Consider the following 72,089-nt stretch of genomic DNA (forward strand, 5'->3'; position numbering starts at 1 on the left):
AAAACCTGGTATGACACCACCTAGGAGAAAGCACTCTGTGAATTTGAGGTGCTGTCCCTCAACACTCTGAACTAGGGCCCATCAACATACATCGTGGTTTCTCCCATAACAGGACCAATGAGGCTAAGAATTAAGGGGTAGTGGTAAGAAATACCTAATGACCCACTTGCAAAAATTTTACACTTTTCCTCACATTCCCACAACTCTGGCTTCTGTTCTTTTGGAAGTTTATTATCTAGGAGAGGACAATTTCTTTCAGGGAACACAACAATGCTTCCACTGAACTAGAAACTGAGACCGCCACCTCATGCCACTAGGCAAAGCAACAACAACAAAAAGAGAGAGAGAGAGAGAGAGAGAGAGAATTACTATGTTGGCTAGGGTGATTGATCTTGATTGCCATTAAGTACTATATACTAGTAATATACTACATTATATGATGGAACTACACTGTGAGACATCCTTTACACTGCTTTCACTAAAACAATGAATGTCTTTGTATATGTCTCCTTTTACACATGGGTGACAGGATAGATCCCTAAAGTAGAATTTCTGCATCTGCATCACAAACTATATGGATATTTAACTTTACAAAGTGTCAAATTGCACTCCAACATGGTTGTACCCACTTACATCTCCACCAGCAATGACTGAATTTCTATTTTTGCATATTCTTATGAATATTTAATTTTTGCCAACCTGATGAGCATAAAATGATCTCATTGTTGATTAATTTGCATTCCCCTGATTACCAGAGGTTGAGCATCTTTTCTGTTCTGTCTATGGCAATATTTAAAAAATAGTGTCAATTCTCAATTTTCCACAAGAACAGTAGTGGCATTCTGAGCAGTGGTATGTACCATATCATGAGGCAGTTCTTGTATTCATGCCCATACAACAGATTTTCCTCCCTAATTAGGTCTGGGTCTAGTATCAAATTTAGCTACCCCTAGAATATAGAATGAAAGAGGGACACCAGTGCAGAATTTTAAATCACCATCTGATAATCTTCAAAATGGACAGTTCACATGGCTTTTTGTGTCTCCAATCTTGAATTAGCGTTATGTAATCCAGGGATTGCTCAAGCATAATCTTAGGGATTTTTGTCCCTCTGAGTTCCAGTTAGTAATTTGGGTTTCAAATGGTAGAATGTGGCTTGCTTAAGAGTACTGCATTGTTGGAGAACTGCCATGCCTTGCCTGTTTACAGCAACCCCAAATGCTACTGTCCAGGACAAGTCATAGCAAGCAGAGCAGGAAGGGATCTTCATAATCAGGCTGCCCGTAGCCCATAATTTGCAGAAGGGGAAACTAAGTCTCAGAGAGCACAAACTGTGAAGTGGTCAAGAGTTGAGTGTCTAGCCCATGTGCTCTAGCTTAATCCCCTGAGCCCTCAGGGTGGTTGCATGGTGCCTGGTCAGAGGATCATTTTCCATGTGTGCCATGACATGAACAAGGTTGCTGTTGGTAGGCAATTGTTCATGGGTCTCTCAAGTTTCTGTGTGTCTCAGGGGAGCTTTCATCTTTTGCCTCTGCCCCAGTTGTCTTGCATCTTCTGCCAGCATCCTTGAAACTGTAGTAGCTTATCTTGTTATTCGCAAGTGGGGTAAAGTCAGGTAAATTCAGTTTTTCAGAGTTGCAAGCAGTGGCTTCAGAAGCTGTTAAGTGGGACCGGTGTCCTCTGGTTAAATTAGTTTGGGAAAAGTTGAGGCAAAAAAAAATTATAAAAAATACAAAGAGAGGGAAGCAGGTTCTTTTCTTGTCATATCCTTTAAGAAACTAAAGAGCATTATGAATTGCTGCTGGATGTGAGGGTGGGGTCTAGTGGGCTAAGCCTCAAGAGTTATTTGCATAGAAACTTTCCTCCCTCCTTCCCCCTATGGAATGCCTATTAACATTGGAAAGAACAATAGAATAAAATCAGTAGAAAACTATTTGGAAAGCTAGAGTAAAGTGCTATAAGAATAAGGATGGAAATGCACTTGTGAGGGGTAGTTTTCACAACCTTTGAAAACTGGCATGAGGTAGGCTATCGGTAAGCCAGCTTCAACCACATGTTTCTTTTTTTTTTTCATGTCATTAGCTTATTTATTTATTTTTTATTTTTAATTCACAGCTTTGTCTGTTAAGTATTTGGGGAGATTTTTTTTAAATTTTTAGTTATGTTTATTTTACCAAATTTTTTTTCCAATTTATTTATTTTCAGAAAAACAGTATTCATTATTTTTTCACCACACCCAGTGCTCCATGCAAGCCGTGCCCTCTATAATACCCACCACCTGGTACCCCAACCTCCCACCCCCCCCCCCCCCCCCCCCCGCCACTTCAAACCCCTCAGACTGTTTTTCAGAGTCCATAGTCTCTCATGGTTCATCTCCCCTTCCAATTTACCCCAATTCCCTACTCCTCTCTAATGCCCCATGTCCTTCATGCTATTTGGTATGCTCCACAAATGAGTGAAACCATATGATAATTGACTCTCTCTGCTTGACTGATTTCACTCAGCATAATCTCTTCCAGTCCCGTCCATGTTGCTACAAAAGTTGGGTATTCGTCCTTTCTGATGGAGGCATCATACTCCATAGTGTATATGGACCACATCTTCCTTTTGCAGACGCGCCGACACTTAGGGCTACCCCCATTCATTGGTGGCAAATGACGGTAATAAATTCTAAGTGCTCTGAGTCGTTCTTTAGTGTTCCTTACACATTCTTCGTCCTCATGTTGTCCTGTTTCATTTATTGGTAACTAAACCTTAAAATCTCTGAAGGCAAATATCATGTCGTTCCACTTAAAAGCTCCTCCTACAGGGTAACAACGTACTAAGTTATCTACCGTATTCGCTAGTCACTACGCAATCCAGCGCTGCCCAATCCAGCTTTCCGCCATGATGGAAACGCTCCAAACTGGCCCCGCCCAATATGGTCACTACGAGGTACGTGTGGCCACTGAGCACTTGATACATGCCTGTTGTGACCGAGGAACTGGTTCCTTCACTCTGTTTAATCTTAATTAATCAGAATTGCCATTTAAACCGCCATATTTGCCTAGTGGCTACTGTGGGGACTGACTTAACTGCAGTGGCCGCAGAGTATGGCACGCGTCACAGGGCTGAATCTGGGGAAGAATGAGCAGCCAAGGCTGGGGTCTGAATTCCCTTGAAATATCTGGTGGATCCATGACAAGCAGTCACGCACGTCACAGGACCAGGCTCCAGGCTGCAGTCATTCATTCAAGGGCATTTCGCAAGCAAAGCAGAAGAAGGGCCAGCCCTTGGGTGGGGGAGGGGGCACAAGGCAATAGGACGGCCGTTAAAAAGAGGCGGGGCCTGGCACGTGAGACTGAGGGGGGCCACGTCTACGTCATCACCGCAGGGGCTTTTGGGTCACAGGTCCGTGGCACTGATGCGTCACTTCGGTGAGGCAGCGACCCAGAGTCATGGCTTCCGAGGGGAGGTTGTTGCGGGGGAGGACTAGGTCAAAGCCCAGGGGCCTGCGAGGGGCTCGCGCCAGGCTGCTAGGTTGTGAGGCGGGGTGTAGTGCGGATAATGCAGCCATCGGGTCGCACCCAGGGGGCAGCATCCCCGGGCACCAGGCCCTCATGGCAGCCACGCCTCAGCCCGGCTGGCAAGCGTCTCTACGAGGCCTGCGGGCGGAGACGCGCCATTCTCTGCTGAAGATGTGGGCCCACAAGTGCTTCGGGCTGCTCTTGCTCACCGTCTGGATGTTGCTTTTGCTGTGCTACTACCTGAACACCGGTGAGTGGCCGTGGCCAGCCTCTGCCTAGCCACGCAGTCGCGTCTCTACCTCCCGCCCCGGCTCCGCCGCGTCCCCCTCTTTTCCACCCCCCCCAGCCTCTCCACCTCCCCGCTTCTCCTCCCCCCAATCTCGCCCCTTTCGCGCCCCTCAGAGCCCTTCCCAAAGCCCTTTCCTCCCGGGGCCTTTCATCGCTACCTCGCTTCTCCGACTTCCCCCTACAAAATTCTAAAATTCGAATCTCCCTCAGCCCCCTGCCTTTTTTTTTTTCTTTTGGAAAAACGGAGGTAAATTTCCCTCCCGGAAAATGGCCCGTTTTATAGCGAATGAGTCGGTGGCATTTAGTCTATTTCACTGTTGCAAAGGCACTGCCGCTTCCTGGTTCGAAAATGTTTTCATCCACCCAAGTGAAAATCCAGCTTCTTTTGCTTAGCATGACGTTTTTTGAGATATATGCCTATTGTAGCACATACCAGTACTTCATTTCATCTTAATGGCTGAATAATATTCCTGCATTTTGTGTATCCATTGATTATGTTCTGGGCGTTTGGGTTATTTCTGATTGTCGGTTATTATGAGTAATATTGCTGTGAATACTAGTGTACAGTGTTTGTGTCAATGTGATTTCAGCCCTCGTGAGCATATACCTAGGAGCAGAATTGTGATTTCCTCCCTTTCTTAAAAACGTGTTCTTTACTTATACTCTCTGTCACCTTACCTGGTAGAGGTATTCCCTCCCTCACCGCTCAAACTTTCAGTCAAGGTCTTTTCATTCTTCACCTCCCCAGTATGACTTTCCTTTGCTCACCTTACGAGCCTCCTCTCCCCTTCCTCAAAAGCCTTTCTTCTTTATCTCACGAAGTCCTTGATTCCCCTCGCTCCAGGTCTTCACTCCAGACCTCCCTTGGAAAAATGCCTTCATTCACTAACTTCACGCCTTCCTCTCTCTAACTTATTGTCACGAAGTCCTTCCTCCCCTCGCTCGGAATCCTGCTTGCCTCCTTATTTACCCTCCTTCAGGCCTTCTTGGCTCACTATCCTTTTGGGGGCCTCTTTCAGCCCCCCAAAGGCCTCCTTCTCCCTACCCTTAAGTTTTTCCTCCTTCACTGCTCTCTCCTTCTGCCCCAGAACCTTGTTTTCCATCTACTCTATGGTCTTGCTGCCTTGTTTTCCTTAAAGTCTTTCCCACCTCCTTCTTCAGACATTTCTTGTCCCTCATTCAAATACTTCTTTCCCCACAGCCTTCTCTCCTTAGCTCCAAGTTGGCCTTCTCAAAAGTACCTTCCCTACCTTAACCCCTGGCCTGCCCTCCCTCACAGCTCCCTCTCAATGGTATTCTGTCTCCTCATCTTCATAAAGGCCTTGGCTCTCCCACAGTCTTTCTCCCTCGCTCAAGCTCCAACCTGATCCCTCCACCTCTAAGCTCAAGGACTTCTCTTTCCTGGCCTGCTCCAGGACCTTCCATCCCCCCAACCAAAGTCCTCCTACAGTCAAAGAAGGAGGCAAAAATTGAGCAGAGGCATTGTAAGTAAATGGAACAGACCTCTATGTACTATGTCATAACTTTGTGGTTTTGTGACTTTTGGTGGGGGATGAAATTCAAAGTTAAATAAAGTATACGCTGTTCATTCTTTTATCAGCTATTTTCCATAAGTTGGGAAAATATAATTTTTGCTTTTTCACAAATATCTTAAGATACTTTTTAAATGATTGCTTGCAAATAATATTACTTCAAATTATTCATATTTATTTTTTCTTCTATTCATCTAAAATACCAAAGTATTTCTGAATTACTTTTACTGTATTTGTAAATGTTAGTTACAAATACATTTGAGAGCCTTACAAACTGAGAGCTTTTTCATTCTCTGAAAAAGTAAGTTAAAAAACAAAACTATAAATTGTACATCGTTTTTTTCTTAGTCCATGATTTCTTCATTTTCTATTTCTATTTTGAGTGGAACTCTTACAAAAAAAGAATACTGTTATTCAGTGTGATTTCTTTATTTCCTTGGGGACTTTTTCCAATATAGGTTTAACATGTTTTCTCCTAAAATAATCCATGATTCATTCTTTACATTGTCAGATTTCCCAGATTCCCAGGAGGTGATATGTGACTGGATGGATTAAGTATCATTTTGCATTTTAAATGATTTAACTTAATTAATTTAACTAAATGCAGTGTGTTATGGGTTGAATTGTGTCCCTTCCAGAAAAAAAGTTGGAATTTTAAACAAAAGTACCTCAGAATGTGACTTTATTTGGGGGAAAGGTCTTTATAGAGGTAACCAAATTAAAATGAAGTGAGCCCTAATCCAATAGGAGTGGTGTCCTTATAGAAAGGGGGAATTTGGACACAGAGTTAGACATTCATTGAGTGAATAGACACAGTGAATAGACCAAATGAATAGACACAGGAAGAAGACTGCTGTATATAAGCCAAGGAGAGAGTTTTTTCTTCCCAGCCCTGAGGAGGAGCCAATCCTATTGACATCTTGATTTGGGACTTCTAGCCTCCAGAATTGTAAGACAATCAGTTTCTATTCTTTAAGTCACCCAGTTGATGGTTCTTTGTTTCAACAACCTTAGCAAACCAATACACACTGAAGAGTAAAATAGTGTGGCCATGGCCTGGAGGATTATGGTGAAAGCAAGTTACATGGTCCTAGAGCTAAATTTCTGCTTCTCTTTCCTAGACAGACACTTCTGAGTTCTTTTAGACTTAATGTCACCAATGGAGTTTGAAGTTGAAGGACTTGAGGTAGCTCCGGGATATTTCTAGTTTCATATTTTCATTTGGGTTCCCAAGCCACTTTACTTTTCAGGTTATATTTATGTAGAAGACATAAAGACTGGTGACATACAGGATGAGGAGACTAGCAGATTGGGGACTGAGAATTTGATCCCACCTATTTTACCAATTTTCTGTAGCCTATTGAATCAGTCTTCATTGTGCATCTTTTTCAGGGAGATTTAAAACATAAAACAAGAAATAAAGATTTACTAATAGGTACTATTTTCAAAATACTTCAGCTCCATTGACAAAACCATGTGAATAGTTTCTGTATTATTAGAATTCTTCACTTACCTGCTCTCCTTGGGGAATGAACGAGGCAGTGCATATTGAAAGAAGGTCTGGTGGGGCGCCTGGGTGGCTCAGTGGGTTAAAGCCTCTGCCTTCGGCTCAGGTCATGATCCCAGGGTCCTGGGATTGAGCCCCGCATCGGGCTCTCTGTTCAGCAGGGAGCCTGCTTCCCCCTCTCTCTCTGCCTGCCTCTCAGCCTACTTGTGATCTCTGTCTGTCAAATAAATAAACAAAATCTTTTTAAAAAATGAGAAAGGATTTAATGTACCATTGTTGATTTGAATATGGAGGATCTAGGTGCAAGGGAGCTGAGAGTGGCTTTTAGTCAGTTAAGTGCCTGCCTTTAGCTCAGGTCATGATCCCAGGGTCCTGGGATGGAGTCCCACATCTGGCTCCCTGCTCAGCGAGGAGTCTGCTCCTCCCTCTCTCTCTGCGCCTCCCCTGGCTTGTGCTCTCTCTCACTCACTCTCTGTCTTTCAAATAAATAAATAAAATCTTAAAAAAAAAGTTTTAGAAGGGAATATTGGAATTTAGAATATCTTTCTAAACATGACCCAAAAGGCAGAAATAGTAAAGGAAGAGATTGATACATTCGATTACATAAAACACTTGAAACTTTTGAACTTCCCAAAACATCATAAAAAATATAAAGATAGCTGACTACCTTGAAAAATATTTGTAACATATGTAACAGACTAAAGCTTAAGTTCTCTATTATACAACAAATGTATGAAAGACGTAAGCTCACTGATGACTGAAGGTGCAATTAAAACAAAAGAAATACCATTATTTTCACCATCAAACTGGCAAACAGCAACGAAAAGTCTAGGGTGCGAGAAAACTGGTATTTACCTGCACTACTGGTAGAAGTGTACTTTTGGGCAGGCTTGCTGGAGGGTAGTGTCACCGAAATCAAGAGCAATTCATTACTAATTCATCCTAAGGTATTTTTCATAGCTATTGGCAAATATATAGTTCCAGTGGTTATCATTACAGTGTTTTTTCTTTTTTTCTTTTCTTACTGATGTATAATTGACATATAATATTACATTAGTTTCAGGTGTACAACATAATGATTAGATATTTGTATATATTGCAAAATGATCACAATAAATCTAGTGAACATCTGTTATCGTACATAGTTACAAATGATTTTTTCTTGTGATGGAAACTTTTGAGATCTAGTCTCTTAGCAACTTTAAATATGCAATACAGTATTATTAGCAACTTTAAATATGCAATACAGTATTATTAACTACAGTCACCGTGTTGTACATTATGTCCCCGGAACTTATTTATTTTATACCTGGAATTTTGTACCTTTTGATTCCTTTAACCCATTTCACCTATCCCTACCACCTGTCTCTGGCAACCACCAATCTCTTCTTTGTCTATGAGTTTTGTTTTGCTTTTGTATCTATGAGTTCTATGCAGTATTCTTTGTAATATCAATATCTTGTGAATAACTTAAATGTCTTTCTATGGGGGAATGGTTAACTTAGTTGTAATAGGGCCATATAATGGAATACTGTGAAATTATTAAAGATTGTCTTGAAAAATATTGAATGATATGGACAAATCCACGCTACAGGAACAAAAACAGATATACTTTCCTCTTGTATAAGAGGGAATGATGCAAATAAAACTAACAGCAGTCTGTCTGAAGTGTTGAGGAAGAAGGATAAGGAGAGTTTTACAATGTCTAAGGGCTTCATTTTTATCAGTAAGTAAAGAAGCCATCAATATAGGCCAAGAGTTTCTGTGATGGGGTCTGATTTAGTTGGGATACATACTGTTCCCAAGTTTTTAATTGGTTGGGCCTCTGAATGTTAATGTTGTTTGTCAGAGGCAAATTCAGTATTGTAATTCAGTTTATAGCACAATAATAAGATGCGTTAGCCTATGGCTTAAGCATTTTAAAATTAATTATTTTTTATTTAAAAAATTTTTAAAATATTAGTACTTAGTTTTTCAGTTTTCAGCAGAATTACATTCTGATTAATAGTACCTAAGCTGTTATGAGATATAAGTATAATACCTGTTAGTCCTTAGACTTTCCATAATTAATTTAACTAAGCAAAAGGTAATTACTACTAAAGGGTCATAAAAAGTGATCAATGCTTTATACTTTGGGATTAATAATTTCACTGTTTCTTAAGGGTTCTCGAATTCTGTGTCTCCAAGTGAACGTATTCTGTGGAGTGGTGAAAATGCTAATGGACAGTCTCTGGAAAAAACTTCCATTTGGGAAGCTGTGTTAAATTTTTTCTTTCCAACAAGTAAGTTCTTTGTTTGTTTGTTTGTTTTCCTCCCACTGTTCTCTTTTTGAAGAGTAATTACATGTTTAGGAGGCAGTGTGGGTTATTGGCATGGGGGAGAGCCAGACCTGAGTTTTAATGCTGATTCTGCCCTTTGTCCCAGGTGAGGTAACATCTCTGAACTTCAGTGTCCTCATCTTTAAAATGAAAATATTTACCACAAAGAATTGTGAGGATGACCTGAAACTGTACTTTTAAGACATTCCATAAATGTTAACTCTTTATGGAAATGCTTCTTCTTCACAAATATCTAAACCTTTCATAGTTTATCTTAATGGCATTGCCTGAAATTTAGTCACTGACCCAATATTGTGAAATCAATATCTTCTTTAGCATTAATCAGGGAACTATGTGGCTCTGATGTTATGGAATATACCAGATGTCCTCCCATCTGTTTTAATGATAAAAAGTTCAGGTTTCAAGTCACATCATATTTTTGTGATTCTGTATATAATGTGTTTATCAAGCACATGATGACCCCTGAGAATTATTAACCACAAATAAACATATTTCATTTTCTACAGCATGTGGTGCCCTTTCAAGGAGAATCTTCAAATAAATTGATATGTGAATTACAAGGATGAAGCTTTTATTAAAAATCATGAGAATTTATTCTAACAAAATTTGATGTACATATATAAGCACAAAATTGTATCCATTGTTTAATTTCAGGGTGTACTACTTAATTTTTCTGTGATCTTGCATAAATCTCTTCACATTTCTCTATATTGGTTTCATCCAGTACAAAACAGGCATTATAACACCTACTACTAATGAGAATAACAAAATAAATGAGGCCCTTAAATGAACTTTAAAAATGGCCATGGTCAAGTTGAGTGAACAAAGAGAAATTTGAGGGGTTGCCTGGCTGGCTCAGTCGGTAGAGCATCTCAATCTTGGGGTTGTAAGTTTAAGCCCCATGTTGGGCATAGAGTTTACTGTAAAAAATAAAAATAAAAATTGGGGTGCCTCGGTAGCTCAGTCAGTTAAGCATCCAATTCTTGATTTCAGCTCAGGTTATGATCTCAGGGTCATGAGATTAAGCCTTTCATGGGGCTCCATACTCAGCCGGGAGTTTGCTTCTCTCCCTCTCCCTTTGCCCTGCACCCCAGCTCACACACACTTTCTCTAAAACAAGTAAATAAATCTTTAAAAAATAGAAATAAAAACTTAAAAAAAAAGAAAGAAATTTGAGAAGGTGGTATATTGTGAAACTTAAGAAATGGTTACTGAGTGCCAAAGTTGGTCATAAACAACAACAGATGATGACTTAAGCTTTAGAGCTTATGGAGATAACAGACATACACTGTCCCATAATTACCTCTAATAACATTATACAAACACTGAAGCCACTTTTAAAAATAGCTTAAATATGAATATTTGCATTCTAAAATATTCCTTCAACCTGGTGCAGTAAGTTGAGTCAAAATCAATTGTATGAGACGCCCAGCAAAATCAGACTGTTCATTTTAAAAGAAACTTTGGGCCCAGGTTGATTCAAATCTTTCAAAAACAGGGATTAAATATTTATGAAATGTATATGCTATCTCTTTGAAAAGAATAACTATGAGTTCATAAGATGTGAAATACTTTTAACCAATTTATTTCCTCCCGTGTATAATTGAAAAGGAACACTCTCCCTACATAAGCACTAAAAAAAAAAAAAAAAAAAAAAAAAAAAAAAAAAAAAAAAAGTCTACCGTTTTGTCATCAGGCTGTTGTTCATCAAAGATTTATCTCTTGCTCATTAAAGCGATAATCTTGAGACAGACTGGCAGGGAAGCTCAAGAGGTCACATGATCCTTCTCTCTTTGGACAAAATTATATACAGAAACCTGATAAATATTAGTCTACCCTTTTTATTCTTCAAAATACAGGTGTCTCGGTAATTTAAGTCTGAAAGCTAATTTTAGTATCTGGCATAAAGTCGATCAGATGCAATTTCAGTATAAAATAACAGAAGTTCAACATTAGATGGGATCTTAGCGATCATACAGTCCAGTCTCTTCTGTGATTTAAAATCTCTTCTTTGACTTCCCTTCCTGGAAATTGGTCTTTGAGCAATGCCAATAGTAAATTCAACACGCAGTAAGTTCATACCATCTCTGACCAGGCCCTAACTCTAGTCATCCTTTTTTGAGTGTGTGGTGCCTAGGAATGAACATGGTATTCGCAATGCAGTCCAGCCTGGGGGAGGAAATCACAGTGGGCCTGGCAAAATTGGAGAATAGATTGCCCAGTGTATATAACAAGAAAGTAGACCAGGCACCTGGGTGGCTCAGTGGGTTAAGCCTCTGCTTTTGGCTCATGTCATGGTCTCAGGGTCCTGGGATCGAGGCCCACATCGGACTCTCTGCTCAGTGGGGAGCCTGCTTCCGCTCTCTGTGCCTGCCTCTCTGCCTGCTTGTGAACTCTCTCTCTCTCTTTCTCTCTCTCTGTCAGATAAAAAGAAAGTAGACCAAACCTTCACATGTATAAAATGTGTAGGAAATGAATATCCAAGTCAGCTAGAAATGCATTAAATTTATGGCCTTGCAGATTACTTTGATTCTTCATTTCTAGAATCGGGGTTTTGAAACTCATTTTGAGAGTTTGTTGTGAAAATTAGAAATGGGTGTAAAGCAAGGAACCTGGCCCAAATAGATACCTAGTGAATGGTAGCTATTATTACTTTTACTTTAGTTTTAGGAATAGCCAATCTTGAAAAAGGAGAATGAATACACACACACACACATATATATATACATATATAGATATATATACAGTAAGAGATAAAAAATTATGCCTGTAACCATGATATTGTTCTTTGTTGACATTAAAGTTCTTTGGAGCGATCATGAAATATCAGTTATTACTTTTCTAAGTCTATAGTTGTTGATCATATTGGAGAGTGAACTGAATCTATGCTGGCCTTAAGCCATACTGTGGAAGTTTTCTTTTTGAATATAAAACATGATATCTGTCTATTTGGTTGTCATTTGTTTATACATCATTTGCTTATAAAACAGGATTTTTTAAAAATCAGGTATTTGCGCTTGTGCATCTTTATTTATTTATTTATCTATTCATGAGCTTGCAAATCTTATAGATTCAGATATGTATGGATTTTTGCAGTTGTATGAACCTTTGTGTTCATGCTATAAATCATTGCTTATTCAAAATTATAGAGATATAATTTAAGGCCAAAAGGAAGAGTCTTAAAACATACTGTAGTGCTAATATGGTAAGTGTTCACAGAAAGTAGGTCAATATCAGTAATACCACTTACCTTATACTCTAGCGATAAACTGTGAATTTTACTTACATTTATTTTCATTGATATATTTAATGAATTTCTGTAGTTTATAAAAATTGAGTGAGAGGATATCAATGGTATTATTTTAACAAGGTGTCGGTTTTAAAGACATTTGATATTTCTTGTTATTTAGCTCCTTCTGTTTTATATATGTATCCTACTACTCAGTTTATGATCTATAGTCCTTTTAAAACTACCTTACCAATGACCTGTTAACAATTTATATTTTTCTGCAGTTCATCTAGAATTGAAATGTGATGTTAATAACTTTGTGATAATTTTTAGCTTAACTCTTATTTTTTTCAGCATTCATCACTTTGTATATGTTATTCAGTCTTTAAACGCACCAGTTTGAATGAATTTTTTTTTTTGTTTTGCAGCCATTATTTAATTAGGGAAAATGCTTATTAACCATACTGAATTCTTTTTCTTGGATTTTGTTTCTGAAAGCGTGCATTCCAAAGGTGAATCAGGTGGTGAAGGCTTGCAATGAGCTGCGAGATTATAATAAGAGTGAATGTTTGGGATACAAATGCTGTTATACATCCTTCAGGACCAGTAACTTCAGCTGTTTTGCCCCATTAAAAGACAGTAAGTTCATCCTCTTACATTTATTTTATTTCTTTTTTAAAAAATCAAATAAATAGGTCACAATGGCATAAATTTAAATTTCAATCTCCCTGCTTCACACCTAAAGGGGGCTCCCAGCCCTAGAGCAACACTCTCTGTGAAAGTCCTGAGGTTGTCAGGCATCTATTCATGAACAGTTTCTGCTTAGCCCTTGGATGTGACTTTGGCAGTTCGGAATTAGTCTTATCTGTTCTTTTGCTTTGGCCACTCTTTGTCTTCTTCAAAAGATTTCAGACTTTATGATACATGACTCTCAGTGCCTGGGAGAAGATAGCAATCAGGCATGCCTTAGCTTATTTTTCTCATCTTAACTTCTCTTCCTACTTGAGTAGAATTCTTCCCATTTATCTTTTCTTCAACATCTCAGTATGTAACAATAGACTCAAATGTTCCTTGTTAAGGTTTGTTTATTAGTTTCTTTTTGTTCTATTATTTTTGAATCAGGTTCTTAAGGTTTTTTTTTCTTTACAAAGTTTTAAGAACTAGACCATCTGTTTTTGCTCCTGCATTTGGACAGTAGGGACATATTACCAGTTGGTCCCTTGAGGGCATATTAGATATGATTAAACACTAACAAATACTACAAAAAGGATGCATGCAAAACAATATCTTAGGTTAATATAGTCCCTATTCAATTTACAGCTCTTTGTTGAACATCTAGTATTAATAATGGAGACTGAAACCTGATCATGAATATAGTATTACAATTTCAACACTGTCACATGTTGTTTATAATTCATTCATCAGTTTAGTTTTTATATTATGTGTGAAGAGACATTTGGTCTTTATAGAGGGGAAAATTGAACCGTGACTTATAATTCCCCAGTCATATTAGAATGCATCCAAAGGAATATAAGAATAAAATATGCTTGGGCACCTAGCTGGCTCAGTTGGTTGAGTGTCCAACTCTTGGTTTCAGCTCAGGTCCTAATCTCAGTGGTGTGAGATCAAGGTCTCAGCAGATTCTGTATTCAGCATGGAGTCTGCTTGTCCCATTCCCTGTGTCCTTCCCTCTAGTCTCTCTCTAAAGCAAATAAATAAATAAATAAAATCTTGAAAATGAATAAAATATGCTTATTCACCTGCAAATTCTTAATTTTTTTTCAATGTTTTATAATTTGAAGTAAACATTTAAGAAGCCATTCCTTTAACAAATTAACTATTCATAGATTAATTCACTCCTTGACTGCTTGAGAATGTATAACGTGGCCAAGGGAAAAAACACGCTTAAGCTATAGGAAGAAATATATAGTATGAGTCTTACTAGTCTGTTAGCAAAAACAGTAGGATCATTTTGCTAAGGCTTCCTTTGGGAAGCATGTATTTCAAGTGTAGTGTTTAGTTGTATTTCAAGAACATTTCATAAACTCCTGTTTCTGATAGAGTAACAAAGATATTTACCTGTCACATAAGAATAACTCCAGGTGGTGGGTATTATAGAGGGCACGGCTTGCATGGAGCACTGGGTGTGGTGAAAAAATAATGAATACTGTTTTTCTGAAAATAAATAAATAAATAATAATTTAAAAAAAAGAATAACTCCTTATTTTGCTTTATTCACTGGTAGTTTTTTAAATAAAAAGTTTATGAAAGAGCTCAGATTTGCTTCTCTTGCTTAAGTCATAAAAGTAACAGGATATAATTAAACCAACAGAGCCTACACAGATGTTCCGGATGTTTGGGCTCGGTGTGATCAGCATGATCATCCTGGGATGTCTGCCCATTTATTGCTGCACTCTTTGCCGGAGGAGGTAGGCAAACATAAACTTTTATTTGCTGATTGCTGAATGTATTTGGATATTTCTGTGTAGACACATTTATTCGTATGCACTAGAAACACAAGGATTATGTTTGGGTCCCTTTTGTTTAAAAGAAGGTAGATTAAGAAAAACCCAAAATAGAGTTCCCATAATATGCTTAAGTGCATATTATTTTATTTTTCCATAAATTTAGACATTCTCTTGCATAGTCTGTACCTTCCCTCATCAGACAATTGGAAGGAAAAATACATCAGTGAGCTGGGAGTGTGTGAGTGGAAGTGGCTATTAACTGCAAGTCAGAAGCGTTCCCAGAAGTGTTGTCTCCATCTAGTAGCTGCTCATCTACTATTGTGTCTTAAAAGCCTTGGTCTGTCTTCAAGCCAATTTGTATCAGATTTCTTCTTACCATCTTATAAAAAATCCCAGTGGCCTATTGGCACGATGTTTCTACGGTTTTAAAAAATACCTCTCTACCTACTGGAACAGTGGATGTGGAGATAAAGAGCAGGGCCAGGACGAGTGAGACAGTTGGAGCACAAAATTTAAGGAGGCACTCACTCTCAGGTTTGTACAAGGGCACTAGCATGACCATGCATGTAGGTGTTTTCTTCAGTTCTCCGAGAAAGAAAAGCTACCTGGGGTGCCTGGGTGGCTCGGCTGGTTGTCTGCCTCTTGATTTTGGCTCAGGTCAGGATCTCGGGGTCCTGAGATGGAGTTCTGCCTCAGCCTCCATGCTCAGTGGGGAGTCTGCTTCTCTCCCTCTCTCTCACCACCTCCCACCCCCACCTCACTCCTGCACCATGCATGTGTGCCCTCTCTCTCTCAAATGACTGGATAAATCTTAAAAAAAGAAAAGAAAAAAAAAGCAAAGTCACCTTTTGAAGATTAAGCTTCTCTGATGTTTTTATTCAAGTTAATGAGAAAGTGGTATTTGAGGTACTAAAAATTGTTTAGATTTCACTGGAAGATTGACACTATACTATACACAAGTTAGCTTATTTTCCATAAAGATCATTAAGTCTTTTTTTTCTTTTTTGTACATTTTGCTTGTGTTTGATGAGTATGTCATATTCAACACTGTATTTTCATTCCATAGCAGGGTGCCTCATATGTTAAGGTGCTTAATATATTTTTGTTGAATAAATGAGTGGTTGAATGAATAAAGAAATACAGTAGCTGGCATTGGCTAGCCTGGAAGGCAGTCTTACAGTAATTTAAAGTTTTTCATCACTTATATCATTTTCTCAGACCATTTTGAAGACACATGGAGTCACAGCATTTCAACTCCTCCAGTTTGCTGACAGTTCTTTCCATTTTTACTTACTTTCCATTACTGAGTGTGTAATCCCTAGGCCTCTCTCATTTTCTTCTTTCCACAGATGATTGGGAATAGGAGTGGAATTTTTTTTTAGATTTTTAAATTTTTTATAAACATATATTTTTATCCCCAGGGGTACAGGTCTGTGAATCGCCAGGTTTACACACTTCACAGCACTCACCCAAGCACTTCTTCAAAGTCTGATTTCAGATAAAAGATATCTCTGAATAAAAATGAAATAATATTGCTAGAAAATTGTGGCTAGGATTATGCCATGCAATCTGGAGCCTGGTATAACAGGCCTGGTACAATAACTTAATTATAGCCTCTGTATTGTGTCTCTGCCAAGGAGTTTTGTGGGGATATTCAGGTACACTGGATTTTTCTTTAAAATGAAATTCAAAGAATTATACCTTGATAAGAATATATTTTCTTCTTTCTACATAGTGTAAACTGCTTGAGACTTGAACAATGTGAATAGCATGTTTATTGAACACCAAAAATTTTCTTTTACTATGATTTATTTATTTGTTTATTTTTTAAATTTGTTTTACAATTTTGTGTAAGAGTGGCATGTTCCTTCAGATGTCCTGGGTTGGTTGTTGCACCCCTGGATTTTGTGGGGGCAGCTTGCCGCTTAGCTTAATTTCCAGGAACAATGGATGTTCAAGGGTGGATGTGGCACTGTCAAGCTTTTCCTGGTAAGCTGATGTTAGAGGCAAAGCTAGTAATTGTGATAGAATAAAGATCCTATCCTTGATACCAAACAAGGAGCTTAAATGGAAGCCAAAGCCTGCTAACCATCCCTCTGCCTTTTGGGGGTCAAGATATCTCTTTAGAACTATCCCCTTAACTCACTTCCTGTTCATTTCAAAGAATAAAGAGATAGATAAAATATTGCAGTAGATAAAATAAATGATCACATAAAAGGGAAGTAGATGCAGCAGTAAAATCAATATGTAGTGGTTTTAAAAAGAAAAGAAAGTAGCCAAACACAGTTGTTTGTCTAAATCAGAGGGGCTAAAAGCCAAAAGCAGTTCTGCAGTAACATGATCTGGACCTATTTGTTAGAAGAACTCTTGAGACACTGAAAGATACTCTTAAGCTCCTCCTCCTGCTGGATCCTGTCCTATACATTAAATCTACACACCTTCAGATGTTGTACCTCTCCCCTCTCAGCCTTTAGTTATAAGCCAACAAGTGATGTCTTGACATTCCCCAGCTCCTGCAATTTAGACAGTGAGTCTTATTTACAGATTGCCTCAGGCAAGAGTTGGAGGAAGTAAAAATGAGAAGTGATATGAGCAGGTGGGAGAAATGAAAACAGTTTAAGGGAAGATGATAATCACTTTCCAGAGCCAAATGTATTTCATTCTTTTGGTGCCTAATTCATGCTTTTCATAATTGACCGTATTTAGTCACTGCTTGTGCTAGAGAGGATATAGAAATGTCCAAGACATAGGCCCTACTTTCAAGAAGTTTAAATCTACCTTAAAATAAGTCCCAAGCATGATATATTAAATAACAGTACAAGACGGAATATAATTAAGGACTAAAAGAGTGCTGGCAATAACTTGTTGAAGTTCGGAGGCAGTGGGGATCAGGAAAAGTGGGAGAGAGCAGAGACGGTTCCACAGTGGAGGTGCTATTTGAGCTGAGTTTTGAAGGGAGGACAAGATTTAGGTTGAAGGATGCTTCCACAGAATCCAGTACATCCAGATGGAGTCTCCCCCTTAACTGCTCATCATTTGTAAGCAGAGGTGGTTGAAATTTGCCCCTGGAGTAATCTATAATGGAATCTCTAGTTTACTTCTACTTGACTTGAGTTCAGGTGTGGTACGAGCCGGGTACACAGAGAACTCGAGACCGCTTGAGCTGGTTGCACATTACAAAAGGGAGCAGAAATCATTAGTGAAACACTTTCGAAGAATTGGCTACTAATAGCCTTATTAAACTTGCATATAAGATGAGTTTTGAAATTCATTACATCTTCAAGGTTATGTAAGATCTATTTTTATTCTCATTAATAGGGATCAGAAGCCTCATTAGGTTTAAGTGTCACTGGCTGGCTTAAGACTTATATAGAAATGAAGAAAGGGAAAGATCAGGTGGATGAGGACAAAAGGAAGCAGGGGAGGAGGGCTCTAGTGGAGAGAGGAGAAGAGCGGTGTCTGAATTGTTCCTGTTACAGTAATAGAATGCCAATAATAGTAGTCTCAAGTGTCAAATTAAGTTTCTAATCTTTACCTGTTTTTAGGTAAAGTTTAATCTCTATGCATAGGTCAGTTAAACATCTGTGTATTATATAGTGATATGGTACTTGAGTATGTACATAGCTTTGGTAAGGTGGAAAATTCAAATATTATAATACCATGCCTATTAAACTCAGATGGAGTGCATTTTCTTTTCTTTTTTATTTTTTTTTTTTTTGCAAATTTGAATTAAGAAAAAATTCAGAACTCGGTCTGCAAATGACAAAACTATGTTTTCTCTCAACTAATAAAAAGCCATTTTTTTAAAGATTGTAGATCATCTGATACACAGATGATGTAAATAGAACATCCCCCATACACTTTCAATGTTGCTTCTTGCCAGATGGCTGTTACTGAAAATTTCTACATTTAGACAAATCCTGCTGTGTGATTCTCTGAATTTATAATGTGGTTTTCATTATGCAGATAGTCTTAATACCGCTTAGTTTCTTAGAAAGGGAGGTAAAGAATTGGGAATAAATGTGTCAAAAATTGCCTAAAAATCATCACCCATTGAATTTTAAAAATAGGCATTTCCATTTTTGAATCCCCATGTTTGTGTGTTTCATTATACTGTACAATATAATTAGTAATGTTATTTTGAAAAGCTTTATGTAGTAATTAACCAACTGCTGAAAGGTTTGAAGTTCCTGGATTATATACATATGAATTCAGAGAAAGGAAATAAAGTCTATAAAATTTAAAAGTATGGCTAGTCTCTAAGAACTTTGATAAAACATGATCAGATGAAAATGTGAGCAAACTGGAACCCTGCTCTGACATGAGTCACTATAGATTTGAAACTCACATAAAGCCAGTTCTTCTTGGACTCTGTTCAAAGTAATTTAGTTACTGAAATAATAAGAGAATCTCATTACATGCGGATTATATGTCTGAGGTGTTCCCATTGCAAAGACTCCAAGGGCAGCATTTTAGAGAATTCTGGAATAGTAGGTACTATTAAAAAGAACATTTTGTTGCCAAGTAACTAATAACCTCATTGCAAAATGCAGTGGCCTTTTCTCAATTCACATCCAACTTTAACTTTTTGTCACATAGTAGTACATTGTTGACTGCTCCTTTCTTGAAAATTTCCTTCCTTGGATTTCATTGTTCCCCTTACATTCTGATCCATCGCAGTTTGCTTTTCTTTGTTCTCCCAGCCATGGTTGTTTTCCAAAGTCTTATTCTTATCTACCAGAGAATATTACAGGTATGTATCAGAAAGAACATTTGAAAAGATCTGTATTCTAGTTCTGTTTTTTCTACCAATCTTATAGTGAGTTTAACTTCTTTTGGTACTGGTTTTCTCTTGAAGTTAGAGTAGAGAATTGAGTTAGATAATTCCCGAGGTCCTTTCTGATAGTAATATTCTGATTTTCTCTGGGTGAATAACTCTTTTAAATCTGAATCCTGGGGAGGGTGACTGAGTGGTTCAATCAGTTAAGCATCTTTCTTTGGCTCAGGTCCTAATTCCAGGGTCCTGGGATCAAGCCCCCACATCTGGCTCCCTGCTCAGCGGGGTGTCTGCTTCCCCCTCTCCTTTTACCCTTCCCCCTTCTCATGCTCTCTCCCGCCCCAAATAAATAAACAATTAAATAAAACTTAAAAAAAAATCTGAATCCTGGGGCACCTGGGTGGCTCAGTGGGTTAAGCCTCTGCCTTCGGCTTAGGTCATGGTCTTAGGGTCCTGGGATCGAGCCCTGTGCATCAGGCTCTCTGCTCAGTGGGGAGCCTGCTTTCCCCCTCTCTCTGCCTGCCTCTCTGCCTACTTGTGATCTCTCTCTCTCTCTCTGTCAAATAAATAAATAAAATCTTAAAAAAAAATCTGAATCCTGAAATCCTTACCTCTACCACCTCTTCCAAATTTCTAATTGCCTTCATGAATTAGGTGTTCTGTTAGTACCTTAAATGCAACATGCGGAAAACTGAACTTATCTTTTTTTCTCTCAAATCATCTCCCCTTGACATCTGTATATTTCTATCAATAATTTCTTTAGTATCCCAGACTAGAAACCTTAGAGTCCAGGGGATTTAACCAACAGACATTTATTTTCTCACAATTCTGCAGGCTAGAAGTCCATGATCATGATGCCAGAGGATTTGAGTTCTAGTGAGGGCTTTCTTCCTGCACATGGCCATCTTCTCACTGTGTAATCAAATGGCCTTTCCTTGATGCATGAGAGAAGGGGAAGAGAGAGGAAAAACCAAAATCTCTGGTTTTTAGTTTAAAAAAATGAAAAGTTGTGGCACCCGGGTGGCTCATTTCGTTAAGTGTCTGACTTTGGTTCAGGTCGTGATCTCACGGTCCTGGGATCCAGCCCTGGGCTGGCTCCCTGCTCAGTGGGGAGTCTGCTTCTTCCTCACCCTCTGCCCTTCCCCCTGCTTGTGTGCTCTCTCTCTCTCTTTCGCAAATAAATAAATAAAATCTTTTAAAAATATAAATAAATAAATAACTGAAAAATTAGTTTTTATAATGATATTCATTTTACTGATTGGGGCCCCACCCTTATGACCTCATTTAAACTTAATTACTTAGAGACCCCAGTCTGCAAATATAACCATACTGGAAGTTAGGGCTTAATATATGGGTTTTAAGGACACAAGCATTCAGTCCTGTAACAAAAGGCTAGCTAGCATCCAAGGGCAAAGAAAAGATTGAGAACTGCAGAAGGCACTGGAATAAGGTGTTTAATCCAAATAGTTTATACACAAGAGAATATAACTAGGTTGGAACTGTAAGTGGGGTTTGGAAGATGGCTAGGAGTTGAGTCCTAGAGAAGGTTCCTGGCACTTTGATAGGAATATATGACTGTGCCCTTAAGAAGGAGGAAGTTATTAAGGATGCTTACCAAGCCCATTTGGACATATACCTGGGTTCCTAATCTATGCTCCTTCTATTCCATCCTGTAATGTCCTGCCAGATTAATCTTCCAAAGATAGTATTATTTCATTTTATTATATTATTCAAGATCTTCTAATGCATTCAAGAATATGTGGATTCCAGGGGTGCCTGGGTGGCTCAGTCGTTAAGCATCTGCTTTGGGCTCAGGTCATGATCCCAGGGTCCTGGGATCAAGTCCAGCATCAGGCTCCCTGCTTAGCAGAAGCCTGCTTCTCCCTCTCCTACTTCTCCTGCTTGTATTCCCTCTCTTTCTGTCTTTTTCTCTGTCAAATAAATAAATACAAATCTTAAAAATAAAAGAATATCTGGATTCCAGACCTTTTATTTATTATTTTATTATTATTTATTTATTATCTATTTTTATTTCTTATTTATCGAGCTCTTACTTTGGTCTGGGCAGTTGCTATGTGTTGTGTTCTTCTCCATCTGGTCATCTACATGGGAAGCTTCACTGTCTATGTTAGGAGCCGTCTAAGCCCATAGCTTCAGAGTTCCCTGATGCACTCAATTCTGAGGAATCTCTCCTGTATTCTGTATTGGCCACCCAGTTTTATGCTCATATCCTAAATCTTGTCATTCATCACAAATTGAACTCTGAGTCTCTGAAGTCTTAAACTTCGAACCTCAAACTACTCTTTGACTATAGGTGCTTTGTCTTTTCTTTTTCTTTTTCTTTTTTTTTTTTACTCTTGCTACACTTATTCTCATTGGGACCTCTATGGTCTTTAACTGTTTTCCCTTATCGTCTGTTTTCTGTCTTTTAATATTATCTGATTTCTTTATCTAACCTGGATCCTATCGTCTGATACATGAGTCCATTCTTTCCAGCTCCTTTGTTTCTTTGAAATAGAATCCACACTACTTCTCTGCTCCTAGATCTATAGCAACCTGGGAATTCTTAGAGAAAAATAATCTCACAACTGTATAGATCTGTATAACAAGAAATTCCCAGTGATCCAATTAGTGTTTCCAGCCACACCACTCTACTTGGTGTTTACAAACAACATACTTCTTTGCCACTCTGATCTTTTCACACAATGTACCACCCACCGATTGAAAAGCTCTTGTGTGTCTTCCCATCACCACTCTTCTTTATCTGGCTCTCCCTGCCCTGGATGCAGGCCTCAGCTTAGATGTTACCTCCTCTAGGAAGCTTACTCCAGACCACCAACCTAGACTGGGTCAGGCTTCTTCCTTTTTGTCTCCTACCAATCTGCTTACTGCAGTTTGGATTGTCTCAATGTGATATAATTCAGCTTATATAGCTGTCTTCCCTTCTAAATTTTAAGCTTCTTGAGGACAGGATACATATATTATTCATCTTATGTCTCTAGTGTTTAGAATGGTATTTATTTCATAAATGAGCAAATGTGTCAGCGAGTAAATGAGTATGAGATAAGTTGATCTGTACGTTTCAAGTGCGAGTATGCTGGTCACAATATGACATTTTACATAAAAAGAAGAAAATCATCTCTAGGATTCTGGGCAAATCATTTCACCCCGACTTATCCTCTTGGGCATTCTCAGTAGATATTGGGTAAAATATCTAACTTTGGATCTCAGTAATGAATGTTAAGGCTGAATCCAAAACATAGTTCTCTGCAAACTAGACTAATGCCGTGCATTTTGAAATAATAAGGCCATGTTGCATTTTTGTTTGTCAACTAAGGTGAAATGTACTCGATTAAATTTAAAGTAAAATCTATGGATAAAACAAACAGTCATTTTAATTATGTAAAATAAGATATATTGAAGTCACACTAGAAAAACAGAATAAATCCCCAATTTCTTTTTTTTAATTTTCTGCATAACAGTATTCATTATTTTTTCACCACACCCAGTGCTCCATGCAATCCTTGCCCTCTATAATACCTACCACCTGGTACCCCAACCTCCCACCCCCCACCCCTTGAAAACCCTCAGATTGTTTTTCAGAGTCCATAGTCTCTCATGGTTCACCTCCCCTTCCATCTTCCCCCAACTCCCTTCTCCTCTCTAACTCCCCATGTCCTCCATGCTATTTGTTATGCTCCACAAATAAGTGAAACCATATGATAATTGACTCTCTCTGCTTGACTTATTTCACTCAGCATAATCTCTTCCAGTCCCGTCCATGTTGCTACAAAAGTTGGGTATTCATCCTTTCTGATGGAGGCATAATAAATCCCCAATTTCTTATCTAAAATTCTGAAGTTCAAAAAGTTCTACAAACCTAAAACTTTTTTCAAACTCATTTGGCAACAAAACCTGAGCTGACCTGAACTGAGACATTTTCTAGTCATCAGTTAATGCTTAAAATGAACAATCATATATTTTGTCGTAGAAATATTATTGTGTTTGATCACAAGATGTTGCTTCAGACCTTATGGAAGTGCCATGTAATATTCGGTATATCATGTCATAGTACCTTTCTAAAACCCAAAATATTCTGCACTCTGGACCACATCTGGCCACAAGAGACTGAGAACTATATAGTTGTTTCAGTTATTATTTTTTGAGACTGAAGTTAATAGCACTAAAACATAAAGAGGCCATAGGTAAATCATAAATATATTTTTGGCCTTCACCCACTATTTCATTTATGCCTGGAGACTTTTTTATGATTAACTGAGGAAAAAGTATTTATTTGCTCCATATATGTCTTACTTGGTGGAGCTCAGTGACAACTCAGTAATGCAGTTTGAGGGGAGAAAAGTAAGTATTACCTTCAAAGTCATCATTTCAAAGGCAGGCTTATCAATCTCTGAACCCCACATGCTAAGAATCTGGTTGCTCAGTAGCACTGTCAGGAGCCAGGTGTCCTCTTCTGTACACTACTTCGCTTTGAGCTGAGGCTAGGACTATGTATCTGTCAGTACTTTGTCAGAACATCATATGGAAATCTTCCTTTCTCTTTTGGGTTTCTATCCTTACTTTTGCTTTGAGCATTTCTAGTTTTTCTCCTTGGCTTGTGCTTAGATCTTTAGAAAGTAAGAGATCTTGGGGCACCTGAATTCCAAATGATGGCAATAGTCAGGGAAAGTGTAAGCTTGTAAAATTATAGATGATAATGTAATGTGAACTATTACCATTTAGTTTTTAAATTAATAGGAGAGAAGAATCTCTATAGACTAGGAGTAAAAGGGAATGTTTCCTAGGCAAATAATATATAAGCTGGGTCTTGAAGTGTGAGTAATATTGATGTCAGCAGAGGGGGGTACGACAGCATTACCATTGTGGAAAAGGATCAAGTGATCAAAATGACACTATGTAGAGTAATAGTAATGGTTACAATGATAAATATGAATGAGCCAAGTGCAATATTTTCTATCAGATTTGTTAAATATGGTGAGTTAAATAATCAGGTGGGAATGTATAAAGAGTTATGTGGGTAAATAGCCTTTTCCTTATAACCCACCATTTTTTATAACTCTAATTGTTATTGTTCTATCACTGTTGAAAAATAAGGTTTCACTTTGAATTTTTAACATTACAGCAAATGGGCCAATCCTTTACGAAGGAGAGTCAACAGAATTTTAAAGGGTTTGAAGAAACAAAGAAAGAAAATAAAGAGGGATGCTGAAATGTTACGGACAGCGGCAGAAGAGGAGGAAGGTTTAGGTGATGAAAAAGAGCAGGAGACCAAAGGTAATTAGCAGTAGGGTATAAAATTGAAGTATTTAATGTTTGATTCTTTTACCACTATCTTGGTTCAATTGATGTGCTTTGTTGGTTGGTTGGGTTTTTTGTTTTTTGTTTTTGTTTTTTGTTTTTGTTTTTTATCCCACAAATGTTTGGACCACAAGATATGAGCTTCTGAAACAGTATTATCACTGGGGATATTTGGGTTCTAGGAAGGTGTACTAGAAAGGTGCCAAGTTGTTTGGATACCACACTGTTTGGTATATGTAGTTCAGCCCTTTAGAAGAAATAAGTGGAATCTGTCTGCTCTGACTCTGCAGCTCCATGAAAGACACCTTCGCTAAATAGTAATGGCTGTAGTTCCCCATATGTACTGACCATGCCAGATAGGCAGGTGAAAGAGGGTAGCTTCAGGAATCTGACAGATCTGCAATCCAATCCTGGATCCTAGCTGTTAGTTTCAACTACCTGCTCCCCAAACTTAAATAATTTAGTATTATGAGTAGTTGAGGGATCCCAGAATCATACAGCAGGGACTACCTGGACCTCAGGCTTACAGATCTCCCAGGCTTGGAGATTCCTCCTCCTATAATAATTAGGAAGAGCCAACTAAGAATAAAATGGTCAGTTAGAAGAGAGGTATCAGGGAATAGAGTATTGGACTGGGGTGTGGTCAGGAGGCTCGGGCCATTATCTTATAGCATTTTCACAGACAAGTTACCTTTCAGCAACTTGATACCATCAGCTGAAATTTTGTTATATCACTTAAACAATATAATGTATGTGAAAATGCTTTGAAAATTACAGTGCAATACTCACATTTAAATTGTTAAGTTCTAGCCTCAGTTACAGAGAAGCAGAGGAGTGGAATAACAGACCATTTATCTTAGTGTCAGGAGACTTTGGCTTTAGTCTCAGTTCTGCCATTATGTACAGTGGGAACTTGGGCAATTCCCTTAACTTCCCTGGGCCTCAGTTCACCAAGCTGCAAAATAAGAAGTTTGGACTAGATGAATAAGAAATGTGACTTATCTCAGAAGAAACAAAATTCTTATATAAGGTATTTTATATATATATATAAAACTATCTAAGGTAATACATAAATATATATTATGATCATACATGTATATACATACCTATATATCATTGCTTTGTATAAGTTTAATGCAATATATACATGTGCATATGTATGCACACACAGACACGTCCTAACAATATGATTTCTGTGGGCCATTTACTGGGGCATGGGAGTTCACCTTGTTATTCAGAAATTGTCATTGTATTGGCCACAGTGTATTTTGTCTTAGCCTCACAGTAACATAAGATGATACACTGGCAAACTGAAAATAGGTAAGTTAAACATAGCACTGAATATACAGAGTTTGAGAACTTTGTTGCAATCATTTCCTCTTCTAACAAAGTGTGATGTATGTATACTAGTCCTTTCAAGTTGTTTTACTCTACTTTACTTTTCTCCTGTAGCATTATTTTCCCGCTGAAAAGAACACAAACCATTCAGAGCAGAGGAGAGACTGTTCCAGTCATCTAAATCTGATGGAGTTCTTATTTTTGTCATGTTTACTTCCAAATATAAAATAAAGTTGATAGTTATGTTTCTGTGCATCAAATCAGGATTTGAGTTCTTCTTATTAAAAACAGTTTCTACAGAATTAAAGAACATATATGAAAAACACTGGTGACAATTCAGGTCTTAGGTACTAATGTGATTTTTGCAACTTTGGTTATGTTATCAGCATAATACTTCTGTTGGTGTGAAATAAGGCAGAGATTTCATGGTGTTATTCACCTTCCAGCAAAGTGGTTGGGGATGGGGGAATCCAGTGATCATATTTCACTGTATTTGATACTGTCTTTATTTTGAAGAAAAGACATAAAAATATTTTGTAATTGGTTTTTCTTCTTATTTTATAATATATAACATTATTTTTCTACCATAAAAGGCACACTCATTATAGAAAATTTGGTATATAAAGTTATGTAGAAGAAAGGAAAAATTATCCATAATCCTACTACCAAGAGCTGAACACCGTTGTTTTTTTTTTAAAATTATGTTCTATGTTCTATAACATACATTAACTGGTTTTTATTTTTTTATTATTTTTTTTTAAAATATTTATTTATTTGACAGAGATCACAAGTAGGCAGGGAGGCAGGCAGAGAGAAATAGGAGGAAGCAGGCTCCCCACTGAGCAGAGAGCCCGATATGGGGCTCGATCCCAGGATTCTGGGATCAAGACCTGAGCCAAAAGCAGAGGTTTTAACCCACTGAGCCATGCAGGCGCCCCCATTAACTGATTTTTAAAAAAGTTGTCTTTATTATTCACTTTCCTTTTTTGAAATGTATGGGGCTCAAGTTTACATTGGCTTGCTGCTCATTCATTCAACAAACATTAATTAAGCCTCTGCTATGGGCAGTGCACTTTCTATGTGCTAGGGATGTAGTCACAAGCAAGATAAAGCTAGCCTTTCCCTCATTAAGCTCACAAACCTCCTAGAGAGGAAGCCAGGTAAAGAAATAATGACAAGGCTATGAGAGAAGGTGTACCAAGTTCTATGGGAGCCTTTAGCAGGGGTCACTCAGCCCAGACTTAAGGAAGAGGCATAAAATGGAAGGTAAGAAGGACCAACAGGTGTTTCCCATGCAGTCAGTGTGTGGTGGGAGGACCATTTCATATATGAAGGCCCAAGCACATGGAATATTTGGAATATGACAAATAGTTCAGGATGGCAGCAACTTCAATTTAGATGTTAGATTAAAAGAACTTTATTTTTTAAAGATTTATTTATTTATTTGAGAGAGAAAGAGAAAGAGCATAAGTGGGGGGAGGAGTTTTGGGAGAGGGACAAGTAGACTCCATGCTGAGTCCAGAGCCAGAGATCATGACCTGAGCTGAAATCAAGAGTAGTATGCTTAACTGACTGAGTCACCCCGGTGGCTCTGATGAGAACTTTATAACCTACATTTATTTATTTTTAGGCCCTTTTAAAAATTTTAATTCCAGTATAGTTAATGTACAATGTTAACTTAGTGATTTAACATTTCTATATATTACTCTGTGCTCCAAAGGTAAGTGTTCACTTAATCCCCTTTACCTATTTCACCCATCCCTTCTGATAACCACCAGTTATCTATAGTTAAGAGTCTGGTTTTTAGTTGGTTTCCTCTTTTTGGTTATAACCCACATTTTAAAAATGGGCTTTATCTTTTAGACAGAAGGGAACCAATGATGAGCATTAAGCACAAGAAGGGTATGGTTAGCTCTATATCCTTAGAGTCCACTCTAACTATTGTGTGGAGAATTGGAAGTGAGCAGTACTGGGGTCAAGAGAATCACTTAGGCTGTTGTATTAACACAGATGAGAAAATACAGTGTCCTGGGCAAGGGTAGTGAGACTGTGGATAAAAGTAAGTAGATCTAAGAGCTGTTTGGCATGTAGCATTAATAGGACTTGGTTATTCGCTTGTGTGGGGAAGGAATGAGGTGGTTGAAAGGACAGTATAAATTTCAGGTTTCTAAGTGATGAACCAACTGGAAAGATAGTGGTCCTATTCCTATTCAGTGAGATGGGACAATGAGAAGAAGGGCGGGTGTGGCAGATGAAGCTGAGTCATTTTTGGATAGGCTGTTTGAAGTGCCTGTGGAACATCCAGGTTGAAATGACCAGTAGGCAGTTAGATGTATGGGTTTGGAGCTCAGGGGAAAGGTCTGGTTATGTGTAAAAGTTTAGGAATCATCAATATACAGATGATAATTGAAGTCCTAGTGAATGACTGATATCCACCAGGAAGAATAAGAAAAAAAAGAAGGGAATAGAATTTTCTAGAATAGAATCCAGAAGAACACAAGCATTTAAGGGATGGTCAGAAATGGTGTAGCTGTCAGTGGAGACTGAGAAGTATGAGAATAAACAGGAGAGAATTGGGAAGGAAAATTTTTTCTAGACCTTTCAAAATTCTTTTGGCTGGTCTAAGGATTGACATGAGACAAACGAACAGGAGAAAATCAAATTTAATTATGTACATACAGAAGCTCTGTAAAGAATTTGAGGCCTGTAAGCAGTCAGGCAATTGAGGCTTATATGCCATTCAGAGCTAAGAAGAAAAGGGATAAGGGTCTGGGACTTCAAAGGGAAGAAAATTCACTGGTAGATGAAAACAAGTAAATTTTTGGTAAGCAAATGTTTCCTGGGCCATACAGAAACAATGGGATACAGAGAGAAATTTTAACAAACAAACTTTGCTAGGTTCCTTCCTTTTTGCATACCTATTTCATATTACACAGTAGTTATCTATGCTAATTATTCCCTTCCTGGAGTAGGACCTCTATCTGAATTCTTTTCGGCAGTTAGCAAGAAGGCAAAAAATGAAAAACAAAAAGCAAAAATAAAGCAAACACAAAAAAACTTCTTCAGTTTTCTGTTTCTTTTTTTTTTCTGCATTCTGATATTTTTTTTTATTTTTTTATTTTTTATAAATATATATTTTTATCCCCAGGGATACAGGTCTGTGAATCGCCAGGTTTACACACTTCACAGCACTCACCAAAGCACATACCCTCCCCAATGTCCATAACCCCACCCCCTTCTCCCAACCCCCCTCCCCCCAGCAACCCTCAGTTTGTTTTGTGAGATTAAGAGTCATTTATGGTTTGTCTCCCTCCCAATCCCATCTTGTCTCATTTATTCTTCTCCTACCCACTTAGGCCCCCATGTCGCATCACCACTTCCTCATATCAGGGAGATCATATGATATTTGTCTTTCCCCGCTTGACTTATTTCGCTGAGCATGATACGCTCTAGTTCCATCCATGTTGTAGCAAATGGCAAGATTTCATTTCTTTTGATGGCTGCATAGTATTCCATTGTGTATATATACCACATCTTCTTGATCCATTCATCTGTTGATGGACATCTAGTTTCTTTCCATAGTTTGGCTATTGTGGACATTGCTGCTATAAACATTCGGGTGCACGTGCCCCTTTGGATCACTATGTTTGTATCTTTAGGGTAAATACCCAGTAGTGCAATTGCTGGGTAATAGGGCAGTTCTATTTTCAACATTTTGAGGAACCTCCATGTTGTTTTCCAGAGTGGTTGCACCAGCTTGCATTCCCACCAACAGTGTAGGAGGGTTCCCCTTTCTCCGCATCCTGGCCAGCATCTGTCATATCCTGACCTGTTGATTTTAGCCATTCTGACTGGTGTGAGGTGATATCTCATTGTGGTTTTGATTTGTATTTCCCTGATGCTGAGTGATATGGAGCACTTTTTCATGTGTCTGTTGGCCATCTGGATGTCTTCTTTGCAGAAACGTCTGTTCATGTCCTCTGCCCATTTCTTGATTGGATTATTTGTTCTTTGGGTGTTGAGTTTGCTAAGTTCTTTATAGATTTTGGACACTAGTCCTTTATCTGATATGTCGTTTGCAAATATCTTCTCCCATTCTTTCAGTTATCTTTTGATTTTGTTAACTGTTTCCTTTGCTGTGCAGAAGCTTTTGATCTTGATGAAATCCCAATAGTTCATTTTTGCCCTTGCTTCCCTTGCCTTTGGCGATGTTCCTAGGAAGATGTTGCTGCGGCTGAGGTCGAAGAGGTTGCTGCCTGTGTTCTCCTCAAGGATTTGGATGGATTCCTTTCTCACATTGAGGTCCTTCATCCATTTTGAGTCTATTTTTGTGTGTGGTGTAAGGAAATGGTCCAATTTCATTTTTCTGCATGTGGCTGTCCAATTTTCCCAGCACCATTTATTGAAGAGGCTGTCTTTTTTCCATTGGACATTCTTTCCTGCTTTGTCGAAGATTAGTTGACCATAGAGTTGAGGGTCTATTTCTGGGCTCTCTATTCTGTTCCATTGATCTATGTGTCTGTTTTTGTGCCAATACCATGCTGTCTTGATGATGACAGCTTTGTAATAGAGCTTGAAGTCCGGAATTGTGATGCCACCAACTTTGGCTTTCTTTTTCAATATTCCTGTGGCTATTCGAGGTCTTTTCTGGTTCCATATAAATTTTAGGATTATTTGTTCCACTTCTTTGAAAAAGATGGATGGTACTTTGATAGGAATTGCATTAAATGTGTAGATTGCTTTAGGTAGCATAGACATTTTCACAATATTTATTCTTCCAATCCAGGAGCATGGAACATTTTTCCATTTCTTTGTGTCTTCCTCAATTTCTTTCATGAGTACTTTATAATTTTCTGAATATAGATTCTTAGCCTCTTTGGTTAGGTTTATTCCTAGGTATCTTATGGTCTGAGGTGCAATTGTAAATGGGATTGACTCCTTAATTTCTCTTTCTTCTGTCTTGTTGTAGAGAAATGCAACTGATTTCTGTGCATTGATCTTATATCCTGACACTTTACTGAATTCCTGTACAAGTTCTAGCAGTTTTGGAGTGGAGTCTTTTGGGTTTTCCACATAGAGTATCATATCATCTGCGAAGAGTGATAGTCTGACTTCTTCGTTGCCGATTTGGATGCCTTTAATTTCCTTTTGTTGTCTGATTGCTGAGGCTAGGACTTCTAGTACTATGTTGAATAGCAGTGGTTATAATGGACATTCCTGCCATGTTCCTGACCTTAGCAGAAAAGCTTTCAGTTTTTCTCCATTGAGAATGATATTTGCGGTGGGTTTTTCATAGATGGCTTTGATGATATTGAGGTATGTGCCCTCTATCCCTACACTTTGAAGGGTTTTGATCAGGAAGGGATGCTGTACTTTGTCAAATGCTTTTTCAGCATCTATTGAGAGTATCATATGGTTCTTGTTCTTTCTTTTATTGATGTGTTGTATCACATTGACTGATTTGCGGATGTTGAACCAACCTTGCAGCCCTGGGATAAATCCCACTTGGTCGTGGTGAATAATCCTTTTAATGTACTGTTGAATCCTATTGGCTAGTATTTTGGTGAGAATTTTCGCATCTGTGTTCATCAAGGATATTGGTCTATAGCTCTCTTTTTTGATGGGATCCTTGTCTGGTTTAGGGATCAAGGTGATGCTGGCCTCATAAAATGACTTTGGGAGTTTTCCTTCCATTTCTATTTTTTGGAACAGTTTCAGGAGAATAGGAATTAGTTCTTCTTTAAATGTTTGGTAGAATTCCCCCAGGAAGCCGTCTGGCCCTGGGCTTTTGTTTGTTTGGAGATTTTTAATGACTGTTTCAATCTCCTTACTGGTTATGGGTCTGTTCAGGCTTTCTATTTCTTCCTGGTTCAGTTGTGGTAGTTTATATGTTTCTAGGAATGCCTCCATTTCTTCCAAATTGTCAAACTTGTTGGCGTAGAGTTGTTCATAGTATGTTCTTATAATAGTTTGTATTTCTTTGGTGTTAGTTGTAATCTCTCCTCTTTCATTCATGATTTTAGTTATTTGGGTCCTTTCTCTTTTCTTTTTGATAAGTCTGGCCAGGGGTTTATCAATTTTATTAATTCTTTCGAAGAACCAGCTCCTAGTTTCGTTGATTTGTTCTATTCTTTTTTTGGTTTCTATTTCATTGATTTCTGCTCTGATCTTTATGATTTCTCTTCTCCTGCTGGGCTTAGGGTTTCTTTCTTTTTCTTTTTCCAGCTCCTTTAGGTGTAGGGTTAGGTTGTGTACCTGAGACCTTTCTTGTTTCTTGAGAAAGGCTTGTACCACTATATATTTTCCTCTTAGGACTGCCTTTGTTGTGTCCCACAGATTTTGCACCGTTGTGTTTTCATTATCATTTGTTTCCATGATTATTTTCAATTCTTCTTTAATTTCCCGGTTAACCCATTCATTCTTTAGAAGGATGCTGTTTAGTCTCCATGTATTTGGGTTCTTTCCAAACTTCCTCTTGTGGTTGAGTTCTAGCTTCAGAGCATTGTGGTCTGAAAATATGCAGGGAATGATCCTAATCTTTTGATACCGGTTGAGTCCTGATTTAGGACCGAGGATGTGATCTATTCTGGAGAATGTTCCATGTGCACTAGAGAAGAATGTATATTCTGTTGCTTTGGGATGAAATGTTCTGAATATATCTGTGATGTCCATCTGGTCCAGTGTGTCGTTTAAGGCCCTTATTTCCTTGCTGATCTTTTGCTTGTATGATCTGTCCATTTCAGTGAGGGGAGTGTTAAAGTCCCCTACTATTATTGTATTATTGTTGATGTGTTTCTTTAATTTTGTTATTAATTGGTTTATATAGTTGGCTGCTCCCACGTTGGCATAGATATTTAAAATTGTTATATCTTCTTGTTGGACAGACCCTTTGAGTATGATATAGTGTCCTTCCTCATCTCTTATTATATTCTTTGGCTTAAAATCTAATTGATCTGATATAAGGATTGCCACTCCTGCTTTCTTCTGATGTCCGTTAGCATGGTAAATTCTTTTCCATCCCCTCACTTTAAATCTGGAGGTGTCTTCGGGCTTAAAATGAGTTTCTTGGAGGCAACATATAGATGGGTTTTGTTTTTTATCCATTCTGATACCCTGTGTCTTTTGATTGGGGCATTTAGCCCATTAACGTTCAGGGTAACTATTGAGAGATATGAATTTAGTGCCATTTTATTGCCTGTAAGGTGACTGTTACTGTATATTGTTTCTGTTCCTTTCTGATCTACCACTTGTAGGCTCTCTCTTTGCTTAGAGGACCCCTTTCAATATTTCCTGTAGAGATGGTTTGGTGTTTGCAAATTCTTTCAGTTTTTGTTTGTCCTGGAAGCTTTTAATCTCTCCTTCTATTTTCAATGATAGCCTAGCTGGATATAGTATTCTTGGCTGCATGTTTTTCTCATTTAGTGCTCTGAAAATATCATGCCAGCTCTTTCTGGCCTGCCAGGTCTCTGTGGATAAGTCAGCTGCCAATCTAATATTTTTACCATTGTATGTTACAGACTTCTTTTCCCGGGCTGCTTTCAGGATTTTCTCTTTGTCACTAAGACTTGTAAATTTTACTATTAGGTGACGTGGTGTGGGCCTATTCTTATTGATTTTGAGGGGCGTTCTCTGAACCTCCTGAATTTTGATGCTCATTCCCTTTGCCATATTGGGGAAATTCTCCCCAATAATTCTCTCCAGTATACCTTCTGCTCCCCTCTCTCTTTCTTCTTCTTCTGGAATCCCAATTATTCTAATGTTGTTTCGTCTTATGGTGTCACTTATCTCTCGAATTCTGCCCTCATGGTCCAGTAGCTGTTTGTCCCTCTTTTGCTCAGCTTCTTTATTCTCTGTTATTTGGTCTTCTAGATCGCTAATTCTTTCTTCTGCCTCATTTATCCTAGCAGTGAGAGCCTCCATTTTTGATTGCACCTCATTAATAGCTTTTTTGATTTCAACTTGGTTAGATTTTAGTTCTTTTATTTCTCCAGAAAGGGCTTTTATATCTCCCGAGAGGGTTTCTCTAATATCTTCCATGCCTTTTTCAAGCCCGTCTAGAACCTTGAGAATTGTCATTCTGAATTCTAGATCTGACATATTGCCAATGTCTGTATTGATTAGGTCCCTAGCCTTCAGTACTGCCTCTTGTTCTTTTTTTTGTGGTGAATTTTTCCGCCTTGTCATTTTGTCCAGATAAGAGTATATGAAGGAGCAAGTAAAATACTAAAAGAGTGGCAACTACCCCAGGAAAATATACTTTAACCAAATCAGAGTAGATCCCAAATCGTGAGGGGAGAGAAAGGGGATAAAAAGAGGTTCAAAAAAAGAAAGGAAAAAAAAAAAAAGAAAAGAAAAGGAATTAAAAAAAAGAAAATGAAGAAAGAAAAGTATGAAAAAGAAAAAATATATATATTAGATAAACTAGTTTAAAAAAGTTGAAAATGAAAAGGGTAAATGTTAAAAAAATTTAAAAAAATTTAAAAAATTAAAAAAAAATTAAAAATTTAGCAAAAGTAGAGAAAAAATGAAAAAGAAAAAAATTATTTTAACTGCAAGACTAAAAAATCACAGGGAGAAAGCCATGAGTTCCATGCTTTGCTTTCTCCTCCTCTGGAATTCTGCTGCTCTCCTTGGTTTTGAAACCGCACTCCTTGGTAGGTGAACTTGGTCTTGGCTGGATTTCTTGTTGATCTTCTGGGGGAGGGGCCTGGTGTAGTGATTCTCAAGTGTCTTTGCCCCAGGCGGAATTACACCGCCCTTACCAGGGGCCGGGCTGAGTGATCCGCTCGGCTTTGCTTTCAGGAGCTTTTGTTCCCTGAGCGCTTTCCGTAGAGTTCCGGAGGACGGGAATACAAATGGCGGCCTCCTGGTCCCCGGCCCGGAGGAGCCGAGAGCCCGGGGCCCCGCTCCCCAGTGCGCCCTCAGCGAACAGCACCAGTAACTCGCGTCTGTCTGACCTCCGGCCGCGCTCCGAGCTCACGGAGCCTGCGACCGGTTCAAGGTAACCCCGAGCTGCGAGCTCACTGTCGGCTCTGTCTCTGCAGCCGGCTTTCCCGTTCCAATATCCGCAAGCTCTGCGACACTCAGACACCCCCGATCCTTCTGTGACCCTGCGGGACCTGAGGTCATGCCGACCCCGCGCGGGCTTCACCCCGGTTTAGCCTCTGGAGCGATGTCCCTCAGGGGAACAGACTTTTAAAAGTCCCGATTTTGTGCTCCGCTGCTCCGCCGCTTGCCGGGAGCCGGCCCCTCCCCCCGGGGTCTATCTTCCCGTCGCTTTGGATTCACTTCTCCGCCAGTCCTACCTTTCAGAAAGTGGTTGTTTTTCTGTTTCTAGAATTGCTGTTCTTCTTCTCTTCGATCTGCCGATGGATTTGCAGGTGTTTGCAATCTTTAGATAAGCTCTCTAGCTGATCTCCTGCTAGCTGAAGTAGTCTCAGCCGCTACTTCTCCGCCATCTTGACTCCTCCCCAGTTTTCTGTTTCTTAAAAAGAATCAGCCTGAAATAATCCATATGACAAAAAGATGCATTTTGGGGTGGCAAGTTTTGTTTTCCTATGGAGCAATGTAAGAAAATACAAAAGGATGGCATGTTTCAAAGAGGAGGGAATGATCAACAGCATCAAAATTCTGTTACCAAATCCATTGGATTTGGTAACATGGATGTAATGGGTGACTTTGGCTGTAACAGTTTGTGATGAGGTGGGAGCAGAAACTAGGTAACTTGAGTTACAGAGTGACTTGCAAGTGAGAAAGCGAAATCAGTGTGGAAAGCTTGTTGAAGAAGTTTGGCTGTGAAGAGGTATAGTAATTGATTGGTAGTTTAGAATGGGGAGAATTTTTTAAAGAAAGGGAATAGAAGGAACATTTAGTGTAAAGGCTGGAGGTGTGGGAAAGTTTCAGCCTGCCCTACTGATCCCCAATTTACCTTGTTCTGTTTATTCTATAGCATTTATTACTTGTGAACATACTATATAATTTGGTTATTTATTATGCTTATTATTTATGATTTGCCTTCCCCTGCCAGAATGTAAGCTCCTAGAGCAGAGGGAGTTTTTTGTGTTCAGTTCAGGGATACATCCCAAGTGCCTTGGACAGTGTCTGGCACAGAGAAGGTGCTCAACAAATAAAATAACTATTGGATGATTGGATTGGAAACAAAGACACTTTTGTGGTATTCTTCACTTTTTCTATGACTAACGAGCACTTCCAAGGCAAAATAAAGTCTTAGAAAAAAAGCCAAACTGTACAACAGACGATCACCAGTTCAGTAAATAAGTGGTTGCTTTCAAAGCTATTCCCCAAGAATCTGATACTGCTGCTCTAAATTTTAAGAATTGCATTCAGGCAAAACTAGATGAAAAAGAACAAACAAAAAAGTTCTCTGGGTAGAAACAAGTAATAAAACAACTACAAAAAGAAACATATTTTAGAGTATAAAATTGAAATTTATAAAAACAGTGGCAGTCTATGGTTATAAGTATGGTTAATGCAGTACTTTGAAAGCAATAGACAGGAACATCTGCAAAGGTCCATCAGAAAGGGTGAATACCCAACTTTTGTAGCAACATGGATGGGACTGGAAGAGATTATGCTGAGTGAAATAAGTCAAGCAGAGAGAGTCAATTATCATATGGTTTCACTTATTTGTGGAGCATAACAAAAAGCATGGAGGACAAGGGGAGATGGAGAGGAGAAGGGAATTGAGGGAAACTGGAAAAGGAGGTGAACCATGAGAGACTATGGACTCTAAAAAACAATCTGAGGGGTTTGAAGGGGTGGGGGATGGGAGGTTGAGGGAACCAGGTGGTGGATATTAGAGAGAGCACGGATTGCATGGAGCACTGGGTGTGGCTCAAAAATAATGAATACTATTATGCTGAAAATTAAAAAAAAAGGGCATATGATATGATGAGCACTGTGTTATATACAACTGATGAATCATTGAACACTACATCTAAAACTAATGATGTACTGTATGTTGGCTAATTGAATTTGAATTAAAAAAATACAAACTCTGAAGCCACCCCCCCCCCCGGAGCTGACACAGCAACTCTGGGGTGGTGACCAGCAATTTAATTAAAAAATTTAATTAAAAAATTAAAAAAAAAGAAACTAAGTTGCAGGGGACACTGATAGAGATTACTATTAGGTGATAATGTGAGGGGAAAGAATGTGAGTTTAGAGTGGTAGTCAAACAACTAGAGATGCAGAACAAATGTTGGGACAGAGATGAAAAGGTGAAGCAATTGAAGGTTATTATTATTAAAGATTAAAAACCAAACAGACCCTCACAAGAGTGGGAAGGAAACAAGTGCTTTTAGAGAGCTGTTCCCAATACCTGTGCCTAATACACTACTAAATCATGTCTGATATGGCTGACCAAGTCCTGCAAGAGATAAATTGGTAGATCATAAGTGTGTCACTAAAATGCAAACTTTAACAGTCACAGAGTCATTTCCCTCAAGCCATTATTGTATCTATTCCAAATAAAAAGACACTAAACAAGAAGTACCTCTGATGCGGAGCCTGAACTTAAACTGATTAAGGTGACTGTTTTAAAACCAGAGGTTATGAGCATTCTCCCCAACTACACAGACATTGAGACATTAAACCAAAAACAAACAGGGCACCGGGATGGTTCAGTCAGTTAAGCATCTGCCTTTGGCTAAGGTCATGGTCCTGGGGTCCTGGGATTAGTCCCACATACATCAGGCTCCCTGCTCAGTAGGGAGTCTGCTTTTCCCTCTCCCTCTGCCTCTTCTCCCCACTTGTGCTTTCTCTCTCTCAAAGAAATACAATTTTTAAATAAAAATAAGCCAAGAATGACCAGTTGGTCAAAAACAAAGCTCTTCCACATTAGCCCATGGGCAACCAGACACTGGTAGAGAATCTGGATAGATGTAAAGTTCAGTTGTTTAAAAATGAGGACAAGATCTCTCTTAGATATCAGCATCATGGACAATGGAAATGTTCCATAAAATAAGGACTTCTCTTTAGTGAAAGAAGACACATTTTATTCATTATAGCATTTTGTAAATATTTCTTGTCTATTTATGGTCTAAATGAAGCACAACTTTCCCTTGGGAGGACTAGGAAAACTGATAATACCTACTGTAGGATTGCCAGGCTGAATTTAAAGCCTCAGACCAAGCTGTGATATGTGGGTTAGCTGCTGCCTGTCCCAGATCTCAGGCAAAAAAATGTACTTGTATATGGGTTCTAACTTCAGGGTAGAAAGAACAGAAGAAGGTGAAACTCAAATAGAAAATTATTGAGGAATAGCAAGACTAGCTATATAATGTATGGGGCCTAGTTCACAATGAAAATATGGTCTGCATTTTTACAATTGTTAAGAATTTCAAGATGGTGACAGCAGAACATTAAACCAAGCACAGGGCCCTTCTGTGAGAGAAGAGCTGGGCCTGTTATGAGTGCATAAGTTACATGCCCATGAAACCAGCCTACAGGAGACCGTCATAAATAAGAGCCCCCACCTCGGACACCTAGGGCAGGGTGGTCTAGTGTGTTCCCTTATCTCTGGTTTCTTTACACCTCTGCATTTTGAAGATTTCTGTAAGCCTGATCACATAGTGCCCTATCATCTCTCCCTACCTAGTCCGCCTGTCCCTTACTCATCCCTCTCCCTGGAATAGTAACCCTAACTGGCATTAGGGAATGGGATGATGACCGCTTTGGCTGCTCCCTGCTCAAATGGGATGGTGGGCGGTGTGGCAGTTAGAATCTATCCAGGGGTCAGTCCAAGGGCCTGTGGTATGGCTCCAGGGGGCCATGATGGACAACAAATAGTGCATACATCAGCACATGAATAAGGATAAATATAAAACAAATATTGGGCCCAAAATTATGATCACATCCCTCAGATAATATCCCGTTACCAATTCTGTCAAACAGACCAGTGAATTTCTTGATCTTATGTAATTGATCACAAAGGTCCCCTCTTGAGGCACCTTGCAGGAATTAGCTATGATGTTAATACTTGTGAGGAAACTCATCTCACCTCAAATGGTGTAGCAATAGTAGGCAGTCAATTGTGGCGCAGTTCTTGAGAAGTCCCTTGACTTCACTCAATTCTTGGCTTAGTGTATCTAGTGCCTGGGAAGATCATTTTAGAGTCCTGCTGAGCAAGCATACTGTTTTACTTATTTGCTAAGTCCTGGAAGACCCATAGTGAGCTTTCAGACTTTCTTTTTTTTTCCCCAGGAGTGCTGTTGTGTGCTTGGCTAAAGCCTTCATTTGTAATTGTACCTCAGTAGAAATGGCTTCTAGGATAAATATGACTAAGGAATAAAACCATCAAGAAGCCTTCTTTGAGGTCTAGCCTTAACAATATCTTAATTACAATGAATCACTGGCAAGTGGGAGAAAACTTGTCTCAAGAGATAAGGTCAGGGGCGCCTGGGTGGCTCAGTGGGTTAAAGCCTCTGCCTTTGGCTCAGGTCATGATCCCAGGGTCCTGGGATCGAGCCCCGCATTGGGCTCTCTGCTTTGTGGGGAGCCTGCTTCCTCCTCTCTCTCTCTGTCTCTCTCTCTCCCTGCCTCTGCCTACTTGTGATCTCTGTCAAATAAATAAACAAAATCTTAAAAAAAAAGAGAGATAAGGTCATCCCCAAGTGCATCATCCAATCCAATCATAAAGAAACTGGGGGTCATCCATTACCTCCATAAGTCTATAAATCAACACCATGCAGTGGGGTGAGTATGCTCTGGGTTTAAAGGGAAGAATTTGTCATCCTAGCCACACAGAACTGGTCAAGTTGCTAGTTGAATTATACAATTGTTGGGGAATCAATCCCATTTTTCTAGTTGTTTAAATAACCATATGCCCATGGGGTTCTGTTATGATCCCCACAGAATCATAAGCAATAAGATTGCCTATACATGAGCTATTGTGGCAGTTTCTCTGAAGTTTACCTCAGGTCGTCTAGCTTAGGCAAACTTCATTCAAAGACCACCAGAACTAGGATTTAACATCCACAAAGGTGTGTTATTGAAACATATTGTTATTGAAACATATTTTTTCTCTCTAATAACCCTTTTGTTCCAGAGATAGTCAAATCAAGACCAATTTGTTTTACCAAACAAGTCCAATTTTAACAAACTTGGCCTAATTATTTATATGAGCTCAGCAAGTATAATGATGGATCATATAAATCTTTCAGAATCTGCTTTGCTGCAACTTTTATAAGGAATCTTTAGGTTGAACTCCTAGTTGTCCCTCCAAGCCAGAAGCCAGGCCAAGTGCTTGCCATCAGACATGCCTGCAATACCTGTAGATGTGGGCAGATTCCTCCTCATTAGGTCCCCAATATATCCTGAGGTGCTGCACCTGCCAGGATTTGGCATTCTTTATCACCTGGTGAGGCTGCTGGGAATCTAAGCAAGGTATCAGGCCCACATTTCCAAGGGGCTTTATGGTTCCTGGTTTTGTAAAGTCAACCCTAGTTCCTCAAAGCTGTTTGGTCATATCTGAGTCTATGCATGTCTCTCTCAAAAGCCTTGGTAAAATAACCCATGTTTCCAATAGTGTCCTGTTACAAGGAGAACAGATTCTTAATGAACTTATGCAAATAACTGTGACTGCCATGGGAGAAAGAATACTTACTGAGACCCTATGAATTTCAGAGGGTTCAGGTAGAGAGAAAAATTAAATGCTTCAATTGGTTCACTAATGGATTCTTTATCATGTTTCTGTAAGTCATAGATATCATAAGAGGAAGTTTCCTTTATATGGGAGAGCAAACATTAGAGAACCAGCAATGTTTCAAACAAGAGTCACAGAACTATAATCATCTTTTTAGTTCATTTAGTCCCATGTTATTATTCTTGTTTAATTCGGATGCAACTTTAGTTAGTTCTGAAAATTCTTACCCATTTTAGTTTTGATCTTAAAGATATTAAATACCTGTATTTGTCCTAAAGTCCTCTTTATGAACTGCCTTGAAAATGAAACTCATTTTGCAAGAGAATAAGAACAATTAGAAATGACAAAAGACTTAAAAATGGACATGACCAACGATCTGATGAGAGGTTACAATATAGCTGGCAAGGAAATCTGGTTATTTTTGTGACACATAACACTTCAGTAATCAAAATATCAAGTGATGACCTTATATTAAAACATACTAAAACTTTAGGAATTGTATACCTAGAAATGTAATAGCATTTACCCAAACATAACCCAAGGCTTATCATTATTTGGCAGTGCTTTGCAAGTAACTCACCATAGGAAATAAAAGGCCTAGTGAGTCAAAGAGACTTCGTTTATAATTCAAATCTTGGGAAGTCTGTTAAAACCTTAGGGGTGGCTGGGTGATGGACATTGGGGAGGGTTGTGCTACGCTGAGCATTGTGAATTGTGTAACACTGATGAATCACAGACCTGTACCCCTGAAACAAATAATACATGATATGTTAATAAAAAAATAATAATAATTTAAAGAAAACCTTAGAAAGCATTGTAAGGAGCACTGGGTGTTACACATAAAGAATGAATCTTGGAACACTGCATCAAAAACTAATGATGTATTTTATGGTGACTAACATAACACAATAAAAATTTTAAAAAAAGAATGTTTTAAAGCACATGCCTAAATAGGATTAGGATCATTAAACACCTGATGAAGGCAAAACATAGAAACTGGGTTTTTTGGGCAAAGAGAAAACAAGTGTTTACATTTTCATATCAAGAGCAGACCAAACAGACCAACCATTTAAGAAAACTTTGTCTTTTGGGGCACCTGGGTGGCTCAGTGGGTTAAAGCCTGTGCTTTCGGCTCAGGTCATGATCCCAGGGCCCTGGGATCAAGCCCCACATCAGGCTCTCTGCTCAGCAGGGAGCCTGCTTTCCTTCCTCTCTCTCTGCCTGCCTCTCTGCCTACTTGTGATCTCTGTCTGTCAAATGAATTTTTTTAAAAAAAGAAAACTTTGTCTTTTTGACTGAGAGAAAGCAGACTTTCAATCTTATACCCGTGTACTTTTAAAATCCCTTCATTCTAATCTTAGTCTGTCCTGACCACATGTAAAATTCCTTTCCAAAAATTTCCCTAAAACAAACCTTCTATAACTTTCTTTACATTAAGATTTGTCCCAAGCCATGTCTCTCCAAACAGTCTTATTTAGGACAAAGTTACTTCCTTTTACCTTTAACAAAAAGTCATTCCCACTCCTTAGATCTTCTTACAAGGTCTTACAAGATCTTAGATCTTGTAGTGTTGCTTATTTCCATCAGTATTAATTTCATCTAGCAGAATTTTAACTCTTCGAAAATTTAGTCTTCAGTGAAGAAGGCTAAGTAGTAACCAATTGTGAACTGTTACGCCACAGTTTTTTAAAAAATATTTTATTTATTTATTTGACAGACAGAGACCACAAGTAGGCAGAGAGGCAGGCAGAGAGAGAGGGGAGAAAGCAGGCTCCCCGCGGAGCAGAGAGCCCTATGTGGGGCTCGGTTTCAGGAACCTGGGATCTTGACCTGAGCTAAAGGCAGAGGCTTTAACCCACTGAGCCACCCAGGTGCCCCACACCAGAATTTTTAAAAGGCAAAAGATTTATGCGATCTGAAAAGAAACCAGAGCATTACACCAGAATTTTTAGATGGCAAATTTATTCAGTTAAGTAGAAAGCATGTTTACCAACAGATTCAAATATCCTTAGTTTCTCTGCAAAAAGAAGTCAAAAGCACAAACCTACATTCAACAATCAATGCTTTAGCACTTTATCCTATTTGGAAAAAACCCAGATGTCCAGTGACTTTAATCCCACTTATCAACCAAACAGAACTTTTAGGTTTCAGGTTACTAAAGACTTTGAAAGCTGTCTTAACAATTAACCATGAACTTTGAGACAGCCAATTAACCATTATTTTAAGTCATCTTTTTGCTAACACATTGCAACAGATATTGCTTACTTGACTTTTTGCAAACCTTGATAGAATAAAAATTTTATATTTAATGCTGATAATTTTAAAGACAAGTCTATCGTAATTAAACCAACAAACTTAAACTAATTTAAATACTGAATATGTTTCACCTGGGTCCACTTTTAAAAGTCAGTTTTTTCCCCATTGTCAATTTTTATCTGATACACTGGTGGGGAAATCTGAGGTGGGTGGTGTATGCAGGCCTTATCCAAGGTGGTATGGAAACAGGAGGGGGTGGGGTAGACAGAGAAGGCAAAATGCAGCCAGAAGGCAGAGAAAAAGTGTTCCTGGTTCTAAATCTCATCCACTTGGGCAGATGAGCAAAAGCCATGTTTTTTTCACCAACAAGTGGGATTCGGCAGTCCATGTCAGGCCAAAGAAGACAGGGAACTTCCCTGAAACAAAGAGAGTTTAAATGACTGCTCGGGAATATTCCTTAAATTCCCCATCCTGAGGTAGACTAAACACAGTTGGCTCCAATTATAGCCACTAACCTGGAAAATGATGAGGGAAAAACCCCCACATCTATTAGGAGGATCAGTGAGAGAGTGTCGGCATCCCCTTTGCCAAGGAGAACCTGTGTTTCCTCCAGCAACCTGGGTTTATTCAGAGAAGGCCTGTTTAGGTAATTATCATCCAATACATCACGAGGGAGTTTACTGGTCTGGTTATGACCAAACATGTTCTGCAAGAGGCCTGGGTCCTGATTTAGAGCCCTGAAAGCCTGGGTGGACTTAGGTTACCTCCATCTAGTGACCCTGTTTTCCTGCAGAACAGATCTGATACATCCCATTTAAGGCCATGCAGTGAGTGTTAACAGGAGCTTGGTCCTTTCCTAAAGTTTGCAGTCCAGATTGTTTCCAGTGGATTAAAAGACACCCCAAGGGAGAGTCTTTGGGAATTGAAGAAGAGACCATGCCTTGCCATGGAGGTCACACTTTATTTTACCTTGCCTTGAAGAACCCATGGTATTTAATCCCTGGAAAACACTAGAAAAGTTTTACAAGGGGAAATTACCCAATTTGGCCCTACCCAATAAAGAGGAATCCTTGTGTAGAATGGCTTCCCATCTTGTGATCCCGGTAGGTGTTACCCCGTACCTGTTATAGAGAGGTGACTATGAAGGTGTCCCTACATATTAGCTCTCCCCTGTGAACCAAGGCATCCCCTGGTTTGCCTACCCAAGGTGAAAGACTGGCCTAATGTCTTGGGGTGAGGAGGGATCAGACCAGCGGGAATAGCCACTCTTACCCGTCAGTCAGCTGATCCTCCTTGTCTCCTCAGGATTCCGCCCCAGGGGCTTGGCGTGAGATTAAACTTTAATATCTCTTTATTTTTTTCCCCAATTTATTTATTTTCAGAAAAACAGTATTCACTATTTTTTCACCACACCCAGTGCTCCATGCAAGCTGTGCCCTCTATAATACCCACCACCTGGTACCCCAACCTCCCCCCCCCCCCCCCCCGCCACTTCAAACCCCTTTCCATATAAAGAGTCCATAGTCTCTCTTTAGAAGGCTAAGAATGCGAATGAAACAGCTAGGTTCTCTCAGTGGGAGGCATGTGCTATTTATGGATGTGGCTTCCCTGGGGTGTGACACCCCCCCCCCCCAGAGCTGGTCTCTATCCTTTTATGTGTCTCGGAGACACCCAAGGCCACCAATGGTAACCAAAGAGCAGGTTCAGAGTGCTGGAATGCCAGTCCTTTTGTGCGCCCCTCCCCCGGCCCCCAGTAAACCTTAACACAAAGCAGGGAATCCTTTTAAAGAACTTTTTCTTAAGAGCTTTGTGGAGGGAGAGACGAACCATGAGAGACTGTGGACTCTGAGAAACAAACTGAGGGTTTTGGAGGGGAGAGGGGTGGGAGGTTGGATGAGCCTGGTAGTGAGTATTATGGAGGGCACGGATTGCATGGAGCACTGGGTGTGGTGCATATGGAACACTGAAAAGAAATTTAAAAAATAAATAAAAATTAAAAAAAAAGAGCTCTGTGATTGAGTTCTCACTGTTTGGTCATATAAATTCACTTGATGGTACCTCAGCAGTCAGGCCAATTATAAGCCAATTTCAATTATGAGTCCTTGCCTTACCCCTCAAGGGCTTTTCTTGTCCTTATACCTGAGATTCCATTTGTGAGCATGGCCCTGTTTGAGGGGTGCAGACCCTGAGATTTAGCATCATCATAATTTGATATTTTTGTTGTTGAAACAAGAAAAACTCATCTATATGACCCATTAAAGCCCCCACCTGCTAATACAACCAATCAAAACATTGGCTGGGGTTTCTAATTCCTTCCTTAATGCCCAAAGTATTCCAAGGAGAGTAAATGCCCAGGAAATATTGGGATGACTCCAATTGATCAGATAAAGAGCTCTAACCCTGCTTGCTGATAACTTGGGTTATAATTCCTGGTAGTGACTAAACCTAAGTTATACCTAACAGAAAAACATATGTCTTACCAGTCCACATAAATGAGGAAAAGATTTTCCTCTTGAACTAAGTTTTTGCCAAAGACACTTTTAAATGAAGAAGTCTTATCTACTTAGGCAACATTCTTCTCCCAGATAACAAAGTCAGCAGGACCTATTGAACTATTGAACCCACAAAATTCCCAGGTGCTTTTGAAAAGGAACTGTGGAGGATAAAAAGTGATTCTAAATCCTGAAACGAATCCCTGATTAAAAGGGAATACTGGATAAGGAAGATGTGGTCCATATACACTATGGAGTATTATGCCTCCATCAGAAAGGACGAATATCCAACTTTTGTAGCAACATGGACGGGACTGGAAGAGATTATGCTGAGTGAAATCAGTCAAGCAGAGAGAGTCAATTATCATATGGTTTCACTCATTTGTGGAGCATAACCAATAGCATGGAGGACAAGGGGCGTTAGAGAGTAGTAGGGAATTTGGGTAAATTGGAAGGGGAGGTGAACCATGAGAGACTATGGACTCTGAAAAACAGTCTGAGGGGTTTGAAATGGCGGGGGGGTGGGAGGTTGGGGTACCAGGTGGTGGGTATTATAGAGGGCACAGCTTGCATGGAGCACTGGGTGTGGTGAAAAAATAATGAATACTGTTTTTCTGAAAATAAATAAATTGGGAAAAAAAAAAAAAGGGAATACTGATCCTCAAAGGTTGGAAGGGCCCTACTATAGGCAAAGGCCCTGAGGTGGGAGAGAGCCATTTAAGAAAAGCAAATGAACAGAAAAGAAAACTGGGTAGGGTTAGGCCAACATTTCCTTCTTTTGAAGAAAGATGCTGCTTTTACTCACCCTTCAGTGGGAGTGATCCTTGGTTTTGGTTCCAAAATGAAGCAGGGAGAGCAAGGTTCTTGTCTCATGGAGTTGAAGAATGAAACTCACAGACCAAAGGGAGTGAATAAAATGATAGAATTTTATTAAGCAAGGATACAGAAAAAGTTAGGAGTGAGAGGGGTCCCAACAGGGTTGCCGCTGAGGACTTGTAGTGTTGGTCTTTTATTGAAAACTAACCAGGGAACTCAAATCTTCATAACTTCTCCACTGGCTGCACCATTGATTGAGGACTAGTGATAACATTTTTGATGGCTTACTTCTTTTTTAGAGTCTGGTTATTTTCTGTTGACCATAGGAGACCATCATAAATAAGACTCCCCTTCTCAGACACCTGGGGCAAGGTTTTCTGGTATGTTCCCTTATCTCTGGTTTCTTTACACCTCTGCATTTTTGGGATTTCTGTGAGCATGATCACATAGCCCCTCTATCTCTACCAACCTAGTCCCCCCTGTCCCTTACTCACTGCCAATGCCAACAAAGTGACAGAGAAATTAATGGAACTCAGTGTCAAATGTAGCAACTAAAAATCTTCAAAAGCCTTAGGACAAGATTAATACATGAAGGGAAATGCAGACGTTGGCGAGGGCCTACAGATGGTTAGGGTAAGGGTTTCTAGTTGCACTCTTTACTTTCCCCCTATTGCCCCCAGAGTCAGGCCTCATTTTCAAAAGGTGAGTATAACCAAAATTTCAGGAACAGATAATCCCAATCTTACACAAATTGTTTCAGAAAGTAGAATAACAGGAAAAGCTGCCCATCTTTATGAGGCTGGTGTGCTATAGAGATCACAGCCAGAAGATAACACAAGAATATTAGAGAATATTAGAAGCCAATTTAACTTAAGGGCATAGAGACAAAAATCCTACACATGTGTGTTTGTGTGTGTGTGTGTGTGTGTGTACTGAAGTCAACTATGTATTAAGTAGGCTTTGTTCCAACAGTACAAGGATGTTTCAATGATGGAATGCATAAGAATATAATAACATTAATGAACTGAAGGAGAACAATTACATGGTTTTCAGAAGAAAGCAATTGATAAATATCAATATCCATATATGATTTTATTTATTTATTTGTTTATTTGACAGAGAGAGAGAGGGAGAGAGGGAGAGAACAAGCAGGGGGTAATGAATGGAAGGCAGAGGGAGAAGGAGAAGCAGACTGAGCAGGGAGTCCAACCTGGGGCTCCATCTCAAGACCCCTGGGATCATGACCTGAGCTGAAGGCAAAGGAGTTGAAGGCAGATGCTTAATACACTGAGCCACCCAGATGCCTGTCACCAATTTATGATTTAAAGAAATCTTAGCAAACTAGAAATAGACGGAAACTCCCTTAACCTTTTAAAAGAAAATAAAGAGTAAATATTAATGAAGACAACTTAGAGGTGTTCCCTTTAAGGTCCAGAACAGGGAAATGAAGGCTGGTATGGCAGCTGGTATGGTATGTTTTGTTTAACTAAACTCTATCCCCAATGTGGGGCTCAAACCCAAGACCCCAAGATCAAGAGTAGCATGCTCCATCAACTGAGCCAACCAGACATTCCCACAGCTGTTTAACATAATACTGGCGCACCTAGCCAAAGAAATCATTTAAGAGAAACAAATATCCTTTGCAGACTAAAAGAGGAAATCTCTCATTTGCAAACAATATTTTCATTTGCATAGAAAATACAAGGGAATTAACAAACAATTGGGACTAATAAGACAGTTAAGAGTGTTATATCCAGCACCTAGAGTCTATAACAAGTCTATTGTATATGAGCTTCCCTTAACTTTACTGCTCTAGGCAAGGAAAACCACTGTCCTGGTTGCCCGGAACAGAGGGGTTTTCTTGGATGCAGGAATTGCTAAACCCAAGCAGTCACCATAACTCTGGCTCTGATTTCTTTCTTCCCTTACAACCCCTGGAAATTTACTTTCCTTTCAAGCTAATCTATGTATTAAAATTTGAGTATTGTATTTTATCCAATATTCTTATATATTTTTAGCATAAGGCATGGCTCTACTTCAGCTCAATCTACTCTTTTGACAGATTTTTTCCGTATTAAATCTTTAAGAATAATGAAATGTTTAATGACATGGGAAAATATTCACATGTAGGTGAAAAAGATGATATAACTCTATGTATACTTGAGTACCATTTTTATTATAAATAAATATCATATATACATATCTTTGAAATGTTTGAGATAGCTAATAGAATTTCTGTGGATAGAATTGATTTTAGTGTCTTTAGGGGGGTAGATTATTGTGGGTAAGGGAGAAAAGAAATCTGATAGGTTGGAAAAGTGGAAGGATGTAGAGTAGGGGAAGAGAAGAAAACTGGTGGAGATTGGGAGATGTAACACAGAGGGAATGTTCTCATTATAATGAGATGGTTTGTATTTTAGATACTTATGACCCATAGCTCTTTCTCTTTTTTTTACACTGTATGACTCTTCTTTCACATTGGAGAGAGAAAGGGATCAAATGTTATTTCTCAGAGCCCTGGATCCAGATTGCATTGTCTTATTGAGCATGTAACTAGGTCATTGGAGCAGGCATTTTAAACAATCACTTACTAAGGGGATTTTGCAAAATCCATGCTTCAACCAGAACAAGAATATAATAAGTTAATTAAGATATATTTGAATGTTAAATATTCCTAGAAAGGCTCTGATACATCTCAGGGTTTTTTTTTTTTTTTTTTTTTTTTGTTGTTGTTTTTTGTTTTTTTAAATGGCAATAAAACAGATTGATAGCAGTGAGCTCTGGTTCAAAGCAGCTTTGATGAGTTGTCAGGGGTTTCTTGGTTATGAAAATGAAGGAGATCTGTTCTTGGAATTTTTAAAGATATGTGTGTCACAGTAGGGAAATTCCATCTGCAGCAGTTTCTTCTTTTTTTTAAGATTTTACTTATTTATTTGAGAGAAAGAGAGAACATGTGTGTGAGAGAGAGCACAAGCAGAGAGGAGGAGCAGAGGGAGAGGGAGAAGGAAACCCCTTGCTGACCAGGGAGTCTGACACAGGTATCCATCTCAGGACCTCAGGATCATGACCTGAGCTGAAGGCGGACACTTAACCTTAACCGACTGAGCCACTTGGGTGCCTCTGGGGCAGTTTATTTTTTCAAGAATTGAACACAGGTAATGTAGAGAGGAGGGGGCGAGTATAACTATAAAGGAGTAGCACTAAGAGATCTTTGGGGTGAGGGAGTAGTTCTGTATCTGGACTGCTGTAATGGTAACAGTGAACCTACACATGTGATAAAATGACAGAACTATGCACACACATTGTACTAATGTGGTTTTGATATTGAACTATGGCTCTATGAGATGTAACCATTGGGTAAAACTAGGTGATGGATATGTAGGACCCCTCTGTTCTATCTTTACAACTTCCTATGAATCTATAATTATTTCAAAATAAAAGTTTTTTAAAAAAATAACACCAAAAATTAGGTAATGTAGACTAGCATCACCTAGGGAAAGCAATGTAACTCCCAAATATTCGGTCTACTTTGTCTTAGTTGAGCACCAAGGCTGGGAGAGAAGAGTTTTGGGCTGATTGACATTTGTGTGCCTTGCCAAGTAATGTGTTAGACAATGGGTAGGTAAATATAGCCTGAAAATTCTTGTTCATTTTCACTTTTATGTAGGCCACAGTGTCTTGCTGCAGTTAGAGAGATGACCTTCTAAAACATTCTTCCACATTTGGTTTATTTAGACTACTTAGTCAAATGACCAGTTGATTCACTGGAGGGTGAAAAAAATCACCTAATGAACTGAATGATTGATCAGTCAGAATGTTAAGTCCTTCATTCAAGTATAGACAGACATGGGATGCATGTTTATGATAAAATAGCTTACAGAATAGCACACACCCTCCCCAAATGTCCATAACCCAACCACCCTCTCCCTACCCCCCTACCCCTGGCAATCCTCAGTTTTTTTGTATGAGATTAAGAGTCTCTTATGGTTTATCTCCCTCCCTTCCTACCCCCAAAACCCCCCACGTTGCATCTCCACTTTCTCATATCAGGGAGATCATATGATAGTTGTCTTTCTTCGATCTAAGCATAACAACCTCTAGTTCCATCCACGTTGTCGCAAATGGCAAGAGTTCATTTCTTTTGATGGCTGCATAGTATCCCATTGTATATATAGACCACTTCTTCTTTATCCATTTATCTGTTGATGGACATCTAGGTTCTTTCCACAGTTTGGCTATTGTGGACATTGCTGCTATAAACATTCGGGTGCCACTTCAGATCACTACGTTTGTATCTTTAGGGTAAATACACAGTAGTGCAATTGTTGGGTCATAGGATAGCTCTATTTTCAACTTTTTGAGGAACATCCATGCTATTTTCCAGAGTGGTTGCACCAGCTTGCATTCCCACCAACAATGTAGGAGGGTTCCCCTTTCTCTGAATCCTCGCCGGCATCTGTCATTTCCTGACTTGTTCATTTTAGCCATTCTGATCTGTGTGATGTGGTATTTAACTGTGGTTTTGATTTGTATTTCCCTGATGCCGAGTGATATGGAGCACTTTTTCATGTCTCTGTTGGCCATCTGGATGTCTTTTTTGCAGAAATGTCTGTTCATGTCCTCTGCCCATTTCTTGATTGGATTGTTTGTTCTTTGGGTGTTGAGTTTGCTAAGCTCTTTATAGATTTTGGATACTAGCCCTTTATCTGGTATGTCATTTGTGAATATCTTCTCTCATTCTTTCAGTTGTTTTTTGGATTTGTTGGCTGTTTCCTTTGCTGTGCAAAAGCTTTTGATCTTGATGAAGTCCCAATAGTCCATTTTTGCCCTTGCTTCCCTTGCTTTGGCAATGTTCCAAGGAAGAAGTTGCTGTGGCTGAGGTTGGAAAGGTTGCTACCTGTGTTCTCCTCAAGGATTGTGATGGATTCCTTTCTCACATTGAGGTCCTTCATCCATTTTGAGTCTATTTTTGTGTGTTGTGTAAGGAAATGGTCTGTTTTCATTTTTCTGCATGTGGCTGTCCAAGTTTCCCAACACCATTTGTTGAAGAGACTGTCTTTTTTCCATTGGACATTCTTTCCTGCTTTGTTGAAGGTTAGTTGACCATAGAGCTGAGGGTCTATTTCTGGGCTCTCTACTGTTCCACTGATCTATGTGTCTGTTTTTGTGCCAGTACCATACTGTCTTGATGATGACAGCTTTGTAATAGAGCTTGAAGTCCGGAATTGTGATGCCACCAACTTTGGCTTTCTTTTTCAATATTCCTTTGGCTATTTGAGGTCTTTTCTTGTTCCATATAAATTTTAGGATTATTTGTTCCATTTCTTTGGAAAAAAAATGGATGGGATTTTGATAAGGATTGTATTAGATGTGTAGATTGCTTTAGGTTGCATAGACATTTTCACAATATTTATTCTTCCAATCCATGAGCATGGAACATTTTTATATGTAGTAGAAGTTAATATCTGAGTAAAAACTAAGATTTAGACATAACTAGGCATCCATTTTCATAGGTTCATTACATCTGGCATGGGGCCTGGTTAGGTTTGTGTCTGGCTTCTAGGGGCAGAATCTTAGTGATGGATTAGTGAGCAGAGTGCCTATTCCTGTGACTGGCCCCATAGACCAGGCAAGTCCTATGGAGAGAAGAGCTTTCTTTCTATTTCTCCTTGGAATGTAGCATGTGTTAAGGATAAAACAGAGAAGAAACAATAGGCATAATAAATAAATTATGTGGTATGTTAGGATGTCATAAATACATGGAAATAACTATAAAGTAGAGCAGAAGGAGAGCGGTTCAGGGTGGCTCTGAAGGGATTGCACTATTGAGTAGTCAAGACAGAATTCATTAAGCAAGGACAATTTGAGGAAAAATGTGAAGGCATTAGCTGAGCTGATATCCATGGAAAATGCATTCCAGCAGAGGGGACAGCTACAACAAAGGTCATAAGATAGTAATGTGCCTGGCATGTTTGTGGAACAGCAAAGAGGCCTGGGTGGCTGATTAAGAGAGCAAGAGGAAGGGTAGGAGGTGAGGAGTGAGAGGGGTGGGCAGGGCCAGAGGATAGATAGGGTCTTCTAGGCCATTGTGAGGACTTGGGCTTTCTCTGTATGAGATGGAAGCTGGTGTGGCATTTTGAGCAGAAGAGAGGTGGGACCTGGCTTGTGTTTTAATAGAATCACTTAGGTCGTTGTGCTGAGAATAAACTTTAGAATGGCAAGAGGAGGAGCAGGGACACCAGTGATGAGCCTGTTGCAGCAATGTAGGTAGGTCAAACCAGAGTGGAATCAGGTGAGAAGTGATGTTAAGAAGGTCTGATTCTGGGGCACCTGGGTGGCACAGTGGGTTAAGCCTCTGCCTTCGGCTTAGGTCATGATCTCAGAGTCCTGGGATTGAGCCCTGCATTGGGATTTCTGCTTAGTGGGGAGCCTACTCCCCACTCCCTGCCTGGATCTCTGCCTACTTGTGATCTCTGTCAAATAAATAAATAAATCTTAAAAATATAGAAGGTCTGATTCTGTGGATATTTTGATATTTTAACAGATTGGGTGTGAGGTATAAAAGAAAGAGAGGAATCCAGGAAGAGCTGGAAAGATAGAGTTTTTCTCAGTACTGATCTAGGGAAGGCTGCAGGAGGAGCAGATTTGAAGGGATGAACACGAATTAGCCATGTTGAATTTGACATGATTATTAGGTGCTCAATGGAGATGTTGACTTTGTCATTGGATATAGGGGTCAGGAATCCAACCAGGACTGCAAGATAAAGATTTGGGAATTGTCAGCCATAGATGGTATTGAAAACTACAGGATAGAATGAATAAGATAAAGAATAAGACCAAGGAGTAATCTTTGGGGGCATACCAAAATTGATGTAGGGAAAAAGAGAACCAGCAAAGGAGACAGCTAATGTCAAGTGAGGTAGGAAGGAAACCCAAAGTGTATGATCTGGAAATCTGGAGGAAAAGAAGATGTGATCCATGGCTAAACACTGCCAATAGGTCAATAGGATGAGAGCTTACACTTGAAGGCTTATCAATACTGAGGTCCTTGTAGACTTTGATGAGAGCAGTGTGGTGGAGTGGATGGAGTCAAATTCTGTTTCACATGAGTTCAAGGAAGACTAAGTAGAGGAATTAGAGACAGATACAGGCAACTCTTGAGAGATTTTGTTTCAGAGAGAAATAAAGAAATCAAGCAGTAGTTGGTAGGTGGTGGGGACTGAGATAAAGAGAAGTGTGGTTTTCTTAAGATAGTGTATTTCATAATGGGAAAAGAAAGAGATCATTTTCCTATTTGAAGTTTACTGACAAATGCACAATTAATGCAGATTGTGTTGAGTTAAGACATGGTATATCAAATGGAAAAAGACGGAGTCAAGCTGCAGTTTTGAAAGTGAAGTTCCTGGGACAGCAAGATTAGTATCACTTGGGGGATATGTTAGAATGCAGACCATAGCACCTACACACAACTCCAAGACCTACAGAATCAGAAATCTTTACTTTGACAAGCCCTCAGGTGGTTCTGCTGCACACCAAAATTTGAGAACCGCTGGTGAAAGCACCATTATCAGGTGAGTGTACTTCAAAATAATCAACAGAGAATATCTCCATTTCTTCATTAAGAGGAGAAGGTGTATTTTTCCCCCTCTCCTTTCCCATCTCTATGTTGCTCAAGTATCTTCATCCTAAAGGAGTCTCTGTATCTCTAATGGGAGAAATAACAACATTTTTTTAAAGATTTTATTTATTTGACAGAGAGAGATCACAAGTAGGCAGAGGCAGGCAGAGAGAGAGGAAGGGAAACAGGCTCCCTGCTGAGCAGAGAGCCCCATGTGGGGCTCAATCCTAGGACCCTGGGATCATGACCTGAACTGAAAGCGGAGGCTTCAACCCACTGAGCCACTTAGGCACCCCTAACAGCATGTTTTTATGCTGATGGGAGAGACCTGGTACAGAATAAAACACTGATGATACAGGAGAGAGAGGCAAACGTTTTGGAATCATGTGCTTCAATGGGTGAGAATGGAGGGATCTGATATGTAATTGACATTAGACAGGAGCAAGGAAAACTCACCTATGGTAATAGGCAAGAAGGCAAGAAGGCAGAGAGTGTGGGCACAAACAAAAGCTGTGGCCTTGGGAGTCTGTGGAGGTTCCTATTGCTTCAGCTTTCTCAGTTAAGTAGGAAGCAACATCATTAGTTGAGAACTAGGATGGAGGAGTTTTGTCAAGCTTGGCATCACATTCTGTGAGCAATACTCTGTAAAAACAGTCACTCTCAAACATTGCTAGTGGGAGTATGGAATAATTATAAAATGATTCCTATGGAGAAAGGTTTAGCAAGATTTTTATCCTTTGACACAGCAATCTCACTTCTAGTAATTTTGCCTGGAGATGTCCCTCCAGAAATATGAAACAACATACATACAAGGTTATTTATGGAAGCATTGTTTGTAATAGCAATATATTGGAAATAACCCAACTGGCCATTCATAGGGGACTGGTTGATGGACTACTGTGCATCTGTATAAAGAATAAGGAAGATCTCTACAAGCTGACATAGAGTGATTTCCTGGCTATATTATTAAGTGAAAGATGCAAGGTACAAGAGAATTTATATAATATATTACTTTTTGTGTAAGAAAGAAAAGGGAATGAGAATATATACTCATTTTTACAAAAAGACACAGAAGGATAAACCAGAAGCTAAGACAAATTATTACATAGAAGAGGTGGGTAGAAATAGGGTACAGATAACAGGAATTATAATAAGACTTCTCTGAATATCTTTTAGCACAATATTCCTAAACAGCCTTATTGAGATATAATTTAATACATAAATTTCACCCTTTCAAAGTGTACAATTCAATTATTTTTAGTATATTCTCAGAGTTTTTCATCAATAACCACCATCCAATTCCAGAATGTTATCATCAGTGTCAGAAAAACCCCACACCTATTAGCCCTAATCCCATTGCCTTACCTCCACCAGCTGCTGGCAACCACTAATATACTTTCTGTCTCTATGAATTTGCCTATTCTGGGTATTTCCTATAAGTACAGTAATGTGATATGTGGTATTTTGTGCCTGGCTTCGTTCACTTAGTATCATGTTGTCAAGGTTCATCCAGGTTGTAACATGTGTCAGTATTTCATGCCCCCTAACGGCTCAATAATATTCTATGGCTATACCACCTTTTGTTCATCAATTCATTACTTTCATGGACATTTGAGTTGCTTCCTTCTAATTCTTGGCTATTATAAATAATGAGATTATGAACACTCATGTACAACTTTTTGTTTTTTTCATGTACTAGTATATACCTGGAATTGTTAGATCATAGGGTACGACTGTATTTAACATGTTGAAGAACTGCCACACTAGCAATGAATGAGGGTTCCAATTTCTCCAAATCATCACCAACATTTGTTATTCTCTGTTTCTGACAGTAGTCATTCTAGTGGGTGTGAAGTTGTGTTACACTGTGATTTTGATTTGCATTCCTCTAATGGTTGTTGAGGTTGAGCGTCTTATGTGTTTATTCTATGTTTATTCTTATGTGTTTGTGTCAATTCCATATCCTCTTTCAAGAAAAGCCTATTCAGATCCTGTGCCCAGATTTTTAAAAAGATTTATTTATTTATTTGAGAGGAAGAGCACAAGTGGGAGGGGCAGAATCTCAAGCAGACTGGGCTGAGCGTAGAGCCAGATGTTGGGCTTTATCTCATGATCTAAGATCATGATGTGAGCTGAAATCAAGATTCACAAGCTCAACTGACTGAGCCACCCAGTTGCCCCTCATTTATTAGTTCTAATGGTTTTTTTTTTTAGCAGATTACTTAGGACTTTGTTTATAAAAGATAACATCTTCTATGTATAGATGGAGATGGAAAATACAGTTTTACTTCTTCCTTTCTGATATGAATGCCTTTTATTTCTTTTTTGGCTAATTACCCTTTCTAGAACCTCGAGTATAACATTGAACAGAAGTGATAAGAGTGGACAGCCTTGTCTTGTTCCTGATCTTTAGGTGAAACATCCAGTCTTTCATCATTGAGTACAATGTACAGTTTTCATAGTTGTCCTTTATCAGGTTGAAGAAGATTACTTTTATTCTGGGTTTATTCCTAGTTTGCTGTTGATGGGATGTTAGAGGTTGTCAAGTGCTTTTTCTGTGTCTGTCAAGATTATGTGGTTTTTTAGTTTATTTTATTGATATGGCATGTTGCATTGATTGATTTTCATATGTTGTGCCAACCTAATTCTCAAGGTCCCATTTGGTGATGATGTATAATTTTTTTATATATTGCTGGGTTGGGTACTTTGTTGAGGAATTTTGTGCCTATATTCATAGAGGATATTGGTCTGTGCTTTTCTTATGGATATTAGTCTGTGATGTCTATGTCTTTTTTTAAAAGAATTTATATATTTTAGAGAGAGAGAGGGAACATGGGTGGAGGGAGAGAGGGAGAAGGACAAGCAGACACCCCACTGAGTGTGGAGCCTGACAAGGGGCTCAGTCTCAGGACTCTGAGATCATGACCTGAACTGAAGTCAGACACCTAACCAACTGAACTTCCCAGGCACCCCTATATCTCTTTTTTAAGGTGAAAAAAAGTTAGATTTAGCTTTAGCCAGCTGGACTCATTTAGATGGTACCAATTTTATTGGCAACATCCAGAGCATCATAGTTAGGAACCAGTCAAATATACTTTCTTTTCTCCTTTGGGCCTGATCAGGGTGCTGACCTTGGCCACCTCAATGCCATAGAGCTTCCTCACAGTCTGTTTGGTCTGGTGCTTGTTGGCCTTGACATCCACAATGAACACAAGTGTGTTATTGTCTTCCCTTTTCTTCATGCCTGATTCCGTAGTCAAGGGGAACTTGATGATGGCATAGTCATCAAACTTGCTTCTCCTGGGGCTGCTCTACTGAGAATATTTGGGCTGCCTTCAGAAAAGCAGTGTCTTAGGCCATTGGAAGGTAGGTCACACGTGTCATTTTTTTGTGTGTGTGTGACTGTGGACACTTTTCAGCACTGCTTTCTTGGTCTTCAAAGCTTTTGCTTTGACAGGGGCTTCTTTCTCTGCCTTCAGTACCGTCTTCAAAAAAGACCTATATGGTTTTGATATGAAGGTAATAGTGACCTCAAAGAATGAGTTGAGAAGTATTTCTTCTATTATCTGAAAGAGTTTGTGAAATCCAGTGAAGCTATATGGACCTGGGCTTTTGTGTGAGGATAGTTTTTAATTTACTAATTGAATCTTCTTGAATTTAAGTAATCTGTACCTTTCTAGGAATTTATGCCTTTATCTAAGTTGTCAATGTTATTGGCATATAATTGTTCATAGTATCCATTTTATTTCTGTATCCTTTTTTATTTTTGTAAGGTTGATAATAAGGTTCCCTCTTTCATTTCTCGTTTTTTTTTCCAATTTATTTATTTTCAGAAAAACACTATTCATTATTTTTTCACCACACCCAGTGCTCCATGCAAGCCGTGCCCTCTATAATACCCACTACCTGGTACCCCAACCTCCCACCACCCCCGCCACTTCAAACCCCTCAGATTGTTTTTCAGAGTCCATAGTCTCTCATGGTTCACCTCCCCTTCCAATTTACCCAAATTCCCTTCTCCTCTCTAATGCCCCTTGTCCTCCATTTCTCATTTTAATAATTTGAATCTTCTCTCTTCTTTGCTTGGTTGATATAGTTTAAAATTTGTCAATTCTGTTGAAGAATTGGCCATTGCTGCTATAAACATTGGGGTACAGATGTTCATCATCACTAGCCATCAGGGAGATTCAAATTAAAACTACATTGAGATATCACCTTACACCAGGTAGTATTATAAATTAAAAGTTTTTCTTACTTACTCGTCCTGATCTATATAAATTGATTTTTACATTTTAACTTTATATCAATATTGTTAAGTACAGTTATTAGTTCACATTATTTGTAGGTTCTGTTGGATTTCTTATGTATAATCATGTCTTGTGTAAATGATAGTTTTTCTTTCTTCGTTTTAACTTCTTTTGCCTTTTCTATGTTTTCCTTTATTGATTACACTGTCTAGGACCTCCAGGACAGCATTAAATAGATGCATTGCTAGCTGATATCCTTGTCTTATTCATGATCTTGGGGGAAATTAAAAAAAATGATTTAAAAAAATTAATGATTTTTTTTTTTGCAGCCACTATTTACTCAGACTAAGAAAGTTGCCTTTGCTTCCAAGTTATCTATGAGTTTGTTTTTTTTGTTTTGTTTTTGTTTGTTTGTTTGTTTTTGGCTGTGAGTATTTTTTTTAACATCAAGTAGGAGTACAATTTATTAAATGCATTTTCTGCATCTATAATTTTCTAGCTTTTCTTATTAATATGCCTAATTACACTAATTGATCTTCCCATAAACCCACTTTGTTGAGATGTATTAATCATTGTTAAATATCACTGGATTAGATTCAAACATATATATCATTGTTTATAATTTTCATTTCTTTTTAAGATACTTTATTAAGTTATAGCTTACATGTTAAAAGCTGTACATATTTAATGAATATAATTTGATGAGTTTGGGGATAAGTATATACCTGTGAAACAATCACCACCATCAAGACCAAAGACATATCCATCACCTCCCAAATTTCCTTCTTGCCCCTTTTATTATTATTATTATGTGATTTTCATTTCTTATAATTTCTTTCAGGTTTTGGTTATGCTGGCTTCATAAAATAAGATAACAAATATCCCCTTTTTTCTGAGCTTTGGAAGTGTTTGTTAAAGATCAATGTTATTTCTTCTTTAAGTGTTTGAAAGAACTTACCAGTGAAGCCATTTAGGTCTGCACTTTAACTTTTTTTTTTTTTTAAAGATTTTATTTATTTATTTATTTGACAGAGAGAGATTACAAGTAGGCAGAGAGGCAGGCAGAGAGAGAGAGAGGAGGAAGCAGGCTCCCTGCAGAGCAGAGAGCCCGATGCGGGACTCGATTCCAGGACCCTGAGATCATGGCCTGAGCCGAAGGCAGCGGCTTAACCCACTGAGCCACCCAGGCGCCCGGTCTGCACTTTAACTTTTTAATAACAAGTTTCATTTCTAACACTCATATAAGACTCTTTTCTTCTTGTGTCAGTTTTGTTGAATTGTGTTTCTCAAGGAATTTGTCTGCTTTTTCAAGGGCTGCTTCTGACCCATTCTCTCACTTTTCTGGATCTCCCAAATGCACTCTTAACCATATCTCATATGTCTCTCATATGTCTCATTTCCATCCCTTTTGCTCCCCATTCTTCTTTCTAGATATTATCTATTGATCTTTTAGTTCACAAATCATGTTTTCAACTTTGCTCAATTTACTGTTAAATCCATCTGTTGAGGCCTTAGTTTTAGTTATTTTATTTTCTGTTCCAGATTTTCCATTTGGCTTTTTATTATAGTTTCTAGTTCTCTGGTGAAAATTTCTCTCTTGCCATCTATGTTCTTGAACCTGTTCATCACAATTATTCCAGAGTCTGTGTCTGATAACTTCAGTATCACCTATGTTTCTGTTTCTATCCTCTCTCTATTGCTCTTGGTCTTGTTTATTTGTATGCCAGTAAATTTTGATTGAATGCCCAACATTGTGTGTGAAAATTATAAGGGCTCCAGATCATGCTATCTTCCTCCAGAGAGGTTTACCCCTCCCTTCTGTCAGGAAGCAGAGATTATGATCACCTTATTTCAACTATAGACTTTGCTGACTCTAGGGTAGTTTGCAGTCTTTAAATGTCCAGGTTTGCCTCTGGTCACCCCCATTTTTCGGGGGTAGCCCTCTAGGAGTTCCAAATAAAAATCAGGATTGTTTTATAGGGCTTCTTCTACGTAGCACTTTATAACCTCTTTTGCTCTCTCAGCACTGTAAGCCTGTCACAAACCTGCTCTGCATTGCTGATGCTTTCTGCCCTTATTTTCTGTGCAGCTTAAACCGTAAATACCTCTAGAAGAAAACTGGTTCCATGTATTATGTTCTATTTTGTGTCCTCCTTTTCTCTCTAGGATCTTGGTCCCTCAACTGTTAGCTACCTTGACAACTCCAAACTTTACTGTTTTAGACTTCTGAGCCCCATGAGGCAACCTAAAGCTGATCTGCTGGCTTGTCTTATGCCCTATGCCAAAAAGAGCCTGAGGGGAAAATAGTATGCAGAAAGTAAGGCTGACCTTAATGAGCTTCTCTTCTTTCTGGATTTGCTCTCTGGAATCTTGGCTGCCTCAGTGGTCCTTTGATTCCTTCACAAAAGATATTTTTAAAAACCTGACTTTTCTAGTTTTCTTGTTAGAATATTGGTCTGCTAGAAGGCTACTCTATCACAGAAGTCTTCTGAACTCATGATTAAAATGTATGTGTATGTTTAGGCATGTATTTCCCCTTATCTCTGTACATTGATCAAAAGGATATAAGAAGAAAAACTCTCCAGTAGCAGTGAACATGCCTAGCACTCAGATCTTTGTTTCTATACACCATTTCCCATGAAGATGAATCAGGTTTCCTTAAAGAAGTAGCTGGTTTTAAGGAAAGTACAAGATGAGCCTGAGTGTCTTGCTGGATCACAAATTAAGAAAAAGATCAGATAGTGATAGGAACATGTCATAAAGACACAGAAGCCAAACTGAAGGGACACCCACTGGCTAAGTATGGAATAATTTGAACATCAAAAATACTAACGATGGGGAAACAAAAGCAAAAATGAAGTATTTGGACTTCATCAGGATAAAAAGCTTCTGCAGAGCAAAGGAAACAATCAACAAAACTAAAAGGCAGCCTACAGAATGGGTGAAGATATTTATAAATGATATATCTGATAAAGAGTTAGTATCCAAAATCTACAAAAAACTTATAAAATTCAGCACCCCAAAACCAAATAATCCAATTAAAAATGGGCAGAATACAGGAATAGATATTTTTCCAAAAAAGATGTTCAGATGGCCAACAGACACATGGGAAGATGTTCAATATCACTCATCATTAGAGAAATACAAATCAAAACCATGATAAGATACCATCTTGAACCTGTCAGAATGGCTAAAATTAACAATACAAGAATCAACAGGTGTTGGTGAGGATGTAGAGAAGGGGAACTCTCTTGTATTTCTTATGGGAATGCAAACTGGTGTAGCCACTCTGGAAAACAGTACGGAGGTTCCTCAAAAAAGTTAAACAAAGAACTACCTTACAATCCAGCAATTACAGTACTACATATTTACCCAAAAGTACAAGAATACAGATTTAAGGGGGCACAAGCACCCTGATGTTTATAGCAGCATTATAAATAGATTAATTATGGAGAGAGCCCAGATGTCCATTGACTGATGAATGGATAAAAAGGATGTGGTATATATATACAATGGAATGTTATTCAGCCATCAAAAAGAACAAAATGTTTGTAATAAAGCTTGAAATCATGGCCACAGTCGCCAAACTGTGGAAAGAACCAAGATACCCTTCAACGGACGAATGGATAAGGAAGATGTGGTCTATATACACTATGGAGTATTATGCCTCCATCAGAAAGGACGAATACCCAACTTTTGTAGCAACATGGACAGGACTGGAAGAGATTATGCTGAGTGAAATAAGTCAAGCAGAGAGAGTCAATTATCATATGGTTTCACTTATTTGTGGAGCATAACAAATAGCATGGAGGACAAGGGGTGTTAGAGAGGAGAAGGGAGTTGGGGGAAATTGGAAGGAGAGGTGAATCATGAGAGACTACGGACTCTGAAAAACAGTCTGAGGGGTTTGAAGTGGCGGAGGGGTGGGAGGTTGGGGGTGGGTATTATAGAGGGCACGGATTGCATGGAGCACTGGGTGTGGTGAAAAAATAATACTGTTTTTCTGAAAATAAATAAATCAATTTAATAAAAAATTATCTATATTAAAAAAATGAATCAGAATAGCGGGAACGAGTTAAAAATGAAAGTTTTCCTATGGGGAAAAAAAAATGAAATCTTGCCATTTGCAATGATGTGGATAGAGCTAGAGTATATTATGCTAAGTGAAATAAGTCAATCAGAGAAAGATACCATATGATTTCACTCATATGTGGAATTTAAGAAACAAAACAGATGAACATACGGGAAGGCGTAAAAGAGAGAGAGAGAGAGAAACAAATCTCTCAAAGATAGAGAACAAACTGAGAGTTGCTGGAGGGTAGGTAGGTGGGGGATGGGTTAGATGGATGATGGCTATTAAGGAAAGCACTTGTGATGAACACTGGGTGTTTTATGTAAGTGATGAACCACTGAATTCTACTCTAGAAATTAGTATTACACTATATATTAACTAACTAGAATTTAAATAAAAATTTGAAGAAAAAATTAAGATAGCTTAAAAAATAATAATATTAATGGTAGGGGCTCCTGACCATCTCAGTCAGTAGATCATGTGACTCTTGGTCTCGGGGACCATGGGTTTGAGCCCCACATTGATGGTAGAGATTACTTAAATAAATAAACTTAAAAAACACTGTTGGTTATAGTGTGTAATACATTGACCTATGTAAAATCCAGAAATCCATGGTGACATTTAAAATTAAAGGAGAAGAGAGTAAAAGAGAAAAGCTCTGTTTTTGTTTTTATTTTTACAGAAGAATGCCAGCTATTAAATATAAAAGGAATGGTTTAGTTAGAAAGTTCCTGTCTTGTAACCCTTGAAGGAATAATTGGTTGAGGTAAGGATCTTCAGTTGATGCAAATATGACTGAGTAAAATGTTCTTGGGAACGAGTCTCAAACGATCACTTCACAGATTACTTTTAATAAAGGGGGTAAATGTGCTCTTACAATGGGAAAGTCTAGTGGCCACCAGCTTAACCAAGTGGTCAAGCCTGCAAATGCCTGTAGTGATTTGACTAAGTGCCTCCACTAAGATCCAGTGTGAGGTACACAATGTCATTTATGTGACATTTATGTAATGAGAACAATGTGATGTTCTTGCTGGAAATGTTTTACCTGAATTTCATCATGAGGAAACAGGCAATTCTATAATGTGAGGAACGATGAAGGACAACTGACCTGGACAGTTCAAAGGATTTGATGTCGTGAAGGACAGAAGGAGTTGGGATTGCTCTGGATTGCAGGACCCTAAAGAGACACAGCCAAATGCTCTGAGTCTTAAATGGATCATGGATTGGAAAAACAGAAGTCACGAAGGGCATTTTGGGGACAATAGAAGAAACTGTAGTATAGACTGGATGCTGGATATTGAATTTATGATGATTTTTCTACAGAGTGTGCTAATGTAGTTAAATAGGGGGATCTTATTGGGACATAGATACTGAAACATTTCATGGCGAAGTGTCACGATGAAAGTAGCCTACTTTTCTATGATTTGGAAAAAAAGGAAGAGTAGGATTGTGGGTGTGTAGCCATATGGACTGGTTGTTAACAGTTGGTGAACATAGGTGAGGGGTATTTGGGTGTTGAAAAAGAGAAGGAAAAAATACCCTTACAGCTTTTTACTATATTTTTCAACAAAAATCCACAAGATGGCAGAAGAGGAACACTCTTAGAATGTGTTTCTCTGCAGCCTTCTGTAAGGTGACCTTATTTTCTGATTTCGGAAGCAGTATGTGAAATCCAACAAAAGGATTGTTTTTGCTTTGTGAATACATTTATATGAAAAGTTATACAAAAGTATGAGCACAAAATGCTGTTTGGCTGTCTCATTCTATGGATTGCTTTGATTGAAGTACCAATTTGTAAAATTTGGTCCAAAAACCTCTTAAACTCTATCTAAAACTTTGTGTGTAGGGGCAATTTTCCTGGTGAGAATATCCACAACTTTCACCATGTCTCAAATTAGTCAGTTATCACCCCCCAAATGAGAAGGTTGAGGGGTTCAAGAAAGTGGGACTAGGTCAATGTCTTAATAACATCAGGGTCAGTAATAGTTTAAACCATTTTCCTTAAATAAATTCTCTGAAAGTGAGTTTAGTACAGTGCCCTGGCAATGAGTATTTCTTAAGTGGACTGATGTAGGAATGTATGGATGTAGATGGATGGGAGTCAAAAGACATAGGTATGACTGGGGCATAACGTGTCCCTCCTCCCTACCTTACTCCCCAAACCCACACACTGAGATCCAATGTATTTAACAAAATATTTGTGGTCACATAAAGCAATTCCCTACCAAGCAGAATCAGTTGTTTGCATCTGTTTATTGTTTCCCTTCCCAAAGAAAAATAGTTTATTGGTCAATGGAGATGTTGGCCATATAAAGCTTTCTCTTTATTAATATTTATCCAAAGAGTTCAAGTTTTTTATGGTGACACGAGCCAAGCTTCTTGTGATTTCAGAAAGCTTCTACTGTGTTGTGCATGTCACCTGTGCCTGTTGGTTTCCTCCCAGTCTTCCTGCAAGCTGTTCATATTGCAAATTGAGAGCCAAACCACTTGACAAAATTAACACTCCTCTCTTTCTGATTCACTAACCAAAGAGCAGGCTTTGTTTTCTGAGGAACTGAAAACAACCTGGAAGACAGGTGTCTTAAAAACTTGTATATTGACTTGATTGCAAAAGAAAATCCCTGCTAAGTGCCTAGATCTGGCTATCGGTGTGGTATGGATTATTTTTTTTAAAGGCTCACATATTAGGATCAACCAAGGGAGAATAAAATGTCCATTCACGATGCGTGAGCAGTTTGTAGTTGGTTTAAAGTATCATTTACTGAATTCTTACCATTTTTTTTCTTTTTTTGCTTTCTAAACATTAGTGTTGGAGAATTCTTTATTGAGGATGATGAGCTACCAGTAGTTAGCAATATGACTACAAGTGAGAGACTAAACAGTAAAATAGGCATGTCTTTAGAAAGGAACTCTTAACTTCTCCCCCTGCATCTTCAAGGATTTTTTTTATGAGAATGTAGTTTGAATAAATAATGATACAAGGGGAGCATATGTTGACACAATCCTCCGAGACCTTCATATGCAGAATGTAATTGTTGTTCAGTATAATCAGTTCTGTCATTCATCTTGAACAGACTAAAACCAAAGAATGCCAATTAATTAAATTATAAATTATATCCTTTCTACATTCAAAGCTGTTTGCAATATTAAAAGACCTGAAATGGAACAATAAAAATAAATGCATAAATTGAAAAAGAAAAATTGTTTGGAAGAAATGAGATAACTATTTAGAAGGATTGAGATAACTGTACCAGGAATATTGAATGACTTCTCTACTGCAGAGAGCAGAGTTCAACTCTGAGCTTTCTGGTTCCTAAACAAAAAAGACAAGTAGGTCAACTCTGTTGTTTGTATTTGTGTTTGTATTTATATTAAAGGAGGAATATTAAAAAAAAAAAACTTATCATATGATATCTTGTATAAGCAACACTGAGTGACATATTGGACAATGTTTTTTATTATATTGTATAGAGAAGACACAGAAATCTTTGCATATTTTCTCCATTTACCCTCTGTAGAAATGCAGACAAAATATCAGATCACAACTCAATCACTGAAAAAATGTCTTTGGGGAAACTGAGGGAACCAAGTCCAGAAACATATTTTCCTGATGATCCTAACCAATCATTTTCAAACCAACTAAGGAGTTTTTAGAAATTCAGATTCCATGGTCTACCATGCATCTTCAGAGATTCTAATTCAGATTCTAATTCTGAAGGTCTGGTGCTGGACCCAAGAGCCTAGAGTTATGGATGTTCTGTGCATATGCTGATCCTGGTTTGGGAACCATTGATCTATGATACACAATAAGCATAGCATGTTTTCCTCTAACATATATTTTGTTTGCAGGCAAAAAATTAAAAACATTTTCCCATTAAAACAAACAGATGAATTATGAATCAGAATTCAAGATTTGCATTAATTTCTGAAATAAAACATGAGCCTTAGACATTTAATGTCTGAAAGGGTTCATTTGGGGCTCTATTTCCAGACCCTGAGGAGATAGAGTTCATGCCTCACTACTATTCAAGTCTTTGATGGAACAGCTTTTAAAGCATCTAGGGAATTTTATCAGTCAGGGTTCAGTGCTTATAAAATCCTTGGAAGGACTAGAGGCTTGGGGATCAGGAGGCAGCTCTGTAACTGGGACCCAGACAGTTGGAAGCTGCTCTCCAACCCCCGCCAACAGAGCTGCTGCCTCCTCGCTCTCTCACTGACCCTCGACCAGCAAACAGCAGCAGGAAGATGGCCTTTGTCACACTTGCACCTTCCAAGAATTGGAAGGTGCAAGTGCATCTCGTTGGCTGTGTGGAATTCACATCCAGAATTGTAGCTGTAATCGTAGCTGTAATTGTAGCTGTAAGAGAGCCTGGGAAATTGACTTTCTAGTTTTTCCATCCCTGTGGTTTATTGGCAGGTACATGGAAGAAGGCAGGAATGGAACCTATCAAGGGATGCTGTCAAACACAATCACGAGTCAAAAGTGCTAACCAGCAGGATCTAACTGGCTAGGGAAGGGTCTGAGAGTCACAGAAATGGAGATACTGCTGTCCACTTGTAAAGCTGAGTGAGATAGTCTTTCTAGACACAGGCTAAAATGGAATTAATTTTTTCCTTTTTATGGAAGACATTCTACATTAGATTCTGTCCCTGAAATGGCATTTTTTATTGGCACTGGCATCTGAGCCAAATATCTTCAACTGAAAATTTTGTGAATCACATTTTCCCCCAAATAATAAGTTGTTTATGAAAAACATTTTCTTTAAGAATGTATGTGATTGAATCTGTGTTATATGTAAACTGCCTTCCCATTATTTTGCTTGGCGAGTGTGTGAGTGTGTGTATGCATGTGTGTGTGCACCCATGTGCTTTCTGGAAGGTTCTACTGAGCTAGAAGATAGGCTGGAAATTCCCCCGATTATCCAGACATGGGTTATCCAAGGCTGACCTTAGTCTGTCTGTGTTTGCGTTGGCTTGGTATCAGAAGGGATATCTCTCGGGGGCGCCTGGGTGGCTCACTCAGTTGGTTAAGCATCTGCCTTCGGCTCAGGTCATGATCTCAGGGTCCTGGGATTGAGTCCTGCCTTGGGCTCCCTGCTCGGCAGGGAGCCTGCTTCTCCCTTTCCCACTCCCCCTGCTTGTGTTCCCTCTCTCACTGCATTTCTCCCTGTCAAATAAATAAATGAAATCTTAAAAAAATAAGAAGGGACACTTCTCTGAGAGGATCACTGTATTTATTATTACAACAAATACTTATTGAGCACTTGTTCTCTGCCTAACATTATTTCCCTGATCCTTGTAACTCCTCGAGGTATGTGTTACTACCCTCATTTTACAGAAGAGGTAACAGGCACAAAGAGGTTAAATAACTTTCCAAGGTGACAGAGCTGGTAAATGGTAGAGCCAGAATTTGAACTCAGGTGTCTGATGTCAAAGCATCACTGCCTTATATGACATTCTATTTTACTCTTATTATCCTTTGTCCCTCTATGTTGGCCCAATGTATAACCAGACTCAGAGCTGCAATATTGAGGTTGATAATGCATTTAGGAGGGGAAGGGAACATTTTTAGTATGAGCTAATAAGATACCCACCAAAGATTCAGGCAGGTACCAAAAGTGTGTGGTTTTTATTCTGTTTATGGAATAATCAATGGTTCCAGAGAAGACACAAGACAAGAATCCTCTTATTTTCCCTCTTTTCATGCTATTTGCAGCATACAGTGCTGCAAGGCTATAGTTCTCTCTCTCTCTCTCTCTCCCTCTCTCTCCATATATATATCACAATAATAAGAAGGTAGAGAAATAACATACATTTGTCCATTGTCTTGTCTGAACAAATTCTGAACAAAAGAAGGAGTTTCTCTCAAAAAACTATGAGTATTGAGTAATGGGAATTTTTTGCTTGTCTTTGGAATGATGGCAACCTAGTTGAAGTGCTTTCTCTTATTCTTTAACTTGCTATCCCATAGTTTTACCATTCCACTTTTGTGTGTGGCACAGGACCTATACAGTCAAAGTGAGGAGGCAGACAACAATTTCTATTCAATATAAAATACCCAGCTCAGGATCTACCTTCAACTCAAAGATTGTGATCTCGGGATCCTGGGTTCAAACCCCAAACTGGGCTCTCCACTCAGCAGCAGTCTGGTTCTCCTTCTGCCTCTGTGATCCCTCTCCCTCTGTGATCACTTTTGTTCTCTCTCAAATAAATAAATAAAATCTTAAAATAAAAAGTGGCGGGGTGAGAGGTTGGGGTACCAGGTGGTGGGTATTATGGAGGGCACGGATTGCATGGAGCACTGGGTGTGGTGAAAAAATAATGAATAATGTTTTTCTGAAAATAAATAAATCAAGTTAATAAAAAAAAACCCCAGCTCAGTAATAAACAGATACAGTTGCCCTTATCCCACAGGCATCTGGTACACTGTTTCTCAAATAAGGCACCATGTGTAGTTTGTGAGGGACTATTCTTCATTGGGAAGGCTGTAAGTAGGTCGTTTAGGGTCTCTGACTTTAGGGCACTAAGGGCCAAGGAGCCCTGACCCCATCCTGGGGCCAGGGCTCTGCCTCCTCCATGGTGTGACTCGGAACAGGGAATGCAGATTTTCTGTAGAATATTTCTCCAGGGAAAAGTGTCTGAATCACAGAGAATTCGTTTGTTCAAATTGGAAACACCGGATAAAATACAGGATGCTAAGCTAAAAGTTAATTTCAGATACCCAATGAATAATTTTTTATATAAGTACATTCCCTAAATTTAACTGAGTGCCCTGGAGTTTTTATTTGCCGAATCTGGCAAATAACCACACAACCCCAACCCAAGGTTTGTTGCAGATCTGTGACTCAGGAAGTGGTAAATTTGCGACTTGAAGGCAGGCCTCTCCCCCACCCACCCCGCAGTGGAATCTCTATATCTAATGTGGGCAATTTTTCCAAGGTCAGAGGCTTATGTTCATTACTGGGTTTCGCATGTTGGGCAGGATAGTGCTCCAGAGAAGAATACAACCCATCCAACTAGCTTTCTCAAGCTAACCAAGTCTTTGCTAAGAACTCTTGGGATTCCAAAAGCTGAAGAAGCACTTTTTAACATTTCCACTTTAATCTTCCTGTTTGTCTTTATTAATGAGGTTGTGTATATGAAAGTGCTTAGCAAACTGGAAAAGATATTTACATGAAATAACTGTGGAACACTATTTTGAGATCTGTGTTTTAAATGTGAAGGAATAGACAACAGAAAAATTTAAGTTATAGGTGAAGTTAAACAGGTAAGTAGATGGTATCATCTAGCACAAATGTTTTTGTAACTTGCTTTATTCACTCAACCTTGTTTTTGAGATTTATTTGTGTCAATACATGTAGATCTAATCTATTAATTTCAACTGTAGTCTAGTTTTTCATTGTATGCATAAAACACAGTTTTACTTATCTGTTCCCCTACTGATGGACAATTACATTGTTTTCACTTTCTTTTTGCTATTGCAAACTACAATGACTATTCTGTAATATACATGTCTCCTTGTATGTGTGCATGGAGGTTTTCCTAGCATTGAAACCTAGAAGTGGTCAGTTTGATGTTAGCAAATTAAAAATCACCCAGAACAATATTATATATTGCTTATGAATGCATACATATAGAGACCAGAATAAGAACATTCATGAGGATACTTACCATCTGACCTATTACTTCAACAAACTGAAGACAAGTAATTTTATATGGGTTAATAAAAAAATATGAACTAAAAAAAAAAGAAACTTCATGGGAAATATACACACCAACTTCAAGAGAGGGGTTACTCTGGAAAAGGAAAAGGAAGGAAGATATGTGAGGGGTTTGGAGCTTGAGCTACATTTTAGATCTTAAACAGAAAATTCAGATGCATATATGACAGAATGTTAACAACTGTTAAATCTGAGTGGAGAGTACATGAATGATGTTTCTTTTTGGATAATATGAATAGTTCATAAATGACAATGAAAAAATACGAAGTTAGAAAACTAAAATGCTCTGTTGAAGGAATTCAGGACATCATCCTCTGTTTCTGACCACTACCTCACATTCTGATAAAAATGGAAGAATATAGAATTCTCTTTACTTTTAGCCCAGCACAGTCACTTCCCGACCCGCCCGACTTCCAGAAACAGGGGGACACTTGTTCAAACTGAAGCAAAATATTCCAAAAATTTAAAAAAATGTGTGCAGAGAATTCCTAAACAAATCCCTGTTCAGTCACATTTCATGCCCCGTGATGGAGATGAACATCCAGCCAAAGATCTTCTGAGATGAGTGGTTTAAAATGGAGGCATGCCATTTCCACAGTTTAAAGGGCTGGATTTTTCCATTGGCAGTAACAATTTTAGTGACAAATCACACGGGGGAGCTCTGGGCCAAGGGAACCAGAAGAGGGAGCTCAGCGAGGAAGGATGTTTTGCCCTAGAAACAGACAGCAGGCCCTGCCTGAAAGCCCTAGCTACCTTTCTTAGGCCGCTTGCTTTCCTAGCAAGAGGGAAGTCTCTCTTGCAACTGCGCTGCTGATCTGAAAATCAAGAGGCAATAGGAATATTTTATCAACGCCTCAGTGCCTCAATCCCAAACAATAGGTTCAAACAATAGGTAACTAGGGCCTAAATGCTACATTTTGAGAAAAGACATTTTTCTTCCCCAATTAAATACAAGGCTAGGTCACTATTGACATTACTGGCCAGGAGTTTGTAGGGTGAATTACTGAATTCTGGCACATAGATATTTGATTAAGAAACACAATAATGTTAAGAGACAAGACTAGAAACCCAAAGACTCTATAAACCAGGAACAATAATCATATTGGCACCTAATCAGAAGGTTATTCAATATTAATCAGCAATCATTCATTAATTAATGTAATCTAGAAAACCAGAGTGTAAGTTATTATGGTTTGCTGACCAGAGCCTAATCAATGCAGAAGCCATTTTATTTTAGATAAAAGCACATTCATGTGGAAATTGTCTGCTTTCTATTTAACTGCCACATAAATTCATCCCCCATTGCATTTTGTGGATCAGATTAATCTACCAATATTAATAACAGAAGTGAAATTAAAAAAGAGATCCCAGCCAGTCATCCAAACTCCTTAACCAGCCTAGAATTAAGAAGAAGCTCTATGTTTTCCTTTCCCCAGACCCCATGCACAGCAGAGGGCTTTGTCCCAGTTGCAAATCTGACCACAGAGGAGAAATGTGTTAAAGTGGCTTTTGGACATACGGTGGTTTCCCTGGGGCTGGCTGCTGCTGGCCTTCATCACCAGCAACTGCTACTGAACATTTGCCACCTTCCCTGCTGTTGCTGAGCCTCGGGATTCGATGCAGGGAAGCCAGTAGCCCTCACAACTTCATCTGTTGGCCCAGCAGGCAGGCACAAGCCAAGCAGCATGGCTAAGGGAGGAACCTTAGAAATCATCAATCTGAAGACCCTGCCTCGAATTGGCAAGTCATAAGGGGAAGGTAGTAAATGGGACTCAAAGTCAAAGAGCCTGTGATGGCTTCTCCAAGAGAGAGGAGAGCGAGAGCGAGAGCGAGAGCGAGAGCGCAAGCTTTGGGAGCCAGTTGGGTATAGAGGGACACTTTTCTGAAGAGGAGAGTGTG

At 38.8% G+C, this 72,089-nt stretch overlaps 1 protein-coding gene across 1 annotated transcript; it reads left to right on the forward strand.

Annotated features, from left to right (window-relative positions):
- The first annotated feature begins 3,437 nt into the window (after nucleotides 1-3,437).
- FMR1NB (FMR1 neighbor) lies at nucleotides 3,438-24,949 on the forward strand. The gene is made up of 5 exons (XM_044235771.1): nucleotides 3,438-3,756; nucleotides 8,996-9,115; nucleotides 12,900-13,040; nucleotides 14,734-14,830; nucleotides 24,790-24,949. Exons 1-5 carry the CDS (start codon nucleotides 3,438-3,440, stop codon nucleotides 24,947-24,949), a joined length of 837 nt encoding a protein of 278 aa, XP_044091706.1.
- The last annotated feature ends 47,140 nt before the right edge of the window (nucleotides 24,950-72,089 follow it).

This window comes from Neovison vison, chromosome X (genome assembly GCF_020171115.1).
Source record: "Neovison vison isolate M4711 chromosome X, ASM_NN_V1, whole genome shotgun sequence".
Lineage (NCBI taxonomy): Eukaryota > Metazoa > Chordata > Mammalia > Carnivora > Mustelidae > Neogale > Neogale vison.

What these genes read in the sequence shown, in the direction of transcription:
- FMR1NB (XM_044235771.1), top strand. Translation starts at nt 3,438, where the DNA reads ATGGCTTCCGAGGGGAGGTTGTTGCGGGGGAGGACTAGGTCAAAGCCC. An exon ending in GTGCTACTACCTGAACACCG is followed by an intron (nt 3,757 to 8,995) that starts GTGAGTGGCCGT and finishes CTGTTTCTTAAG; the next exon opens with GGTTCTCGAATTCTGTGTCT. An exon ending in TTTTGCCCCATTAAAAGACA is followed by an intron (nt 13,041 to 14,733) that starts GTAAGTTCATCC and finishes TTAAACCAACAG; the next exon opens with AGCCTACACAGATGTTCCGG.